General features: G+C 40.4%; 4 protein-coding genes across 4 annotated transcripts in view; 2 read left to right on the top strand and 2 right to left on the bottom strand.

Moving 5' to 3' along the window:
• The window catches only part of slc4a1a (solute carrier family 4 member 1a (Diego blood group)), a 9,886-nt gene extending 2,876 nt beyond the window's left edge, over positions 1 to 7,010 (bottom strand). Inside the window, exons 1-17 of the mRNA XM_020632610.3 lie at positions 6,863 to 7,010; positions 5,595 to 5,668; positions 5,221 to 5,276; positions 4,644 to 4,747; positions 4,508 to 4,554; positions 4,254 to 4,419; positions 4,025 to 4,160; positions 3,855 to 3,924; positions 3,724 to 3,766; positions 3,431 to 3,615; positions 2,625 to 2,832; positions 2,190 to 2,393; positions 1,942 to 2,090; positions 1,659 to 1,853; positions 1,295 to 1,540; positions 412 to 501; positions 1 to 165 (exon numbers count right to left, since the gene is read on the bottom strand). The exon at positions 1 to 165 is cut by the window's left edge and continues 2 nt beyond it. Coding sequence (XP_020488266.2) covers positions 1 to 165; positions 412 to 501; positions 1,295 to 1,540; positions 1,659 to 1,853; positions 1,942 to 2,090; positions 2,190 to 2,393; positions 2,625 to 2,832; positions 3,431 to 3,615; positions 3,724 to 3,766; positions 3,855 to 3,924; positions 4,025 to 4,160; positions 4,254 to 4,419; positions 4,508 to 4,554; positions 4,644 to 4,747; positions 5,221 to 5,276; positions 5,595 to 5,621 — 2,091 coding nt within the window. The 5' untranslated portion in view covers positions 5,622 to 5,668; positions 6,863 to 7,010. The remainder of the gene's footprint in view (positions 166 to 411; positions 502 to 1,294; positions 1,541 to 1,658; positions 1,854 to 1,941; positions 2,091 to 2,189; positions 2,394 to 2,624; positions 2,833 to 3,430; positions 3,616 to 3,723; positions 3,767 to 3,854; positions 3,925 to 4,024; positions 4,161 to 4,253; positions 4,420 to 4,507; positions 4,555 to 4,643; positions 4,748 to 5,220; positions 5,277 to 5,594; positions 5,669 to 6,862) is intronic.
• Positions 7,011 to 11,912: 4,902 nt separating this feature from the next.
• On the bottom strand, positions 11,913 to 13,923 carry LOC109983106 (migration and invasion enhancer 1-like). Its single transcript, XM_065964732.1, has 4 exons — positions 13,770 to 13,923; positions 13,248 to 13,349; positions 13,051 to 13,123; positions 11,913 to 12,766 (listed from the first exon to the last, which is right to left on the bottom strand). The coding sequence occupies exons 1-4, from the start codon at positions 13,796 to 13,798 to the stop codon at positions 12,683 to 12,685; spliced, it is 288 nt and encodes a 95-aa protein (XP_065820804.1). The 5' UTR covers positions 13,799 to 13,923; the 3' UTR covers positions 11,913 to 12,682.
• A 1,279-nt stretch (positions 13,924 to 15,202) lies between these two features.
• si:ch211-214j24.15 (uncharacterized) lies at positions 15,203 to 21,542 on the top strand. Its single transcript, XM_065964731.1, has 5 exons — positions 15,203 to 15,369; positions 16,302 to 16,988; positions 18,243 to 18,953; positions 19,123 to 19,782; positions 20,312 to 21,542. The coding sequence occupies exons 1-5, from the start codon at positions 15,345 to 15,347 to the stop codon at positions 21,055 to 21,057; spliced, it is 2,829 nt and encodes a 942-aa protein (XP_065820803.1). The 5' UTR covers positions 15,203 to 15,344; the 3' UTR covers positions 21,058 to 21,542.
• Positions 21,543 to 38,992: 17,450 nt separating this feature from the next.
• On the top strand, positions 38,993 to 67,733 carry ngfra (nerve growth factor receptor a (TNFR superfamily, member 16)). Its single transcript, XM_020632626.3, has 6 exons — positions 38,993 to 39,467; positions 42,186 to 42,351; positions 49,279 to 49,641; positions 57,477 to 57,720; positions 59,173 to 59,378; positions 63,534 to 67,733. The coding sequence occupies exons 1-6, from the start codon at positions 39,429 to 39,431 to the stop codon at positions 63,584 to 63,586; spliced, it is 1,071 nt and encodes a 356-aa protein (XP_020488282.1). The 5' UTR covers positions 38,993 to 39,428; the 3' UTR covers positions 63,587 to 67,733.
• The last annotated feature ends 3,794 nt before the right edge of the window (positions 67,734 to 71,527 follow it).

The following is a 71,527-nucleotide window of genomic DNA, read 5'->3' as shown; positions in this document are numbered from 1 at the left end:
GGTAATCTGGGACTCAAGGAAGATGAGAATGAAGACAAGCAGCGCCGGGACACAGCAGGCACCCATCATCCAATAAGGGAATACCTTCTTTTCTCCCAGGGGGTTAATCAACCAGCCTCTGGCTTTGGGGTTTGTCACCTCAACACCTTTTGGGACAACCAGTTTCTACAAGGGGACATGATAATATTTAATCTGTTGGTCATTTAATAATTACAGAAAGCTGAAAAAGTAGACATTTTCTTCTAAGTGAATAATTGGGAAACTGGCGAGCTACGTTTTAGTTTAATTAAAGGGGAAGGCAACCAAGAACATAAACTCAATATTCCTTTGTATGTGCAGGTTCAACATTTTTGAGTGAAAAGTAACCAGTGGATTTTTTACAGACTTAACAAGCCAGTATATTGCACTCACCTGAGTGTAAGCATCCTCAATGCAGATGTCCACAGCAATCATGAAGAAAATAGCAATGGGGACACCGAAATCTCCAATCAAACGCCGCAGCTAGTGAAGGAAAAACCAAGGTCAAAAACACAATTTCTTTTTTTTGTTTTCAGTACCTCAGTGTTGCACAACATAACAATTCCTGTGAAATACACAAAATAAATGAAGTGGACCTAGCCTCTGGGTCTTAAAAGTGAAGCCAATGCATTGAACCTGCCTTCTTTTTAATGGCCAGGAGGGGGAAACTTCACTGGTTTCAAGTCAATTTCTATAGAGGCAGACAAAAATATGGCCCTTTGTCTAACTTGATTTATTACCTCAAAAAACATTCTCCATTAAGAGTTTATGGTTTCAACCTCATTTTCTTTGATTAATAATTACTTTAACGTTGTATACTTTGGTTCCTTTATAGTAAAATACACAGTAAAGCAAGATAAGTCTTAAGGTGGTGCTCCTCTGCGATTAAAAAGCTGTAACAAAGAACAAAGAAAAAAAGCCTTGATTGTAGTTCAGTTGAAAGCCACTCTAAAACTTGGCTTTCGCTTTTTTCAGCAAGTATATTATTGTTTAAAGCCTGGGTTGTGGAGCCAGGATTAGCATCCCAACAAAAATCAGAGTAACAGGGAATATTGGATACACTTTGCTAGTCAAGCAAGCCATCTGTTACATTATAATTTAATGTTTGCTAACCTTTAGCTAATCCTAAACTCCCTGCTCTTGTGGTAAATTTTCTGAAATCCCAACGTGGCAACAGCTGAAATGTCTTACTTTAGGCTTCAAAACAGTGGACCACAGACTAGTGTCCAACTACTTATAACCAGTCAGTGCTCCAGATACTGTAAGACAAATTTACCGGGCCGGGGAAGTAATGACCAGTCTTGAAAGTGCGGAGGAAGAATGCAATGGAGAAGCAGCCAAACATCAAGCACATGGACAGCAGGGCAGTGTTGGGGTAGGCCCTTTCAATCTCCAACTCTTTAATGGTTACGTTGCCATCTGGATGATACTCAGTGTGCTGCTTGATGACGGGGTGAAAGGGGTTGTCCATTGTGTCGTTTAGATGGTCGTAGTTCAGGACCAGAGGGTGGGTTTTGAAGATCTGAGCAAGAAGAGAAGAGAAGGCAACTTTAAGAGATAACAAATATATATGAACAGTATGGGGCATTAGAGAAATTGTGTCTTTTGGTTAAATGAATGATGAGATTAGGTGAGGAAACCTTGATGAGCTTATTGAAGGTCTCATAGATGAAGATGAGCGAAATGAGGATGGAGAAGATTTCTTGAGTGAAGCGAGAGATGAATCTGACCAGGAAGCTGCCCTCCACAGCAACGATGATGAACACAATCACTATCAGCCACACCCCCACCCAGATACGACCCACAATGTACTCGAAGTCATTGGCCTTGCAGAACTACAGTATGATATGAATGAAGAAAAGTTAGTAAAGAAAAAATATTGCTTTCTAAAGAGGAGTCTTAACATCTGACAACTCAACGTACAGCGAAAAATGCTTCCTCAAACACCAGCAGCGGTCCAGAGAAGCCAATGACGAGGACTGGCTGGGCGGCGATTAGACAGAAGATAACACCCTGGATGCTGGTAGAGATCATTAGCTCTGACACGCCCATCATTTTTTCAGTCTTGTCAGCTAGGGACAGAAAAGAGAAGAGAATGATTAATCTAATCAATAAAGTCCTGCAATTAAATTCATGTACTTTTGTCTATCTGAAACTTTTTTCCTTTTTACCCAGAAGCCCTCCGAAAGTGATAGCAGGGGAAAGGGCTGCAAAGTAGATGAAGATGACTGCAGCGAGGACCTGTGGGTTCAGAGCATCTGTGTAGTCGCTGATGTAGTGGCGGTAACGGCGCTTTATATCCTTTATCATCCCACCAAAAGGATAGCCTGTACGGGCCAGAGGGTCCTCACGCGGCTCCTCTGGAGCCTTCTCAGCTGGACATTCACATAAATTAAACATAATATTGACATTAATATTGATGACAGTACATGTTGCATTATGGCTGCGTTTGAAAAGAAAACACGTTTACTTCAAGACTTCATTTTCTGTAGCCCTACATATTAAACAAACAACATATGACTTACAACCCTGTGTGTTATACTAAGCTAACCAGCTATTGGCTTTAGCTTCAAATTCAATGGAATACTTGTGTACAGTGTGCTGACCTTTGATTCTGTCGCCGAAGGCAAGACGAGTGTCTGAGGGACGGAGTCGGTCACGCAACATCTTTTGCTGGAAATCGATGATCGGTTCAAGCATTCCCTTATCCTGGATCTCAGTGGGGGGGATCACAATGCTGCAGTCCATGAAGTCAGCAATTGCATTGGTTAGATCTTTGTCAGTCTGTGCCAAGAAGGCCTCCAGACAGAACACCTGTAGATGAAGAAAAACAGACAAGTTATAGTAATCTGCCACGCGTTAACCAAATGAGTAGCCTACCATTAGAAAACAGGTGATGTTAGCATTTAAACAATTCTTTGCTAAAAGTTCTGTTTGCTAAGTTGAAAAATATTACATTCCTAGCCTAGATGGTAATGTTAGCTTTTTACTTTGATGGTAAATGGAAAATGTGTCCTTTAACAGTATTCAAAGTACAGACAGCTAGGAATCAGTTGAATGCCACCATGGACAAAGGCTAACATTAGCACTCCACTCCCTAACTGATATAACTTTGTTTTTGTGTTACACCATACAATAGGAAAGGCCATTTTCTATTATGTTAATGCTTGCTAACTGACAATAATGTTCATTAGATGTCGGTTATATGCTAATATTAGCTGTTGTGACTTTGCTGTTGAGCCATGAAATATGTGGTTTTTGATAACAATAGATTTTTAGTTGCTGGATTGGGGTGAAATTTTAATCTTTCAAATCAGCAACATTTTTTCAATTGACTTTAACATCCTTCAAAATGGCCACTATGTGAATCTTGTGGGCTCATTGCTAAAGCTGAATTTCTCTTCTCTCTTACCCAGTCGGCCATCAGAGCACCCATAGCGCGGCCACTTTCACTGTAGTCTATGTTGCTCTGGCTTGGACCCACCAACACAAAGACAAAGCGAACAGGGACCGGCGACTCCAGGGATGAGTCCATCACCACAGAGTCTCTGAGTCTCACAAAGGCCACCACTGGTTTCTGCAGGATGTCCAGGATACCTATTGAAAACACACACTCGATTATCTGCATCGAATAAGAACCCTTGAACAAACTGGCCCCATCAAAACATTGAACCAGATAAATGAAGATAAATGAAGTGAACATACCTGAGAGGACAATTGAGGCCTCCATGTTGTCAGAGCTGTCTCTCTGCAAACAAAATCACAGGTGCAACAGTACAGTTAATGCAAAGGGCATGAAATGATAAAAGTGAATGAAACAATGAATGAAACTATACCTTATTGGTTACAGAAAAGGTCTGCATTTCAATGTCTCCAGAGGCGGTAACAACAGGCCCCCCAGACTGACTGGAAGGACAGATTACATGTTAATAAGGTGCATGCTGTGAGCGTTTTAATACCTGACTGACTGAAAAAACAGAGATATTGTGGGTAGTGGTTGCAATACCTGCGTCTCATGAGGAGAGCTCTCAGCAGCCCGTCCCGATCACTTGAGCGGATCTCACCCTTGTTCAGAAGCTCATCGGCCACCTTCTCAGCCACAGCAGACAGGCTGCTGGCATTTACGTCAAAGATGACAGCACCTGAGAACATTTAAGTTTGCTTTGAACTGGTCATCGAAGTGTAAGTATTTTATTGGGAGTTGAAAACTAATTTTGGGTTTATTTTATGGTCACCTGAGCTCATGGCTTTGCGTAGCTGGATCAAACTCTTAAAGGTGAGATAGGAGACATGAGAAGGACCCCATGTTCCTGTGTCAGGGTTTAAATTCTCCTCATAGCCCACCCATCGACTGGTCTCCTGCCAGGTGCTGCCCTGAAGCTCATTCAGCTCCACATAGGCCTTTGGTAGTGAGCAATGATATCAGTTATTTAACATAGAATGATAATGATTGGTTGGTTGTTCATACGTTTTTAGAGTTTCCACTTACTTGGGCATCCCCTCTTGTTGTGGCATTTGTGTTCAGGTTCAAATAAGCTGAAATAAAGAGACAACATCCTTATTTTTGCACAGATACAAAGGTCAATTTAACAACAGCTGCGTAGCCTTTGGGGAAAAAAACCCACCCTCTGAATTGCTGGGGATGACGATGGCCTCCATTGGTGGCTCATTCTCCTCCTCATCCTCCCTGCTCTCAAGAACAAAAATGTCACTCTGGCCTGGTGGCAACCTATTTTGTGGATAAAAAAAAAAAACTATGGCTGAACTATGATTTGTAGTGGAATTGTATTATATTTACTCAATAAATGACAAATCTAGTAATTGTACAGAGCAATTTGCCTCAATCTAGGATGATCAAGTTATCCAGATATCAGACTTGTATTAGTGCTGTTCTTTTCTTGGCCACAAGAGGGCGACATTGTTCAATGTCAACCTACTTTTGTATTATTAACATTGAACGCATATGTGCCCTACATTTAGACTTGGATAATATGAAAAGCAGTGGTTTCAGTGTACCCTTGACTTTTAACCTAATAAGTTGTTATTGGCCATGCTTGTGTAGTACCATCCAACTGGTGTCTGACTTTAAAGCTCCAGTGAAGACATTATAGTTTGTGTTGTTTTTCAGTGGCTCGTTTCAGGCTAAATCTTGAGTATTATATCAGTCGAAAGAATCAGCCTAAAGAAGAGGGGAGGACTCACAGTCTCACTGGAGAAGGGAAGACTGAGTCATTTTCTTCATAGGACATTTCACTGCCCTAAACATGAGGAAGTTAAAAAGAAACAAGAGCAGAAAATGTAATGAAATTGTCACTACAAAGTGAAAAAAAATGTTGTGCTGAAACATAATCAAACTCTGCAGTCTTAATCACCAAGACCAATTATACTTTATTGTAGATCCCCTTTTACATCTAAACTGCAGAAGCTATTTATAAGAAACGCATTACTTTTTCAAATTGCAATTTCCTTCAATATAACAATATATGATAGGATCTTTGTAATGGTATATGTAAACTTCATGTTGAAAATGTTGATAAAAAATAAATGATAAAACTTGAAATGCAAAGAAGACCCACCTCATCAAAGCTGAAATTGTTTTCCATTGCTGTAGATATCTGTTCTTGAACTTTCAGCTACTTTTATGCATTCCCTAAGCCAGACAAAGATTGAACGAATTAAAAACTACAAGATCAAAACAAGAATTTTTAAAATCCTGAGACTAAAAAAAACAATAAAAGATTACATCCTGACATAGTTTTATTGTCTGCCGGTACAACTACAGCATCCAAAACACAAAAATCGAATCCTACAAATACACTACATATTACTTAGGAACTTAACAAAGATGCTTTTACTCCACAGTTAACTACATTTTCTCTCTTCGTTTTTTTTTTGAGCCACTACAGAAATTTACAAGGCCTGTTTGGAGGTGTTTTTGAGGCGGCATGGATGAAGATACCGCCATCTGCAGAGCCACAGCTCCAGATAGATAGTCATTAGCCGTTGAGACTTTGAGCTAAGTTATATTTGAAAAAGATGCCCATACATGAAGAGCCTTATCTTGTGGTTACACCCTTCTCTTCAGTAGCAGTGCAAAACACTTTAAATAAAGCTAACTTCACATATAGCAATACAAAACCGGAACATTTAAACAGGAATTTTAAAATTCACAAAGTTTTTATACTTATTATTCAAATTTGTGTAATACATTTCAATTTAGGGAAAAAAAAAAGCTCAACAACTCGGGCCACCTTTTTTTTGTTAAATTCTCAAATTTTTTGTTAAATTCTCAAAATACTCAAAATATCTCTTAGTCGCTTACATTAACTGAGTTGAAGTTTCAGTTGGGAAAGATAGACTTGTTGCAAAATCTTGATAAGGAATTATTCTTAGAAACTCATAAAAATACATATATGGGCAGTCAATTGAGACACTATTCCTAATAGTGAAGAACTCTGATAATTTAGCTTTAATTCAAAATAGACAGCTTAGATAATTTATAAAGTGTTACAAATGATCATTAACAGCTCTTACTAATACAGAATGATAATTGCACAAGACCTAAAACCAGCTTTAAAAAAAGCAAAGCAATCACCTTTGTATGTTCAGGTGGATATTCCTTCAAAATAATTATTCTTAGTAAAAGAATAAAAACCTTTTATCATAACAAAAAAAAAAAAAAATTGGAGAAAACTCCCGCCCTTATCTGACATACACCACAGAGAGAAAATAGTCACCTTAAGGATATTTTCAGATATCTATTCGGTTTGTTTTCTATCTTTTTACTCAAAGCAGTGCCACAAAGTAGTGTCTGACCCCTGTCCAGAGGAGGCCACACCCTTACCTGCATGCAGGTACTCCCACCTGGTCTCCAGCAGTGGAAACAGGACGCTCTCTGCTCTGTCAGCCTAGACGAGCCCGGTGATAAAGTGAGCCAGGACAAACCAAAAAGACGATTACAGAGAGAGCACAAGAAGTGTGGGAACACCCATATAAAACTACGTCAACCCTAAGAAGCCCTGTACCCCACAACCCCTTCTGGCTGCTAAGCAACCAAGCTCGAGGGTGAAGGAGATAAGGCCTCTGTGAGAGACAAGCAGCCCTATCCGACAGGGACACCTTGAGGCGGGGGTATCCCAACCTCGCCCTCCCTCCCAGCATGCACCAGGTCCGAGCCAGGACCAGGGCAGTAAAAAGGGCCTGCAGGCCTGATTCCATCCTAACTGAGGGGCACGCAGGGGGTAAAGAGGGTATGGAAGGGGGCAACTTAAATAAGCAAAGGGAGAGCATCTTAGTACGTCATCTTGTTTACGTGTTTGGGATTCCCCTCTGATGAGCGGGGATGTTCCTCTGCACATGATTATTTTGAAGAAAGATACACAGAACACAAGTTAAAACATCTTGGTTCATTTTAGCCCTAAAGCTCCCTTAGCATACAGTATGTGACATTTTGGCAACAGGGTCAGCCATCTTCTACCATTTACTGGAGGTCCAGGCTGGTGGTCCAACCCCATCTGATAAAAGACACTGACCCAGGAAGCAGCACTTTGTTGAACAGAAAAACATCAGAAATTGACATGTATTTTGATAAAATAAAAACAACCTAACCACATGATGACAGTATCTGCATAGGAGCTGTCAGAATGTGAAAGTAATTTATTGAACTGTCAGGCTGTCTCTCTGCTGGAACAATCTGTGTACAATTACCACTTGACACATTGTTAGAATCTACCTAGACACTCGGTAGTGTACTGTATATACCACATGCATAAAAAGCAACTTTTATTGTTGTTCTTGGTTATAAACACATCCAGACCACAACTGACAATAGGCCTATTTTTTGACAAATGAGTGCTTTGTAGTGAATTAACTGTCACCTTGACAATCGACTATCAACCAGAGACAGTAAATATCAATGGAAGAAGCCTGAGGGATGTCACCCAGCTGTTACTGCAGGTGGACTTTGGAATACCATCAATGGAGGTTGCCATGCTAAAAATGCTGTCTCAACCTTACTTTCAGTCAACCTAACAATCTAAGAGGTGTTGAGTTGAGTTTTAAGAGTCTTGACAAACCATTACAATGCGCCCGGCTATCAGTCAGGTCAGCTGTGTGCCTTATTGTGAAAAATGCTAATCCTTCATAGAATCAAAATGGACAAGTTATATTAAAAACTGGCTTTTTTGAATGGGAGTGTGTAAGTGTCTTCCGGTGCTTCTTTAGCCAGCCTCAAGCAGACACTCGACAAACTGCAGGATTTTGCACTTCCCCATTGGCTTCAACACAGCGGTTTCCACTTGCTATACACTCAGCTTCTATGACCCTCAGTCTGGGTAATAACAAAGAATGGTACCGAGGACTACCCAAAATATTTCTTAAAAAAAGAAAAGATTTAAGTTCATTCCTAAGTCGTTTGGCCCGCTTTAAGTGAATTCTGGTGCACTTTGTCAGATTGTCCTTTTGGTTTGGAGTGGTTTGAATGCTCAAATGAACTCTGGTGTGGGTCAAAGAACCAAACAAGAGCAAACAAGTTAGAAGCTCTGTAAGGCTATATATGAAGGCAGGAGTACCTCAGGGATCTATCCTTGGACCAATTCTAATTACAATGTATATAAATAGTATTGCAGAAAATGTTGAAAACTGTAAAATTCACCTGTATGCTGACGATGCAATATTATATGCCATTGTGCCCTCCAATACTCAAGCCCTTTCATTGCTACAGACCGATTTTAACAATTTCCAGCAAACTTTTGTTCATCTTAAATTGAAACTGAGCCCCCAAAAAACTAAATATATGATCTTCTCAAAACAGAATGTTGAACCCATTAATAGAGGATAGCTAAGTTGCCCTCTCTTGTTTCATACAGTGTTTTTAAAGACCTCGTGTCCAAACTATCTCAGGAAGGAAATTGTTTCACAATGTGAATTCATTTTAAATGGACATGGTTTACATGATGTGTGAATATGTGTTTCAGTGTCTAGATGCTATTATTGTTTACTGTTAATATGTTTATATTTGTGCTGTTTCTATTTTTGTATTGCTGCAGGGCACCCCTGGAAAAGAGACCTCGGTCTCAGTGGGTCCTCCCTGCTAAAATAAAGGATAAATAAAATAAAATAAAAATAGATATATGTGACCTCATATCAGTTATAAATCATACTATGTCACTTTATATCATCACTTGTCACTTTAAAGTGTAATTTACTGCACAGAATGTCTTAATTGTCATTTATAGATATATATTCCATATGTATGTATCTCTCTATTTATCCGTTTTTATTTATCTTATTGATTCTTACCTAATTGCTACTTTGTCTTTATGTTGTTGTAACGCCTGAATTTCCCCTCTGGTGATTAATAAAGGATGATATTATCTTATCAAACATCTTGTTTTTTTATAGATCATTTCTTGTTGTTTGCCTTCATTAGACAGGAGATGTAGGGGAAAGGGGATTACATGCACCAAATAGCATCAGGGTTGGATCATGAACCAGTGACCAGTACGACTATACTGCAGCCTCTGTATATGACGTGCCTGCTCTACCAACTCAGCGAAAGCAGACCTCCCCATCCCATCATCTGTGTCATCCTGGTTACATTTTTTTTAAGGAACTCTATGATGACAAAGCATCTCTCTGCCTCTCCTTCTATTCCACTTTTTCAGCCCGTCCAATTGTGACACTACCAATGAGTGCGCTTCTGCTTGAAGTTTCTGCCTGTTAAAGAAAGTGTTTCCTGCCATTGTTTCCAAGTGCATGCTCATTGGTTAAATTAAGTTGATCTTTATAAATAATATGACGAAAGAGCATGATATAGTCTATATTTAAAATGTCAAAAGACCGTCATTTGGGGCAACATGATGTGGGGATATAATCACTGTGTGGAAATCTGATCATGAATCATTTCAGTGGTTGGGGGCACATGTGTTTCCATACTGAAAATTTGAAATGTTGATACATTGATTGATAAAAAACAAGCTCATGGTCCCCACTCGGCCCTCAGTGGAAATATATAAATACTTTCCTACTCACAGTAAGAGACAGTGGGCCCCAGCTATAGTGACACAGTAGCACAAGCCTGTTATCACCAGTAGTGAAAGCTATCTGTTGTGTCCATGTGTCTTCACACAGAACATGCAGACACTCCCAGTCTGCACGGAGCCATTTTCATTCAGAGGTGTTCATAGTTTTTAATGTTAACCCAGAAGTCATAGATAGTTGTGGTGTTTAGAAATCTTTCCTAGTTAAAGATAAAGATAAATAAATCCATACAAAGTGTGAGGCACCCAAAATAATCTATTTGTACATGACATCAACTTTACCTGTAAATAATCAACATGCATTTGGATAAATTGTGACTCAGGCTTTTTAGGTTTAAGAAGTTAGGGGAAAATGAAAACGTTAAGGGCTTTCACCTAAACACACCTGTGTCATTAAAGCTGTTTAAAGGCTCTGCTCTTTTGTGTATCAGGGTGCACAGAGCTCTATCAGGGTTTGAACAAACACCTCTGATGTGGGTTATCATTGAGGACCAGAGCCAGCACCAAAGACCCACCTAGTCACAGAGTATGACACGGCCATACACAACCTAGCTCACATTAAACTGCAGAAAATACACAGTGGAGGCACTTATACACAGTGATACTGATGTGATATACAACCTTAACTTCTTTTTAACATCTTCAGTGGTTCTTTAACAAATTGTTCACCAATTGAGTAGCTGATATGTGACTTCATCTGATAATATATAATCAAGAGCCTTCCTACAGTCTTTGTTTTAAAGATTAATATGAACCCTTTTTTTTTGTAGGACAAGAAAATGAATGACCTTCGAAAACGACCAAACCTTTTCATTTTTTGAGGGTTAGAGAGATGAGAATGGTAGTGAAAGCAGCCCTTATGTTTATACCATGTAGTCACAGCTCTGATACGATTTCCAAGTTGCAAGGATACTTACCATAAAAATAAATAAAACATTCTCATCATTTACTGTATGAAATTTGTTTACACAGTTCAAACCAGAACAGATTATGAAACAAAGCCTCCAGGGTTGTGAGTAGTTTTTTTTGTTAAACCAAATCATATACCTTTCTTCTTTTGAATTCTCTCCACGCATTCAACTGTTAGTATGAGATTCTCTCTCCTTGAGCAGTGGGGGGGGGGGGTATGCTGGAGGCCAAACACTGAGTATGACAGTCTTTGTTGAATTTGGCGCCCCTTAGTGTGTTTGGTCTGTAGGGCATTTAAGCGCTGCATAACAGAGTTCTGAAAAATCAAGATTCCAATCTTTTGTGTGTAGTTTCCTAAAAGCTTTAAAACTCAAATACAGTCTGTCAGGCACTTTTTTTTTTATTGTCTCCCAAAGACATAAACTAAAGGTCATGTCAAATTGTTAACATAATAAATGTGACTATTAGACAACTGGACATTCAAGTTTACTTATATTCCAACTTCTAGATTCTGAAATGTCCTCTCTCTGTATGTCTGCTGGAGCAGAGAGGAACTCAAGTATGTAAATGGAACTGATGCTTATGCTGACTTAAACAACTGTTGCCATGCAGGCTAAACAACATACCAGGAGAACCCCCCCCCCCTACCCTGTTCAACCTGTGTTGTTAACATACCGGCAGTTGCTGGACAACATTAACAAGGGACCCAGCTCGATAACAAACAACACTGGATGTCTCCCATAGGTGCAGCTCTTTATAAAAACTGCATAGTCACTACCACACCCCATGAGGTAAGCCCAAGGTGTGCTGATGAAAAAAAAATCTAAAGCAGCACAGGGGAAGCTTACAGAAAAAGGGTGTTAACATCGTACATCTGTTAAGTCTGTATATGATCATGCAGATCTTCTGTAGAGTGTGTTGAAAATAAAAGTCAAAAGACAGTACTTAAACAAGCTGCACCTTTATTTGAAGTTTACAGTTTTGAGGAAAAAGTGCTGATTATTTGTGGAGAATGAGCCGATCTTACAAGCTGTGAGCTGACAGACCAGTGGGCGGTGGTCTTCAGATGCACTCATGATGATCGATTGCGAACCAGTTTGAATTACCCAAGAGATTCTAATAAGGAAAGCGGAAAGAAGAGGTCGCCGTAGAGAGTTTCCCTTCATGCTAAAAAAAAAAAAAAAAAAAAAAAAAAAAGTATGCTGCACTACTTTGCAGTGCCATTGAACATACAAATTGAACTGATAATCACATGAGAAATAAAGAAACAAAAATGCCAAAAAACAAAGTCAAGCAGTAATTCAAAAAATTCCAGGCAATAAGGTTGTAGGATAATTCAAGCAAGTGCCTTTAAAACCCTTCTTGCAACAGCTTCTCCCAGTCTCAGTCCCTACAAAGTAGGCACCTCCAGGCATGGATTCATCATACCCCAACCTTTAAGTTTACGGCTGGGGCAATCATTAACGGCCCTGAAGCACCACGATGAGAACAGAGAGGGGAGCCCGAGGGCAGAGAAGAGTTTGACGATCTGCATCACACAAAGCAGAAAGTTGTCATATTGCATCTTTTTTTTTTTTTTGTTGCTGTCGTACAAAGTGTGGTGTCTATCCCTGGCCGTTTCAAAGAATGGAGTTAGGCCAGAGGTGGTGCTGGCAGTGTACAGTCGCACAGGCTTGTGTGGATGCCGTCGATGGTAAAAGGCAGGACAGAGATGTTTACATGATAGTGCATGGCGCCTTGCTTTTGGTGATCTTTTGCACGGGTTTCCCAGCGCAGGCATCCTCCAACGCATTTCTTATCTGTAGCAGGTAAGAAAGACACAAACATGAAACCATTATGATCAGACGCTTTAGCACTCTTCATAAAGATGGGTTTTAATCAAAAAAATAGAAGTATAGAAACAGGAAGTAGAAGTATAAAGGAAAGCACACATTGAGAAACACATGTTTAAGAGGGATTTAAATGGGAGGGGAGCGCTGTCCAGTTTCATCTCAGCAACACTGTTCTTTCCAGAGACCTTATGTCGATATCATTTACATGTTATGGACAGTTTAAATGCGTTTAAAGCCAGAAGGGGACTCACATCATCCTCGTGAGGGAAGCCACCCAACTCCAACTTGGAGAAGATCAGCTGCCCGTTGACTTCAATCTCAAAGCTGCCTGCAAAGTGGAACAAATGTGAGAAGTTCACCTCCACGCTGACTCCATGAGCTTGATCAGAAACACAGTACACAGTGGTTCCCCGCTTCAAAGTAAAGGCTTGCTCAGTTGTTGCATTACTTGCCTGATCTTCCCACAAAGCCCGACACCACCGCCTCAGGAAACTCATCCTTGATACCCCTGGCGAGTTCCCTATAGCGGGGTTCGTATCCTCATGCTCCACTGCAGGGACACAAAGCAGGAGTTTATAAAAAATGATTATCAAGGTTACACTGATCTCCTAAGAGTTAGTACCAGTTATGAACTTAAAAAAGGTATGAATGTGTGGGTGTGGGTGAGATGTGCATGGATTGTGTGCGTGTGCATGGATTGTGTGCGTGTGCATGGATTGTGTGCGTGTGCATGTGTACATATATATTTTCGTGCAGCAGCTGGATTGCTCCTGCAGAGTTTCGTTGTGTAAAATGCAATGACAATAAATAGCCATCAGTTTGCTCACCACGCTGAGTAAGCCTAGCTGTAAGCTAAAGATGCTAACGTTAGCTATGTTGGTTTAAAGCAGGTTAAATACACAAAACTCAAAGTTAAGCTTGAAACATTACAATGATGAAGATGGTGCGTAAAATAAAAGTGTGTACTTACCAGTATTCAACTCGTATTGTGACCCCCATAGTCGTTTTCTGGTTTTGTTCCTCTGCAGGCAGATAAAGTCAGCTCTGTGTGCGAGTCAGTGTGTTCGCTGGTTTTATAAGACTGAGCAGCTGAGCGGGGCGGAGTCTGTGTGACAAAATCCATAGACTGTAAATATTACAAAACAAAGGCGGCGGCAGCTGGGGAAAAAAAAATCAGACCCGGAAACAATAAAAAAACAAACAAAACAAAAAATGTTTATTGACAATCTGTAGCGATGGGGTGTAACGTGTAATAAATAAAAAATAACAAATATACTTTCTTTTACCTAGGCTACCTGATTTTTGTTTTGTCAAGCAAGGTCTCAATAGTTTAAAAAAAAACCAAAAAAAAAACAAAAAAACTGTGGCCTATCTTGTGCTCTGATTTTCTAAGCCTAATTGTGATAAACTTGGAAGATTAAGTATACTTAAATGTCTTTCTTTTTCCCTTCTCCATGTTACGGACGGTTGTAAAACAAGGGAGGTGGAACCAAAAAGTGCAAAAACCAAAAATATTTAATTAAACAAAAAGGCCAAAGGCAACAAAACTTGATTTTTAAAAGTTCAACAAAAAACACAGGGATCAAAAACAAGGAGCCACAGCGGAGCATGAGCAAAACTGACATTCATACCACAAACGATGAACTGACACAGAAGGGAAGAAACACAGAGACTAAATAGACACAGAAGGGAAGAAACACAGGTGAGACTAACGACACAGGTGAAGACAATGAGAGCAATCAACACTGGAGGGAAACACACACAGAGGAAGGAATGGACACAACACTGAGGACAACTACAAAATAAAATACATGAAACACTGAAGACACACAGAACTCAAGAATGAAACGAAACACACTAGAACATAAAGAAACACTAGGATATGAAGTTACAAAAATAACACATGAAACACTAACCTAGAAAACACACAAGGGAAACAACACCATCAGACAAGAATGAGAACTAAAAACAAGAAAACCTAAACTGTGAAAATAAGAAACCAAATCATGACACTCCAAGCTGAACAAAGGGCTGCTTTGTCTTTTCTTTCTTTCTTTCTTTGACTTGTATTTATTGTCTCAACATTTCCTAAATATTTTTGATGTGTGCGATAGTTTTCCCCCTTTTGCTACTTACTTATTGTAAGAATAATTCTGTGTAGCATTATAATATAATCTTTTCTATAACAGATACTCTTGTATCCATAATCTGAGGAAAAATTGAGACCATTTGATTGATTTTGACATGATATTTTGGAATTATTTTGTGCACATTTTTCACAGGATAACAATTATAAACACTGCCCACAGTCTTCTGTTTCTTGAACTTTGGACCTGCTGCAGAGAGGTGTGGTTCTTACTCTTCACTTCATGCCAGTCTGGTTACTCATTACAGACAACCTTCAGACTCATAAAAACAAAAAAACACTAACTTCTGCTATCAATCTGTGTCCACATTTCTCACCAAGAAAGCAGAAACACGGACATTAACATTGACATGTGAATAAAAAATGTTAGTTTGTTTTTAATCTTCCAGCTTATACAGGATGGCAACCAGCAATGTGTCGACATGTAAGTTTTGCCACACCTTTCGTGTCGATTGTTTTTATTTGAAGATTTTGAAACAACTTCCTTCTTTGTAATGGTAATGTATCTACTGTATTGTGTTATATCTTAAATGAGTTTTACATATAAATATTGTATTTTCTTTCTATTTACATCCCATACTCTTACCCTTTTATTGTCTATTTTTATTACTTATTTGCAATGGAGATACTTGTTTTTATAGATCCTCTATTGATTTTATTTTAGTGTCACATAATCTGAGATACAAAGATTTAAGGTGGTATCATTTTCCCGTTTAGAATATATATGCACAAGAAAAAACGGAATCACGTGTGAACTTTTGTATACTTTGGTCTTGGTCTTGTGGTCTTGTATATTTTTAGTGCTGCAACTAAAATGATGTGGCCAATCATATTTAGAGTAGAACTATGTCACATAAGAAGTGCTCGTTTTGTCGACAGAGCAGAAAAATTAAACGGTTTTAACAAATAAATAATAATAAAAAAAAAAAATATATATATATATCCCTATATTTCATTTCAGAATGCGTGTTGCTTTTTAAAGAAAAGATATATGAATGTCTTAACACTTAAACAGATCTGAATGCAGACAGCTTGAAGTGATGACAGAATGTGGAATGATTAAAAACATGCTGAATTGTAGTTAAAAGCATTTACAATATATGGTAAGACAACAATATAGGAGGACAAAGTCTAAATAGCAGGTGATACAGAAGCAGTAAGCTATAAAGTCGTCCTGTAAGAAAGCCTCTGTGTTGAAATTGAGCAGCTTATCAGTGTATCATTGTATACACTTAATACTGTTCTAATGGTATGTGAATATTTTCTCCTCACATAATATTTTGTGAAACCATTTGAACCGGAACTTTGACTGTCCCCCCTCTTTCCCCTCTGTGCATATGTCTTTTTCTTTGCCAGGGGACGGCTGGAGCACATCACAGTTAAAGATCATCCTCCTTGGTGGGAGAAACTCTAGTAAAAGGTGTGTGGGGAACCTGATCCTGGGCCATGAGGAGTTTGTCACCAAAGAGAGGACCTCGTGCTCCCGCAGGCTTGGTGTGGTGGAGGGGAGGTGGCTCACTGTGGTGGACACCCCCGGCTGGTGGTGCGACTTCAGTGCTCGGGACACACCCGAGCTGGTGAAGAGGGAGATTATCAGCAGCGTGTCTCTGTGCTCACCAGGCCCACATGTATTTCTGATTGTCATCAAGGCGAGCTCAGCCTTCTCGGAGAGGCGTCGCAGGGCTGTGGAGGAGCACGTGGGCCTGCTGGGTGAGAGCGTGTGGAGTCACTGCATGGTGGTGTTTACCTGCGCTGACAGGTCTGAACACACAGAAGCGTCACAGCTCGTGCGGGCGGGGGGAGACGCCCTCTGCTGGCTCAGTGACAAGTGCAGGAGCAGGTGCCACAGTGTTGTCCTGAGTGATGATGCTGAAACCACCAAACTGCTGGAGAAGATACAGGAAGCTGTGACAGAAAATGGAAACAGGGCGTTTGAAATGCGGGAAAAAGTTTTCCTCGCGGCTGCAGAGGAGAAGAGGCGAGTGGAGGAGATGGCCGAGGAGAGGTTTATGAGAGTGAAGAAACAAAGAGCTCTCATGAGAGGTGAGTTCATCTTTGAAAAGTGTCGCTTATTTTGGCTGCGAGAACCATCAATCATGCTTTTTCAGTCTTTCAATAGACATTGTGTCAGTCAGGTATAGTTGATGACATTTGAAGTGCCTGTGGCTAATGCAAAGTACACTTACACTAAATATTTCATAGAAAAAGTAAGTGCTCTTGTTCAAAAAGGACATGACATGCGCATAAGCCCGTGTGCCAGGCTATGGAAGACAAAAACAATCATGCTTGAGATAAAAAAAAAGTTATTTTTGGGTCCCTTTTGCCTTTATAAGTTAAGACAGCTAAGAGAGACAGGATGCGTTGGGAGGAGAGAGTGGGGATGACATGCAGCAAAGGGCCAAGGTCAAATTTGAATCCACGACCACTTAGATGAGAACTATGACCTCAGTGCATGGACCGTGCGACATAACCGTTTGGCTATATAATATTTCAAAATTCTGTTATCTTGAGATTTTCACCAAATTATGAATGTAAATCAAGATAAAAAGAAAACAAAGATGCCGTCTCAATAACTGTGACAGCTGATCTTAGTGGAAAATATCATTAATGAGTTGCATACATAAAGCATTAGACCATACTTAATTCATTGTTCAGTTATCAATCCTTCCTAACAGTAATGACAGCGATCTTCAAGGATGAAATTAGACTTAATCAAATAAACACACCCTCTTTTAAGAGAATCCCAACTAGATTATCCTGTGACCTTGAGTATCAAATTGTTTCTTTGTGCATTCATACGCCATGGCTATAAATTTCAATTTTTGAAACAAGGCTTAAAAAAATCCTACCAAAAACAAAAATGCCAGAGCAAATTTTTTTCCAAGTCCAGCACTGGAAAATAGACGGTATAGAGGTTTTTGATTGTAGTTTTCGGTAATTAAAAACCAACAATACCCAATATACTGCACCTAGGACTACTTTGTGATACAACCTTAAAACTAGATGAAACATTAATGATGACTTAAACTATGTGATGCACGACAATGACTGTATTGATCTTCCAACATGCAGAGCAGAGTTATCTATTCCCTCCTGTCTCCAGTCTTTATGCTAAGCGTTATGTATGTTGTATGTATGTATGTTATGTAAGTATTGAACTGCTAATGTGTCTTGCTGTTCCTTGACCTGCAAATCGTCTACTGTACGCTGGAAAATGTGTTAAATAGAAGCCAAATAAACACTTAGGTTACTAAAACTTTCTCACCCTGCTCTCTCTTTCCACTCTTACTTGCCCAGAGAGGCTACAGCCCGTTACTGATATTCGGATTGTTCTAATTGGAGCAAAGGGTTCTGGGAAAACTTCCACAATTAACACCATCCTGAATAGAGAGAGTGCAATGTCACAGAGGAGAACGGCCCAGTGCGTGGCCAGAACAGGGGTGGTGTTTGGGAGACAGCTGACTGTGGTGGACACACCAGGCTGGTGGATGAACTACTTCAGCGATGAGACCCCCGTGTTCGACCAGAGGGAGATGGTGCTCAGTTTGTCCCTCTGCCCCCCGGGGCCTCACGTCTTCCTGCTGGTGATCCGCGTGGACAGGGCCTTCACCGAGACCTACAGAAGAGCAGCCGAGGAGCACCTCCAGCTGATCGACCGACGCATTTGGAGCCGTGTCATGGTGCTGTTTAGTTTCGGGGACTGGCTCGGTGACACGACTACCGAGCAGTGCATCGAGAGTGAGGGGAAGCCTCTGCAGTGGCTGGTGGAGAGATGCGGCGACAGGTATCACGTTCTGAATAATAAAACCAAAGGGGACGGGTATCAAATCAGAGAGCTGATTGGGAAGATTGAGGAGATGTTGGCAGGATGCGATGCCTCCCAGCACTGTGAAATAGAGAGGAGAGTGATGGAGCAGCTGGAGGGGAGGAGGAGGAGAGAGGAGGAGAGGGCCAAGGAGAGACTGAAGAGGAAGGAGAAACAAAGGCAGATGGGGAGGGCTAAGCTGGGTGAGTTTGATAGGTTTAAAAGTCAATTATCTTTTTCTACTCCTTAAATGAAAAAATATTTAATCCAACTTTCCAGATGCACTTTTCTGTCAGAATCTTTGGACATACGTCAACAAAGAGTAGATGTTTTCTTTTTTTCTAACATATTTATTCATCTTCTTTCCATCAGAGAAGCTCACCCCTCTTTTGGAGCTGAGATTAGTGCTCCTCGGAGGCAGGCAAACAGGAAAAAGCTCCTGTGGCAACACTATCCTGAGCAGAGAGTGCTTCCAAACAGAGAACCAAACCACTTCCTGCTCTGAACAACAAGCAAAAATCAGCAGGAAGATGGTGTCAGTGCTCGACACACCCGGCTGCTTCTCTGGGGCCGCCGACCTCCTGGTGCCGTCCTGTGCCGTCCTCCTGGTCGTCAACGTGAGCTCCTCGTTTCGAGAGTCCCACAGGGAGGCCTTGGAGAAACAGCTGGAGGGAGGAGGAGACCAGATGTGGAGCAGAGCATTGGTTCTGTTCAGCCATGGGGACTGGCTGGGCGACACATGCGTCGAGCAGCGCATCGAGAGCGAAGGAGAGCCGCTGCAGAGGCTGGTGGAGAAGTGTGGGAACAGATATCACGTTCTGGACAATAGATGTTGGAGGGATGGAGCGCAGGTTCAGGAACTCATTGAACTGATAGAGGAGATGCTCTCTGGTGAAAGGCTGGCTGCTCTTCACAGAGGCGACAATCACATGTGGAAAACTGTTTCTTCAGTTGGGCAACAGCAGCAGCCGAAGACCATGAACCTGTGTAAAAACGATTTTACAAACTGCAGACATCAGCTGACCAATGGATGTGAGTAAACCTCATGCAACAGTTTTCTTTCCTGCACATTTCAGTAGCCCTGAAAGGACAAAACAAACACCTTTTATTTTTTACATGTTTAATGACTACAGGTTCTTCTACATGCTTGGAAGTACAGACTAGGGAATTGGCCAATCCAATCTGCACTCTAGTGTCCTGATATGATAAAGCAATACAAGCTGATTATAGCAATTTATTATTATTTATAAGTGTTTGGCAGTGCTAGATGTATTAACAACTAAGATGTAATAGTTCCTGTGCGGATGTTATGAAGAAACTTTAAAGAAGCTGCACAATACAAAACAGCAATATGTTTTATACAAAAACAGCATAGAGTTAGCAACACACAAAATAAATCTAACAAAAAACACATCAGGTGTAATAAATCAAAGACTACATTATAGAACAGTATGGCAGCATATCCATCATTGTAAGATACGTAGATTATCAAATGATGGGTGGAGACCGTTGGTTGCAGTTTTTATGTTGCATAATAAATCTCTAATTATTTCCTTCGCAGTGACTCCAACAGCCTGTATGACTCAAACATCATCAAACAGCTCAGATAATGGTGGTCGCATATTGGCACTAGCTCACGGAAGATCAGGAGGAAGGGCAGGACTTAATACCCTGGATAGAGAAACTTTCAGGTCCTGTTTGGCCTTTGTACTCTCTGGTGAAAAGGGACTGAGGTGGACTTTAAATCTACCTGTTTGGTTCCCTTCGGGTGAGCTTCATTTGAGACTGAACATTGAAAAGCAAGTCCTTCTGTTTTCCTCAAGGCGACCGACAATGCTTCCTTTGTTACCTGAAATGCAGCACAAGGTGCCTGCAGAGGAAAATGTCTTGAGTGCGTATTCCCTCTTCCATCCTTCACTGAGGGAGCAGACTCTCAGGAGGCTCGCTGAGTCTGGCAGTCTGCAGGCGCTGATCGACCAGTGGGATCAGCGGAGCAGCCTGGAGGAGCTGGAGGCCTTCATCGACGACTACTTCGAGATGGTGTGGGAGAAAACCATGGGGTCGTTTCAGCCACCTGAGCCTGATCAGGATGCTGCCGCAGAGGAGACAGAAGGTGGGCAGGAGGACGTTCTCTCATCCATCGACAAGAAGCTCTCAAAGCTGGAGCTACTCGAGGAGATCAGGGTGGATATGGCCGAGCTGAGGAGGAGTCTGGAGCTCAGCTGGAAGGCCATACAGGACCTCAGGGGAAAAATCAAAGAAGATGATAATAAAAGTGTTGATACAGGGGAATCAAACATGGAGTGAACTGTTCTCTCATGAAGTCAAATTTAAAAGGTGTGCATTGGCATTTGTAAAAATCTTAACTCTCTGTTTCTTTTTTTAAGTCACACAGTATGTTTTGTCATATTTAGTTGTTTATGTTTCTGTTTTGTATACACTTGGTGCATAGACAATACTGCAAGAGTGCCAGTAAGTCACCCTTTCAAAAGTAAAATAAAGAAAACCTTTTAATGCAATCTCTCCACAAGGGGGAGCTCCTGTCTAGGAGTTAATTTGGCCAGTGAACTATCATGCTTCAGTGTGTGTGTTTTCTAGACGAAATAAAGTGTTATGTGGTGAGTGCAGTTGAAACATGTCACTCAGCTAAAAAGTCACATTTTCATATCTTTTCAAAAACACACATGTGTTGTATGTAGAAGTCAATGTGTTAGTCCATCTGGCAGGTAAAGTTAGAGCCTGTATTTTACTTTGTATTCTGGCTTTGCATTCCATTAAATTTGAAAGTTTTATTTCCATGTTTTTGCATCAAGTTTCAAAGATTGAATTCAAAGTGATCAATAGAACGCCATCATCGTGAGCTTTAGTAGAAACTTAAGCACAGGGGCAACTACAATTTCTAGAGATGGAGGATGACTGCTGGGATTCCTCCTGTTCAGAGCATTACGGGGGTTGAGGTCAGGATTGTTTGCAGACCAGGTCAAGTTGGAATCTGCAAGAAAAGAAACATTTGTCTGTGGGCCTCCCTGTATGGAGGTCATTGTCATGTCAGGTCAAAATCAAGGATAACAAATTCAGTTTGACTTTCTCTTAAACTTCTGACTCATAATAAATGATCTTTGAGATAAGAAATTAAGACATCTTTGGAGCATAAATGACAGATATCTGATGTAAGCAGTAGACAGAAACAAAGGGAAAATAACAATATAGTGAGAAATACAATGACCATATCGAAAATGATTGTACATCTATGTGTATAATATCAATATAGTACAAGAAATATGAATAAAAAGTAAGATGTTCATACTTTAAAGAGCATTAATGGTTTAAAGAATTATTTAAAGATGAAAATAAAAGGACTTTGGAAGCATCAACAGTTGTTATAATCTGATAACAGACACATTTTTACCTCAAAGATGCACACAAGGTCCATCCAAATACTCTTGGTTATGAAGTGTAACATCAAATTCATGGCTTTGAGAGGAAATATTTCTATTGTGGCAGAAAAGGGAATAAATATTTGGCAGAAGTGGAAGAAGTGAAACGCTGGTTTAATGGAAGCAACAAAAAGAGTTGTGGACAAATGGTGCTTTCTGCCTCTCATCTGAAGCTATAACTGACCATGGCAAGCAGAGATCAGGCTATTTGTTTCTCTCTAAAAGTCATTCACCTTACAAATCCAATGATCCCCTGCGACTTGGCAGCATATCACACGAACATTAAAGCCTCAAAAGGTTGAAATTAACCATGCTCATCAAGTCCACATGTGGGTTTCTTCCAGTTTACAGCTGTGACAGCGGTTAAAAAACAGGAGGTCTACGATATCCTTTGTTAGGAAAATTGAGAATCTGCACGGGTTCAATTTTAAAGCCTTTTTTCCCCGCAGAATCAAAAGACTTCAAGTGAGTCACACATAGCAGAACATACAACTGCACAATGTAGAGGCAAACAGGGATCTGGTATAGTGTAAACACAGCGACAGTCATCTGCCGTCAAGGCTGTCTTTTCAAATGCCCCTTATAAAAGTGATCGGTAACACCGGGAGGCACATGCCTATTTTATGACATAGGGGAAAGTAGTCTGATCTTCCAGATGTAGCTGTGTGTATACATATGAAAAAGAAAAATATCTGTAATCACTGAGTTTCTGTTTTCTGTTGTTTATCTGTTTTGGTCTGACATCACCATCATCATTATGTCCCCCCCGCCTTTTCCTGAAGCTGCTTTGGGGTTAACTTTGCACGTAGTTGATCCACATGGCAGCCAGAGATAACTGCACGAAACATTTGCACCGCAGCAATCACATTTCACTTCTGCTGATATGATATGGCAGCATTGCGATGCCTTGATTTGGTTTGACTCACTGCTGTTTGGGAGTTTGTAGTTGAAGTTTAGATGCTCCCTGTGTGCGAAGAGGTTTGGAAGCCTGTACCAGCTAAGTAGAGGAACATATGTGAAGAAGTTAAAATGAATAAAAAAAAAATAAGGCTCATGGTTAGTCATAATTATGACATAGAAAGTCCAAATGTTCATTCAAAACAATATATATACACACACTCACAGCATGAGAGGGTTCCCACTCTGACCGTAAAACACTCTCCAAATAATCTCGCAATGGAGGGAAGAAGTAGTTCCCATGCATGCATGACGTGGAATATTTCGGATTTCCAGTACGATATGTCATTGGAAATGCGTCAAACATGCTAATGAATATAACATTTCATCACTCAGTCACCCAAGCTGCTATTCACTGGAGGTAGGCAAAAAAAAACTGGTGTCCAACAACCTATCCCTGCTGTTTTACAAAAGCTTCGTGCCCATATGCCGTAGTAGAAGACTCGAGCTTTAAGTATTTCAAGTACTCTAGCCTTGTTACAATGTCCCATCCCGTGCTCACATTAGCCTGTCTGTGGTCCTTGCCCTTACTGGTGTACACGAGCAGTGAATGAACAATAACCTCTGCACCAGCTGTTGCACAAACAACAGATGGATGGACCTCCTGTGCCACTTAAAGCTATATCACATTGATCACACACTGCATGCATAACAACGTCAGAGACTCACAGGTTGATCAAAAATATGATACATGGATCCTAAAGGCACCTATTTTATTTTATTTTATATTTTCAAATACATTTAATCTACTGTATGTTTTCAAATTTCGAATTCGAAATTGTGTACTTGGTTGATGGCCATTTTTTTGTTTTCTTTGCCTTAATAAACACATCTTTAAACCAGGTGTAGACAGGGTCTTACTCACTAGGTGTCATCTACAAGCTGCATTTTAAGATAACAGTGTTTGGTTCAGCTGTACAAATTAATGTTTCTTTTTTCTTATCTCCCACAGTGTTGTTGAGAGATGACCCGTGAAGCCAAGCCGTGAAGTGTTATGATAACCACAATAAAAGATGAGAGAAATCAAAGCCATGAGGATGAAGGCGAAAGAGTAAGACATTTTGAAAATGGCATCACAGGAAGCTTGATAGCAAAAGGAGAGATTTGTCTGCAATCATAGACTGTTTATCTCTGCCAGTCTTCATTTTGTGCCTTTCCCTCTTTGCAAAACACCTTCCTCAATGTCATTTCTCCATATAGCCCTCCTCTCCCCGCTGTCTCATCATCCATCTTCCTCTGTTGTCAACATGTCATTCTTCCACTCTTTTCTCCCGATGCTCAATTTCTCTCCACCCATTCTGGCTTTCTATTCTCCCAACATCCCATTCTCTCTGCAGTTCTTCATCATCCCCTGAACTCCCCTGCTTCTTCCAAATCAAGTTGTGAGTGCTCACCCCCCCCTCCTCCTCATTAGTTCTGCTGCCTGGGAGGAAGCAAAGGAGAAATGGATCTCCTCTCTCTTTTTCTCCGCCGTGAAGGCTGTTCAGGAGACAATTCTGAGCCCACATCCATCTCTATTAGCGGGACAACGCAGTGACCAGCACGACCCCCCCCCCCCCTCCCCTCCCCCTGCTACCTTGTATCACGTTTCACTGCCCGCTCTTTTTCCAGGTGGAAAAAAAAATCCAGTCAGAGGGTCGGAACAAGGATGAAGAAAAGGGATGATTTAGACTTTGTGTAAAAAAGAATCATCCAACCTCCGTTTCCCTCCATGCTCTGGTACGATGGAGTCCCTAAGGGGTGATGTCTGGGACACGGTGCAGTGTCAACCAGTGCACCTCAGCAGGAGGCCTGAACTTTTCTACCTGTTCCAGCCCATAAAAACAGTCTGCAGAATGGAATGACTCACAGTGGCGCTGATATTTCCAAAAAGGTTTCAGGCTTAAAGTGGGAGTGCAGTACAGATACAAGCTGTCATCCCCAGCTCCGAGATCCGAGTTCAGAGGTAAATGGAACGCACCAAAAAGACTCCTTTGAAGCAACTTACATGTCTGTCTAGGTTGTGTCTGCTTGCCATTGAAATGAAAGTGTATTTAAACATTTCAATTTGAAAGCTGCTTACTTCTTTTCAAAGAATGGGTACAGTTGAATAAAAAGGTTGCTGTTGCAAGGTGTGCCAGTTGCTGCTTTTCGACACTTCTCGACCAAAAACATTATTTGTCAGTTCACAAGCTTTCAACTCTTAAATCTTTGCAGTTAAATCCTTTAGAGTAAATCAGACCTAAGTCAGTATATTCTTCAAACAAAGTGCTTATCAGATCAACTCTACACATTTCTGAAAGCACACTTGGAATGCGATATCCTATTCTTGTCTCAAACTTCCAAACTTGACATTCATTCCCAATAACATAGGGACTTTCCATGGTTTTAACTTTTTCTCAAACGGTCTTATTTCTGAAGATTTATTTTTGGGATTTTGCCTTTATCTAGACAGGGCAGTAGGACATAGGAGAGAGAGTGGGGAATGGGGAGTACCGCATTCTCTGTACATGGGGTGCAGCCTTATCGCTCGGCCATCGGCGCCCCTCTCAAGCTGTCTTTTATTATCGTTTACTTTTTTATGTTTCAAACCAGAGTCCAACGTCATGAGTGTCTTGAAGAAGACACCATCCAGTGCCATTGAGACAATCTTCTTGCATTGTGCTTCTCACTCCACCCTTTATTACACCATTGGTTTCATAATCCAAAAATGAGGCAGTCATAAGAGTTATAAAGTTTTTAATGTTTGTTAAAATGAGATGGTTTTGAAGCACACCGAACCCTTAACTCCAAACTCAAATGTCTCCTTACAGCTACCATATGTGAACAATTTTTGCTATTTGTTCAATACTGTTGATTTTAATAGCCAAACTATGTGTCGCTACACATTTACCATCAACTGTAGTTTGTCCCAGAGACTTCTGAACCAATCATTGCATTGAGAATACATGCATAGAAGGATGAACATAAATCTTCTTGAGTTAGTCTGCAGCAGAACCCACATCAAATCCTTGCTTGAGTTAAGTTCAAGTCTCAGGTCTTCAGGTTTGATTCAAAGGTATCATCAATCAAGATGGCACAGGACATTAGTGTGAGGGTTTTAGGCCTTGTTGAGACTCCATTATGACATAACAGGTAACCTGTGGGAACAATTCCACGGGAATAGTTCAGGAAAAGTCTGAATCAGTCCAGACGTCAAATGTGAAGGTGATGGAGGAGTGCGTGTCAGGAGCAAATGAGGTACACTTGGCTTTGCTGCCACCTGGACTGGACCACAACAGCTATGAACACACACACACACACGCATACACACCCAGGTCTCACCCTCTTCCATCTTCCCAAATCCCCGTCTGTCACTGAGCCCCGTCAGGATACGCTGGGTCAGGGAAAACCTCAAGGGCAAAGTTCAGGAAACAATTAAGGAAAATAACTGCACCCCGATGGACCGAATTCCAGCTCCATTTTGGATATGTGTCTGTTTCTCAGAAGGTCTCACTCGTTAAATCATTAACCCCCTGACTGGAGACCACAAAAGAGGAAAAAGCAACACAGTTGTATGTGGAAATTTTCTTTTACACCCCATCTGCTTCAAAAGTGGCTATTACAAGAGCTATATTAAGAGCTATTAGCTAATAGAGGGATGAGATGGAGTGAGAACCCTGTAAATCAATGGAGGCTTACAGGGTTTGTGGTTTGACCCTGAAGTCCATTTCACCTTCAGACATTTCCTTCCAAACCAGGGCCAACAAAAGAGCATGCTTTCACAGCTATTTATTGCTGCAATATGTCAGGAGCAACAGCAAAGGATGAATGGTATGGAAACATGACTGTAGCTCCAGAAGTTTTTTATTTAGAATTTATGAGTTGAAGGGGTAACATGATCATTTTATGTCAGATTTGTTTCGCATCATTTGGATGTAATAGATTGAACTGTTTAGATTGAATGAATTGTTTAGATTGAACAACATGTTTTCAATGTATTGAGTTCAATTTTATTCCAATCTTGATAAGGCCTAGAAGTTATTTCAAAGTATCTTCCTCCGATGTTTTCTCAAGTGCCAGCATGAGGTTGACATATTTTTGAACAATTTTTTGGTTAATGATTACAGTATTGACTGTGTGAAGGCTGTAGTAGGTAACTAAACAGAGTTTAAAAGCCGGAGTCTATTATTCAGAGAAAATAACTCAAAATGTCCTAGACTAAAGTTCTATAGAATTACAATCCTAGATTTAGAAGAAAAAACTCACAAACAAGTACAAAACCTCGTTAAAATTCCTTGTGGGACAGTCAGTCTCCCTAATCCTCTATAATTGCGTTGCCATTTCCCTTTGACTCCCTGCAATTCTCCACCTCTCCACCAGATGCCCTCGGACTTTTACTCTTTTCTCCATCCACTCCTGTACTCTTGTCTGCTCTAGTTTTTTTGTTGCTTTAATTCAACTATATTACTCTTTTTATGATTTTCTCAAAAAAATATTACTTGAAAATCACTCTTGAAGAGGATATAGATTTTATTTGTGTGTCACAAACATATAACCCTGCCTTTTCCATCCAGTTGCAATAATAAGCTGTCGATGTTGATGATGAATGCATGTGAATGATCAAATACCTACAATATCAACAAAATTAACATATACAATAGCCTTAGCAGAATTCTGTGTTTGGCAAGTATCCGAATGCTAAAAGGCTGAAACTACATTTTCTTGTATATTGTTATTGTTAACATGTTAGCGAGGGAATGTTTGCATTTAGCTCAAAGCTAACACAGCTGTTGCTAAGCTGCGCCCGTTGTCTCATTGTGCTGCTAGCACGGGATAAGACTTTAAAGTCTCCGTTAAAGTGTTGCTTGTTTTGAATCTTTCCTTTATTCTTTGTAAATACTCTGAGGATTAACTTGTTTATGCCATTTTGTATTCAAATGAAGCAATCATAGGCGTCAAAGTCGTGTATCGGTTGATCTGCATTTATAGAATACGTCTGAAAAGTTTGGCAACTAGAGCTCTGTGGGTTACCATGTGGATGTGTTTATCTACACAGCCACATTTGCAAACTAATAGAGCTTATTTCATACATGACAGGATCCTTAAATTTAGACTGAAATTGATACAATCTTTGACATTACATTTGGACGACTGAGTTCAATCATCTGCAGCCACATGATACTGCAGTTTCCCCAGTGAAAGAAAATATATGATTGAGCGGAGGAGCCTCAGCTCTAAAGCCAACAACGTAACAGAAGTAAAGAAGTTATTTGAATGCATGTCGTCTCAAGAGGGATATGTGGTGACACTTGCCAGAAAAACAACATAATGGACATAACAAGAAGAAGAAAGAAAACTAGGCGAATTAATACATATTTTATGTTTAGAGCTGAGAATTGCAGTAAATTGACGCATACATTTAAACTCCTTCACACACACACCCTACCTAGGTCTATTTGTGTCTGTGTTGGGGATTTCCAGTACATTAGCAGCCAGCCATGCACGCTGGACGAGTGAACATGACCTACCACAGAGGGTTATGGCCTATATGATTGATGCTAATGAGACGAACAGCACGCTGGACCGTAAAGACAACACGACTACACACCTAACATACATCTTGCACAGATAAACAAATGTACCTATTAGCTTTACATGGAGCGTGCAGTAATAAAATACAATCAAGATGAGGACATGGCGAACAAAAGCAAACGTGGATTCACATGTGCATGAAGTGATGATTGGTCTGAATTAATGCCTTTGTTTCTCTGTATTAATGTATGAATTTAATTCAATAGTATTGAGCTGTTTGTGGAAGTCCAGGGCTCAGGATGATAACGCTCTGGAAGGAAAGGATGCTTGGAGGAAGGTAAAGACACAGGATCAGGTTATCTGTGATTGCTATTGGATACCACCCAACCAGCTAATCATATTACTCCCCTTTCTTTGCCTGGCTGTCAATACTCATCTTCGGGTTGCACTTCGTCAACTCTTCACTACCATCTCTTTTCCTTTCTTTCCTTTGCCTTTAAACCCTTCTTCTAATTTGTTTTCGATTTCTCTCTTTTCTTCCTCATGCGTTTGCCTTCCTCCAGGTGCTTAAGAAGTCAAACGGCAGCAACTTTTATGATCCCAGGATGCTCATACAGACCAAAGGAAGCCCCCCAAAAACCAATGTCTTGCCTCATTTGCAAACACAAAACTCCTTTGATCCATGCACGACACAAAGTGTGTGCAAGTTTAGTGAAATGTAAATCCCTTGTCCTGCAGGGAGTCTATATGCAGATGCTCTTTTTCTTCTATCTGAGCAAACAGCGGCGATATAATTGTAATTCACTGATTTGAATATATTTGAATGGCTACTTGTGCATCTTATAACAATAGCTTTTCTGATTGATGCCAAGGGAACAGTGCGTTTGTCTCTCTCTCTCTCGAGGTGCCGGGGTGCACTCACAGAATGGGGATTAATGTCTCCATAGACATCAAGGTTTTAAATCACATGGTGCCATCAATATTCCATCACCGTCACCTCCAGTGAATCGGCTCATCCATTTGGCTGATTATAGTGGTTAACTGAAGCGTCACCATAAAAAGGAAGGAGAAAAGCATGCTAAGAAAGCAGATAAGCACTACTTTTCTCAATTACAGTGCATCATAAATGATCCTATTGAAGGCAATGCTTTGCTTCTCTAAGAGAGAGGAGTAGGTGAGCTCTAAAGATGCTCTCAAAACCACTTTAAACACATTTCTGAGAAACAAAATGATCAAGGCTATAGCTTATGCAATCAGACAAATAAAATATTACAATTAAAATTAAAGCATACCCCGTGGTCTAATGAAAAGACAATATTGATCAGATAAAGCAGAATGAGAATACAGCCACTCAGCAATGAAAGCATCATCTGGTCCCCTGAACAGTATTAAAAACAAGTGATTACCATTACAGTTCTCCAGATACTTGTAAATGCAATATCTTATGATACTAACAGAGCTTTATTTCGTGTGGATTTGGTTATTTTTTATGAAACAAGGGGGGAAAAATGTCATGCCTTTTGCCGGTGGAAAATTCCACACAATTCAGGCTCATTTTTGCTACTCTCAGTCTAGTTGCATTCTATGTTTTCCATACACCTGACAAAAGAACAATACATTTGCCTTTACTTGGCTGTTCTCTTATATAAAAAAATATTTCTTAACGTTTTCCCTTGTTAAGTTACGCTGTTCCTGGAGGTTATCTTACCCTCTTGCTCAGAGTCTTTTACATCATCTCTGAATAATCTCCCCAGGCTTTGAGTGTTCAATATCATTCTGCCGCTTACCCAGTAATGTGTGAATTTTGGTGCTCAGATTACAGCAAGGTAATATTTGAAAAATGCAACAGGAGCCTATCTTTGCAGAAAAAAATCAGATTCAGATTGAGATTCATTTTTCATTGTGCTCTAGAGGAGAAAAGGTTTTCACAGTCTGTAAAGATATAAAGATATTCAAACCCGCACATCAACAGATTCAAACATTTAAACAGCCCAAAAATCATTTACTGTCATTTCCCTGAGCTTTTTAGTTCACTTTATGGCAGTGGGCACAAATCTCCTCCTAAATCGTGCCTTTTTAAATATTTAATTGTCTGTATCTGTGGCCAGAGAAGAGGAGGCTGATGCTTGGTGGGTGGCAGGACTCCTGTCCTGGTTAAATGCTGTGATAGAGATGGAGATTCCTAAGAGGGCTGGCAGGTTTAGTGAGGTTAAGGGATTGACCTTTTTGAATTTTCTTTTGTCTTTTAGAGAACATGTTTTAGAGAAGATATTCTTATTTATTTCTAGTCTTGCTTCTGAGAGAGAACAAAAAATAAATCACAACCAAACATGAGATGAACAAATTTCCTGAGCCTAACTACAAGCTGTCTTTGCTCGTTGCTCTTGTGCATCTCTCAGTGTTTGGTTCCCAGGTATACACCAGGGTCATGTGTTCTGAGGGGGTCACCTGTTTTACAACCTGCAGCCCCCAATGTCGTGACAGCGGGGGATCTAAAGGGTGAGTCTGGAGATGAGCACGCTCTGACGGTCAGCCATGTGGAGACAGACTTTTTTACAGCTGTTCAGGAATATGTCGGTGCATCTGCTCAGAGATATAATGCCCCGCTTGGTGTTTATGTGTGTGTGTGTGTGTGTGTGTCAGGGAGCTATAACACTCTGATACTTCACTGCAGCTGTATTGCTTTTGTAGTTAGTTTTTCGTGTCTGCAGGAGATAGAGTTTTTTTCAACATTAGACACATTTCACAATTAAAAAGCATGACAGATACGTGATGGCACCCGACCAATAATCATGACTGACATGATGACGCTGGAAGGAAAAGGGGCTGGACTAGACGACACCCAGAAAGAAGACTGTAAACAACTACTGTTGCCAGAGCTCAACTTCCTGTCTCATAGTTCCATGTTGCAGCACCAACTTCATCTTTTTTTTTTTTTTTATCTGCTTTGCCATTTTGTTAACACTCATGTGCACATGCAGAGCGCTCTGTGCTCTTATTGGTCAAAAATAACTCAAGTGAAAAAACACATCGCAGAAGAAAATAATCTAAGCTGCTAGGCTTTCTGTCGGGAGTTTACGAGGCCTTGATTGTCGTTCACTATGACACACTACACGCGATAAAACGATCGACTTTCAGAGCTGATGGGTCCCCAAATCCTACATCTGATGGATCAGTCTATATTGGTGCTTATCACGCGTACGGCGTTATCCTGTGTAATTAAGACTGAACTCCACTGATCTGGTGTGCAGATGCGCTGCCGTTTTTAAAAAGTCTTTAATCTAATAATCTTAATCTGCTTTAGTCAAAAAGTTACTTCTCATAAAATTTTAAACACAAAGAGATATCTGATGCAACACATCAAAACCAGATTTTAATGAGCTTGCCCAGCCCCCATGCATTCATTTTAGAGTATCAAGCATGAAAGAAAGCCATGGTCTTAATAATGTCCACAGATATCAGGGGCCAGGAGGGATCTTATGTTCGTTACTTTGGAATGTATGACACAAGGCATCAATAATGAGAGTCTGTTGGCTCTGTGAGTACTTAGACATATCAGCAGTTTGAGCTCAATACTAAAGTTAATAAGCTGACATACCAAGGACAACTATGCTAAAAACAAAGTGACATGCTTTTCTATAAAAATGTTTTCTTCTTTACATGTGTTCTAATAAGTTAAAGACAGACCAAAGGGAATGTTGTAAATGAGTTTATTCTTGTTCCAAAGTATTGGTGGAATTCAGATTCAAGGGGATGATGGAGATCAAATAAATGTGAAGGGATCATTAAAGTCATTTGGAGGTGATACAGGGGAACATGAATGCCATTTTAATAGTAAAATGTCCTATAATTGCTATCTCATCACATGATCTCTACCCTCAACAAAACACAATGTGTCATTAGTGTCAGTTGTGTGTGTCCTTCAGGGAGTGTAAAAAAGATGTGGAAAAGTCATGAAGATAGTTTTGACCAACATTTCAACTTAACACTGCTTAACCCTGAGTGTCTGAGTTACAGCTTCTAGGTTGAACATATATATCATATATATATATATATATATATATATATATATATATATATATATATATATATATATATATATATTAAATCAGGCAATCTAGCTGACAACAGGTTCATTACTATGAAGTGAAATGAGCTACTCACAAATAGAACTTTCATAAACACAATCAATAAACACTCAAAGGTAAAAATCTGAAAATAATGGACTCCAAGCTTTGTAAAAATCAGCAGCAGCTTTCTTACAAAAAAAGAAAATAAAAGAAAACTTTCAAATTAGTTTACAACTGATTTTAAGAATTTAAGTATTACTTTTGAAGTCCTTCATAGATTGGACCCAGAATTAATTTCTGAATTGCTGTCCCCCTACAATCCAGAGATCAGGTACAAACTTTCTGAATGCTTCTCTGCACTTTCTGATGCTGGTTTTGATGGACACATATCTAGGATAATTTTTAATGCTCTTGTTCTGTTATCGTAAATAGTCCTAAATTTAGAGTCAATCAGGAGAACCCTGTCAATTTTTTAGCCCGTGGTTGTGTAGTTATTCCTAGTTTGTTCATCTGTACCTACAGAGGAGTCTATGTACTTTATGAAAAATATTATAAAGGTACTTCAACTTCAAATATCTGATGTCTGACACCAACTTGGCATCCCACATGAGCTGTTGGCTGCAGGTCAGCTCTCCTGCGCTTTCACTCTGGTATGCACATTGGAAGTATATGACAGCATAAAAAAAAAAAACAATGCTTTGAACATCCAAGAACAACAGATGTGAGGAAAATGCTGATGAAAAGTCTTGAATACTGCCCCTGCTTTGATTTTGTGCAGTGCAGTGTTTCCAATAAATTCCTCTGGAGCTCAGAGAGAGAGAGAGAAAAGATCAGGCTTTGTAAAGACGCAGAGTAAACATGAGTCACTGACGCGCATTACCCAGGGGGACTCTTTCTTTCACAAACACAGAGAGGCAGCCTCCTTATGAAAATAACATAAGGAGAAATCTGGGTTTGGCCTGTTCAAACTTAGAGGAAGTCTTTAATCACTCACCTACTGTAATCAACAAGGGAGCTAATTTATGCTTAATTCACTTAGCACTTTCCAGAGTAAAACAAGCTGGTGAAAAAAGGCTCCTTCATTAATTTTACAACATGCAACACAACTTGAAATTGTGTGAAAGTGCCAGCGGAAGTTTTTTTTTTTATAAACATATCAACAGGCAATGTTGTTTGAAGAAGAAGCCATCGCTTTTGGCAGCATATTCCAAACCACTGATCGCAGCTTGATCCACTGTAGGATCCAAAATAACCCTGGGATTCTGATGGACAGAATTCTCAAATGGCCTACTGTATCTGTTTTACATAAATATGAGTAATACAAGGGGATATTTTAGCTAGAAACACTATCTGACTAGTGTAATAATGCTGTAACAAGGCCATTTAAAATGAATATGAAGGGATCAGCCGCTTGAATATCAATTTTTATTCCTCCCTTTGAACCTCAGATTTTTGAGCTTAACGTTCTGGACGTGGGCAATCTTTCAGAGTTAAAGTTAACCAAGAGGAGCAAAATCCCCCGACCATGAATATGACAGCGTAAAGACGGCCTGCCAGGAGAAAAGTGCACGTTCCCCCCACGCAGCTCTGGCTCCGCTCCAGCTTTCAGCGTCTACTTTTTGCGGTTTATGTTTGCAAGCGATTTGTGCAGGGTGAGTGCAACTCCTCCTCTGTTTCCAACTGGATCTATAATTCTTGTTTTCAGATGTGTAACCAGGCACAGGTGATGTCCTATCCCCTACTTGGCAGACTGTTCAAAACATGTGGTGTCCACCCTCTCGACTCCACCAGAGTTCCCTCGCAACCTCACGCTGGGCCATGAGTGTACACAGTGGACGTCCGACCCTTATATCAGCCCCAATATGTCACCTAAGCAGCACAAAGATAAGAAATCACAGCCCTGTTGTAACTCCATACCTGGTTCACACTGTCGTTGAACTGCAGCAGGAGATTCCTCTTGTCTTGACTGAACTGATCTTCATCTCAACAGAACAGCATCTGTATTTTATGTGCATCAAAGAGAAGAAATACAGTCCCCCTGTTTTCTTTGGGTCCCAACCTGGATGATATTTATTTAATTCCTACCATCAAGATTTGACCACCAGCCAGAACGTAACTGATTATATGGATCAGTTATAATCTTTCATTCTCGAGTTGGACTAGACCAGATAAATCCAGTCCAAATTAATATCAGGATCATTACCTGCAACACATCATGGAGGATCTACTAAATAACAGTGCAATCTATGTACAGCTTATTGGCATATTTAGTTGTTTTGGCCATGTTCTTCACACACAGCAACCAAAATGAACAATGACAGTGATTGAACCCTTCATTTATGACATCAATTTGATGCTGTCTGCGCTTAAATTGGAGGAACAATATGTGTTGGTAAAAATGAGAGGTAATATATTTATATAGGGTTCAAATTCCTCTGTTGATCCAAGATGGATGTGAGGAACTTCAAAGACCCCTAAAGCTGAAAGTCATTACTTTAACCCCATTCTTTGTTTCATTTTGAATCCATTGGCAGCGGTACGCAGCCAAAACAACGTGTCTGTTGAATTACTCGTACTGCAGACTTATCTGCAGGCATTTCAACATCTAACAAAACACTGTCTTTGATTAACAAATGCTCAGGAGAGTACAACATGTGTAACTTGAACTATTACTGTAACAAGGAGACTGGATTTTAAAAAAGGACAGACTTTATGACGTCACACATCATCAAGTCTAAACTGGGGCACATTGTAATAAATTGTGGGAATTTTAGTGAGTAAAAGCATGCAACCATTGATATTTTTTTCGTACAATTGTGAAGATTTGAAGCCACAACAGAGAGTAAAATGTAAAACTGAATGTTGATTAAAGGATTTCACTATTTGGTCGAGTGAGGAAATGTTGGAGCCTGCAAAACATACGGACACAGAACTAAGAAAATCTTGAAGACGTCTTCCAGAGAAAACACTTTTAAGATGTACCAATGTACCCAACAAAATCAACACAATCAAAAATGTCTCTCTTATTTTTTTTTTTTACTGCCACTTCCATTCCACATAGTCATGAATTAAAGCCGTACGAGGGATTTTTATGTGCTTTCCTCGGGTTGCTCCCCGTCATAACTTTCACTGAGCAGTAGGTTGTCTTTGTCAAGACTGTATTTTATTAGTGACCTTGAAGGCTGACATGACATTTCCCTTTTGCTGACCAATCATATGGCCAGAAATATGATACATACAGAGAAAAATACATGTATCATCGCAAAGGCCCTGTCAGCACATATCCATATATCCATAACACTATCTAATCGAGCTCACATTCAGAGGACATTTTTCTATTTCTGGCTGCTGGCGGATACATTTCAGTCTTGAGTTGTACAACATCTTTGTTACATTGTCGATGCAGTCAAACAATATCAACATTACTGGAGAGTGTTTGTTAAACAGTGATATGAACATTAGCATTTATTTTAGCCTAACTCATCCATTATTGACCTCCAAGACACACACAGCGTGATACACTTCCTTAAACACGCTCAGGTGATTAAGAGCACTGAGTACTGAATTCAAAGGAGCTGACATGTGAACACTATGAAAAGTATTGATGGAGAAAAGTGCTGTCAGAGTCATCAGAAAGAGGGTTATTCAGAGGCGCTGCAGGGGTGATCTCAAAGGAGGATGTAGGAAGTGGGAGAATTGATGTGTCCCAAGATCAATACTGGAGAGCATTCGGATCTCAACAGTGAAACTAAATCACCTCGTCGGTGCTGCTGCTTCTTCTTCAGGGGCATCCGTCTCTGTCCAGTGAGCTGCTGGTAAAGGTGGTGGTCCTGGTGAAGGCAGCAGAGGGGTCAGGAGGATGGACACGGATAAAAGCTGACCGTCTTTTTTTTGGGTGACTGCAGCTGCTTCACAGTCACATCTTTTGGATCAATAGCCATCATCACTGGTTCTGCTTAAGTACCTCAATGAGCATGAAACACAATTACAATGCTGAGACGTGCATTAGTGGTTTTGGAGTGGTTGAAGCAAATTTTGTGTCATCTTGACAAAATAGAAATATCTGTTACGCAAAAAGGCAGCGCTTAATGGATTCCTGTGTTTAAAACCTCGACAAGTTCAAAAGTAGCTTCATTTACCTTATTCATACAGCGGCCATATCCTGGAAAACAGATTTGATCGTCTTCTGATAAATGAATAGGTAAATGAAATATCAAATGATAGCGAAAATGAGAAGAGACATCAGGCCATAATTCAAAATAAAACTTTTTGATACTATTAAACTATTTGATAAACTTTGGCTTCCATTTGACAAAAGCCAATGATACCATCTCCTGACCGCACATTTAGGAAGTCAAATATTACGTAAGCTTCGAATTTATGCCGTTGCTTTTTCATTGTGTTACACTGACATGTGGTGATATAAGCGTTTAGTAGTAATTGGCTAAATGCTAACATGACCTGTTGCCTGACGGTTACAAATGTTTTTTTTTTTTTAAACTTGAAATTTGGACACGATTTCTGTTTTTCAGATTTCAGATCTGTTTTCAGATGAACAATCAAGAAGCAGTGAAATAATATTCATCCATCAGATAGCTTGCCCTAAATTTATACAACTTATAAACTGGAACACAGCAGTATGACAACCACCCTTAGAATGACATTTAATGAAAATGGTTCTGCTTTGTGAAGATAAATTGATCTTCTTCCCCTTGCAGAAACAAAACCGTAAATATATAGCTGAGGCTATTCAGTGACAAAACATGCTTTTTTAAGACCAAAATAACCTAAATTCCATCTTTAACTAAGATAAGAATACATTTCAGATTTAGTAAAGCTCCTCTAATGAGGACTACAGGACTGTATGCACCTTTAAAAAGGGGCATATCATTTGGTATCATAAAAAACATTATCGAATATCAAAATAAAGTGGAGAAAAAACAGGAAAACTTTTATATTTCTTTATTTAAAGCACCACACACACACACATGCTTTTACAAGTATGTATAGAGGACCATAAAAATTATTCGTTTTACTGGAGGCCACTGAAAAAAACCACACTCAATTGTGTAGTGAAATGATAAACTCACATGTGAAACCAGACATGAGTGAAAAATGAAGCCTTCCCTCAGTGAAGTGACTGCTCTTCGGGGTGAAACAACCCCATCCTTCATAGTTAAGCTCAAGATCATCACACAAAATGTGATTATGAACTGCTGCTGCTGCTGCTGACCTGAGCTCAGCTGAGGTGCCCTCTTGTGGTACATGATGATACTACAGGATGATACCTGATCAGTCATTGAAGGGGATGTGTTTGCAATTCGATACGGCTTAATCATTTCTTAAAATGCAGAGGCATTTGTTTCCACGACATAGAGTCGCAAGGTCCAAATATTGAATTAGTTTCAGTGCAAAACATTCATCAGTAATTATGTAAAACAGAAAAGTAAACAAGGAAACACCTGTCACACTCAAAGTCACTGAGGTTTCGTTTCCTGTTTGGTGTGGCGGCCCAATTCTTAGGACAAGTTTTGAGGCTGTGCTTTGTGCTTTGTGTTATCTTGCATTTTATACAAAGGTGTTTCTAATAATAACTTGCTTCCTGCCTCATTTACATAATGTGGAAAAGAAAAGACTATCAGAAACACATGTGAAGAAAATGCAAAGCAGCTTGACAACACCATAAACTTGATTAAGCGCAGTGTTTGGCACGGTGTCAACAGCAATAACAAATAAGATTAAAAGGAAGACATGCACATTGTGGCAACAAGTGGGAAATAGAGTTCACTGAATTGAAACAACTGAAAAATATGTGGACGCTGACATGTCATTTTAAAACGTGGATGCATTAATCTGCTGGAGTAACTTCACTCAGTGAACTTCAGGAGTGTGATAAGGCATTTCAAGGGGAAGGGTGTTCCCCAAACAATTGCCACAAAAATGTAATGCACACACTGATGCTGCAGTGACATTTCCCACAAGTGGGACACACTTGATAAACAGCTGCACAAATTAGAGTGTCTGCATACTTTTGGCCACATTGTTATAATATAGATTTGAAGAGAGTGTAATGCTGCTCCATGTGTCAGACATTACTGTTTGCAATGAGCGTAAATTATTTTAATGTCACCCTTTTGGATTGCATCAGACCTCACGTGAGATTAAAGCAATGTGTGTGTGTGTGTGTGTGTGTGTGTGTGTGTGTGTGTGTGTGTGTGTGTGTGTGTGTGTGTGTGTGTGTGTTAGGAGAGAGAGAGGAGCAGGTTGTATAGTCTTACTGCAGGAGTATCAGGGCTAATAAACAGGAGGGTGGACGTGCCCCCCTCTCTCTCCTCTCCTCTCCTCTCGCCTCCTCCGCAGTGCACTTGCAGCTGAGCAGCACTCCGGACAGGACGGTCTCCTCCCCCCTCCTCTTCTGCCTCCTCTTCTTATTCCTCTTTTTTTTCTTTTTTTTTTTGCTATCTATGTGTGGTGCTGCTGAGGGGTGCACCTTCAGTCGCATCTCACTCCGGTGTGCGGGTCCTGTACGAACGGACGCGTGACGGTGAGGACTCATTGATAAAAATCCAAACGCCACTGGGATTAAAATGAGCACTCCTGCTGCGCGGCTCTCCTCCACCTCCACCTCCTCCTCCTCCTCCTGCTGCTCTGCCTCCTCCACATAGCTGCTGCTTTCTCTGCACAAGATCTGATTTTATGAGACTCCAGTAGGCGACGCAGGATGACTACTACATTATCGCTGGTGGTTTTGTGCGCTCTGGTGAGTAATCTGTACAGTAACTCATGCGCGTATGCCGTGATATACACAGCTTTATCACTCTGTTGAAACTGCAGTTTTGAAATATGCCATGCACTTTGTGATATTATTTTCCTTAAAAATGTGTCTGCTGTACCTTGTTTTATGTAGGATACTGATAAGTTAGAAATCCAGCTGGAACTTTTGTAGGAAGTTTTTCCTGACTTAAATTCCCTAACATTCATTTTTAACCCTTTAGTGATGTATGTGATATTTCCACGATATCATAAACGTCGTCAAAATGCGCAGTAGGCTATAAGTGCCGTAGTGTTTCCCACTAAAAATTGTAATATTAAAGGACTAATATGCCATTTATGTTTGCATCTGTGGCTTAACCTCAACTACAGACTTGCAATAGATGCAATAGATATTTCACGTTTTTTTTAAATCCACCTTAAGCTTTACCTATGTGTGCATACTGTACAAACACACCTCCCTTGTGGGTTTCAACCAGAAAGAACAAGTAACACAGCCCTGCTCCTTGCATCTGGAAAATTGAGATCTATTGGGCTGCATCCAGTAATCCAGAAAAGGTCTGCTAGCAGAAAACTTGGCCAAACACTTTAATGACTTCAAGCTATGCATTTTAATTTGTTGAGTCCAAAAGATGAGCGATAAAGACGCCGCAGCTTATTAAAAGTAAATTGATTCATTCAATTCTTATCAAAAATGAGCCTGGCTTTATTTTGACAATGAGGATCATCTGAAAGTGTGAAAAAAAAGATGATAACAGAGGACAGAGTACGATAAGGCACAGAGCTGAGTGCAAATCCTCTTGGTACTCTGGTATGTCCACAGCAGCTGGTCTAATGGGGCTGTGCAGCACTCAGTCATCATGTGAACAGCCTCGGAGAGAGGGGACACTCTGTTATGACAGCTGTTTTTGAAGGGTGGCAGTGGTCAGGTGCTCTTTGGTGGAATTACATTTAGAAATAAACTCACAAATTGGCCATGAAATTGGGAAGAGGGTGAACCAAGCATATCACAGCTGGGTCACTGTATGTTTTTTTTGTGAGTGTATATGCATGTTGAACCCTTTTTCCTGCTGAATTTGCCATTCATCTGTTTGCGCTGAGTGAAATTCCAGGGAGATGTCACAGGAAAGGGAGTAGACGCAGTAGTCAGGGACATGAATCCTTCCCTCGCAGATACAAGAGGGAACCCCTTTGAGGTTTTGGGCTGCTTCAGAAGTTCATTTTTGCAGATGAAAAGGAGACTTTAGCTCTGATGAAATGCTTGAATAAAACTTGAGGTTTTTGTCAGCAATCATGACAAGACTAAGCCTTGAGCGTAACATGTGAAGCAGGAGAAATAGGGGCAATATTGAAAATGAGGAGCGAGAACAAGAGGCAGAGAGAGAGAGGGAGAGCTGCTGGCTGCACTCTACATCTGTTTCTGAATGAAAGCAGCGACAGCACAGAGAGGGAAGGAGGGGTGGAGAGGAGCAAGGGAGGGATGAATGAGAACGATAGAAAAGATTGAACTGATGTTTCAGCAAATGTAAGTGGAAATGAGCTTTTGTCGGTTACATAATAAGAGCCACAGGACATAGTGTGTTCCAGTATGATGATTTTCTTTGTTCTATGCAGTTTGCGGGTTTGAATTCTTTTTTCTTTTTTCTTTCTACACTGCTGTAAAACACAAGTGGTCTCAGTTCTGTTGCATGATTTTTATATCAGAATGAGCCGAGAAAATGCAAACAGGAAAGAGGGAGAGGAAGAAGGTTATTAGTGGAGATAAGAGAATTTGATTTTTTTGATTTTTAATGTCAGGATGAAAGAGAAACAAACAGCAATTGCAATTGTATTTACAGTCTGCAGGTATTTTGGGGTGATAAAACGTGTATTGAAATGCTAATTAGGATGGAGCTGTGGAAGAGTCTTTTTATCTAAAAGATGAAAACATTACTTTATGACTTCAGCTGAGTTGGGAAAAAAGTGTTTTTGTAGTTGAAAAAATTGCCATGTCCCATCTGGGTCCCCGTAGTACTGTAAAAAAAAACAAAAAAAAACAGCAAGTCCCCATGAAGTAACTATTCAAGTTTACAAGTTTGACCAAATGTGTTTGTTTAAGGTTGGAGTGTCCCCCCCCCAAGGAACAAATGCGACTGAGTTACTGTGATGGTTTTTTTTTTTTTTTTTACAAGGTTCATCATTTTTACCTGCCCTTGCAGTGGTTTCTAGGGAGATGTCGATTTTCTTTTAGCATTTTGAGTTACAGTCCTCAAAAACCTAGAAAAACAAGCATGTGTGTGTGTGTGTGTGTGTATGTGTAAACCAATGATTAGAAGCAAAGGTTCACAGCCACCCCCACTTTAAGACAGTAATTAGGACAGGCATGTGTATAATGTCGTGAGCACATGATTTTATGGTAACTGCCTCGGCTGGAGCGTGTCATAAGTTTACTATTAGAGCTGATGTGCCTTCGGGGCAGCTAATAGGGCAGTTTAGACAGTTTAGATAAAGGTGGAGACAACATGATTTATGATGAATGCTGATGGCGGTTGGATTGAAGGAACAGGTTCTGCACCTGGAAGTCATTTTCCATCAATTTGTTTTGCCGTGCAGGTTTAAGTCTTTGTGGCCCTGTGCCTTGTGTGTGTTTGTGTGAAAGTTTGCTCTGCCTGTGAGTGTTTGCATGTGCGCCTCTAAAGTACTGTGCCTCTGTCCCCCGCTGTGCCAGGTGGCGTTAGTGTTGGCATCTAAGACGGAACGGGCTGTGCTTCTGCAGCCCTGTGACAGTGGCCAGTACACGGCCGGTGGGGAATGCTGCGAGCAGTGTCCACCTGGAGAGGGAGTGGTGAAGAAATGCGGCGCTACGCAGACGGTCTGCGCCCAGTGTTTGGACAGTGAGTACACATTTGTCATGGTTTGCATCTAACACACTGAACTGATCACATCAAGTTTATATATTCTACAGAAAAAAAAACACAGGGCTTTCAACTAAATAGTTTATGATCCTTCAGTGAACCATTATGCTGCTCTGCTGTAAATGGGATCGACTGTGATAAACACTCAACAATTAAATTAAAATAAAATGACATTTATTTCTGTTAGCACGTTAATGGAACTTGCTATTATGTGTTAACATCAAGCTCAATTAACTAAGATGTACATCCCAGTCCACCTGTGAGAAATGATGCCCTCCCTTGGAGATTAATGCATCAGTTGTCTTACATTTATTCAGGTAAAGTATTTTTTTAAATAACTGCTTGTATCTGAGCTCTAATATTAATAGTGGTATTTTGTTATAATTTGGGTGTTATTTAATTCACATTGTTATAATACAACAATGGCTTTTGGGAGGAAGCCCAAAGTAGTGGTTTCAAAAACACAATAAGTCTTCTTTGGTACCAACATTTGCCACTTCCATGCTTTGAGCTTTTTTGAGGCATTTTATTTTGAAGGTTTTGCGGCCCTCCTCGTTGGTGGTGTTCAACGTTTGTGAAAACGCGTCAGCGACATGTCTTTCCACAAACGTTGTCCACAAACCTCCCTGCAAGCAATTTTTTTGACTTTGGTAAAAATGTGGTTCAAATGAAATCTGCCCCACAATCTGTCTGACAATCTGTTTTCTATTTAATTGATTTGGGTGAAGTAAGCTGAAACAGATTCAAAAAGGAACTTTTAACTCTAAATTGCTGAATCCTGACTTTGCAGGAACTCTGTTTCCTAAAATGTGTTGAATTTAACTGGATTACATTCAATGTGGAGACGATCAAATACAGTATGTGCAATGATGCACAGATGCAAAACTACTAGTCACCAGCAGAATTACACACACTATACACACACACACACACACACACACTTGTATACTCATGTAACTTTCGGTATTTGGATCTTCTCTTTTTACACATCCACTCCATTTTGTTTGCTTACTAGTGGTCACTTGGCTCTGAATTCTGAACACAAAAAGAATACTGACACCAAAATACAATCTTATTATCCAATTTGTATGAAGTGTCTACTTTGCCTTTATAAAGTGCCTGGAGAAATAAAGCAGGAATTCATATGTTTGATGCTTGTAAGTGGGTCCAAATGTGTTCGCTTACAGCTCTGCTCAGGCTGCGAACCATTAGCACTCACTCTATAGACCCGAGCTGGGAGAGGTGCCAACACTGCAACATCCCGAAAAAAGAAAAGGGAGGAGAAGAAGAAGAAGAAGAAGAAGAGCAAATGTTCCAAACAATAGTGCTCTGCTTAATCCCATGGTATTTTTGGTGACCTGTTCCTGCAGCTCTCCTTGCCCTTTAAGATCTTGGTGTTATGTCAGATTTCTAAGTAAACGTCAAAGTGTGGGTCACAATCATGGCTGCATAGGTCAGGAGGGACAAGACAACTGGATCACAATCTGCAGTGGTACCTTTCCTTGACCTTTAAGTTCACAGGTCCAGTTTGAAATTTTGACTGACACCTAGCAGAACGTTTATTCATAGACAAACATCACATATCAACAAAGACAACAACCCTCTCTTGCGTCAAGTAAAGGCAACAATAATCAACTTAACCGTATTTTGTGGTAACGTATTAAACAGCCTGGAAAAGGCTGGCAGGAATTCTGTTTGCACAAAGACAACTGATACTGTGATTGTCACTGAACGTCTTTGCGAAACAGATGTTAATCTTTGTGTTGTGTCACGTTGTTAAGAATCTAAAGACTGGATGATTTCACCCCTTTGAAGTTTTTTTTACTCTTTGCCTCTGGGAACTTTAGAGCTGCAGCAACGGGGCACAAGGGGCAGGGAGCCAATTCGCTACATCTAGAGTGAGACTGTGCCACAGGGTACGAAACAAAAAAAATAAAAAACTGCGAGGCCAATTTCACATAGAGCAACTCTGTTGAACAAAGTTCATGTTGGAACGGAAACTTAAGGGTGTGAAATTGATCAAAGCAGGTCCAGGTGTAAAAGTAAGCGAGAAATCAAAGAGGACTTCTGATAGTTTTGCCTTGGAGTTGTTAAAAATCCAATCACACCAACAGCTGCAGAGTGAGTAGAGCAATTAATACTCATCCTTGAACATTACTTATGATTGTGTGCTGCAGGAAATTGGTTGATATTAAGGCGCCAGGAGAAACTCGTTACAGCTTCACAATCGTCTAGACTTTATATTTGGCTTGAAGTCATAAGCACTTTGTTTTGTCGTATTTGTGCTGTAAACAGTGGCAGGTGATGTGCAGAAGGTAACCCTGCGGCTCCATTTCTCTGTAATGTTTCTCATGACTGCACTTCTGATGAGTATTTTCTTCATTCACCCTCCGATCCCCGCACCCATCCACACCGGCAAATCCATCCAACTCTTGTCGTGTCTCCTCTTTTCTTCTTCTCCTGTACTCGCTCCTGTCAGCCAGATTCCCCTGAACCCCTTTTCTCCCTCCTCCCCCCTCCCTATTCCTATGACTCATCGTCTGTATTAGCGGATAAAATGGTATTAGAGAGCCAGGCACCAAAGGGCACTATCTGCTCATTCATCACGCATTCTGTTACATCAGTGCATCTTTACTCATTTGATCCAGCTAATTAAACCATATTGAAAAGCCTATTGTGCGTCTAACAGTGAACAATTATCCTGCTCGGCTGTACAGGAACGGTATTCACCACTGATAAACACTCAACAATTAAGCTCAAATACCCGGGAGGTTGCATTGAATTTACCAACGTGAATGTATTTTCAATGGTTTCAATATTGTCTTTGTTTCAGCAGATAAAATCTTAATGTACCTGGGGACCTGAGGAGCAAATACACACACAAAAAAAAAAGGTCTTAGTTGGATATATGTGGAAGTGAGCGGCCGAAACTCTGACCTTACCTGAAAAACTAAGACATATAAATACATTTTCTAAAGTGCAGAAATCAATAATTAAATAGTGGGATTCAACACATCCATTTCCTGTTTCATGGTGAATATGGTTGAATCTTTATTTAAGACCCCCCTTAGTCACCACTTCCGGTGAGTGTAACCCCCCCATCACCACAATCCTTGCTTGGGACGAGTGCCAGCATCAGCAGTGCTGAAATATTTATCAGTCTCCTCCTCTTTTCCCTGCTGTCATGGGAGACAAGACAACCAGACCTGCCTCACTTAGGGAACCATCCAGAAAAAAAGCTCTCCCCCCCAAAAAAATGATTGAAGATCAAAGAGTAAAAGCCGGACAATGCAGCGTTTAAGAGGAGTACCATTAGACTGGATTGCGAGTCACTGGGGATTTAAAAGAGGATGGAAAGTAGAATCACAGCCTCGTTTGACGAGGACTGAAACAGTGTCAAGAATCGCTTCCAACGTTGGATCATGAGGGATGTAGAAAGGAGAAATGGAGATTTTACCCTGGCAGGTCTTCAGTGGCAATGGCAGACAACCAGAAGTTCAGCACAAGGATACAAGAACAGCTTTGCTCCTTTGGTCTCCTAATAATAGCTTTGGTTATATCCTAACACACCTGTTTCAAATCAGCCAGGAAGTTAAGTGGACCAATGAGGCAGGGCGATAATTGCACACAAAAATGTTGCATGTTTAAAAAGGCAAATAAAACCGTGATCAGCTTTCCAAATGTTGATTCTTTATACACCGTCAGCATAGTGCAATGACAACAATGGTGTTCCAGCTGAAACCTAGAACGTGGCACTACATGGGAGTGGGAGTGATGGCCATCCCTTCCTAAAAGCTTACACCTGAAGTGCTGATTGTGGAGATCATGGGGTAGTTTCAAGGCCGTCCACAGCTACATTATTGATGACACTAATGGTGGCGAAACACATCAGTGTTTTAAAGGGGGGTCTTAAGGGGCTGAGGTGGCACATTTTAAGTGCATCATCTTTCCTTTGCACAAACATGTCTTCTTTGACCAATGGCCTTTTTTTTTTTTTTTTTTTACTGCTGATCATGGAAAGTGATTGCTAGGATGCACTGGTCATCACCCAATTGGGGACAATTAGAGAAAGAGTCATCATTTATTAAAGAAGACACTCTCCACCTGATTCTTGATGACCTTTTACTTTCTTTTTTTAGCCCCAAGTTGAAAGCGCTGACACATAAATCACACACACACAAACCTCTAACACACACACACACACTCCTCTCCCGTTCCTGTTGAGTGCTCAGTGCATATGGTCACATTTAGACATGTTTACACACAAGGACTGCAAAGGGGCTCATGCATGGGAGTTGAAATTAGCGAGGAAGCCAGTGTGCCGCGAGATAATTGAAATGAACGAGCACAGATTTACCGGTTGAGCCTGACTGCAAAAAAAAAACAAAAACAAGAGCTTTCTGCTCACAAATTCAAATAACCATTTAAGTCTAAGGTCTGTTATTTGTCAGTTCAGTCAGTGTCATCATCCTCTTTCGCTTCTGCCTCCAGACAGTAATAAGAGCAAGGGTTGTTGACAGATTGAGAAAAGAATAACATTGAGTCTGACTGTGTGTGTGCATATCCAAGAAGGAAACTGAACTCACTTACATCCCTGACTACCCCTGACCTTTCCCCTGTCAGTTGTACCTCAGCACTTGCTCAACACTTTGATCTCTCATTCATGTTTTCTACAGCAGACCACCCTCAAAGTTTGTGTTTCCGATCCAGTCAGAGGACTAATCCAAGCAAAGCATATGCCATCTTCTTACTTCCTCTCTACCGCTGTATCATTCCCTCCTTCTGCTCCCTTCAGGCTGCCTGTATAATGTGACATCCTTCATCCACGGCATTAGCTGCGCCTGCCGTTTACAAGGTGTTTAGGGCTTCAGTCTGTGCCAGTGTTTGTCAAAGCCGTTTACGTTGCAAAGCAAGTGCTGGGGACATTGCTGTGGGGCTTTTCACACTCACAATATGGTGTATCTCAACACATTATCCACCAAGCAGCTCTCTTAAAAAACACTCACTATCAGACATATGCCAATGCAGATAAGAGTTGCGCAAAGAGTTCCACACATCCACACAGTCATGCGACTTTTTACAACTCCACCCAGTCCCAATGATTTATCACAGAGGAGGTTTAACCAGTATTGACTTGCTGCATGCTTCACTTTGTGAAAGAAGCATTTGCTGGTGTTATTTAACAGTGCTGTTTCATCGCACAGTCATGTCTCATAATCCCGTTTCTTTCATGCTGGCCGCCTAACTTCCTGCTACACTTTGTAAAACTGCTCTTGTTTGCTCTTGTTGAAAGCAGCAAGGAGTAAAACAAATTGAGTTGTTTATGTCTGAACTGCAGCTCTTTCTAGTTGACGGTTCTCATGGTAGGCATGCTACAAGAAAAGCAAAATGGGATTTGATGAAATGTGAATCTGCCTCTGTGGTGAACCCATAACTGTACAGTTCTATTTCTTTCTTGTCGGCCTCTTCCTCCAAACACATTCTAAGACACACAATCACACACACACACGCGCCACCCCCTTATATTATGCATAATTCAGCAAGCATCCAGTTATCTGAAAATAATTCTCTATAAACATGCAATATTAATAGATTACTCTGGGCTCCTTGGACCTTAGTTGAATCCTCCTGATGCAAACATTCCTGGAGAGCAAATTTGATGTGTCTGAAGTAGGCAATTGAAAAGCACAAGGTGATTACTCAGCTAGCTTAAGAGTTAGCCAGTTAAGCTAACTCATAAATTAGCTGGCTGGCTAACAAACAATCTATAATCAAATTAGTTATATTTTTTTAAATAGCCTGAAAGCTAATACATCTTTACACTGAATAGATAAGGACAGGTTTTTCCTATGGAAAATGAAAGAGCTAGGTGTTAACTTAGCTCAAGCAGCAACCTTGGGAGTTAAAAAATGAAGCCAGTGATGAAGTAAAAAAAAAAAAAAATGCAGTTTATGCTTGTTTTAACAGAAGAAATTAACAGATTTACAGACTGGTTCAAAAAATGGTTTTCATCTCTATTGCTCATTTTTTAAATTAGTGAAAAATGTAAGATGGGATGAGCTTCTTTTTTTATAACTTATCGGCTTGGATCATATCAAGGCCAAGAGTTATGCATTCATTTGCATGAATTTGGGCATGACTGATTTGATTGACAGGCAGGCACCTTGTAGCTGTTCGCCAGGACCCTTTAGGTCTGCCTCAGCTCCACCTCTGTTCTTGCCACTTGAGTGAATGACCCATAGGTAGAGTCAGTATTTCAAATAGCAACCAACATTGCTGGGCTTCATAACTCCTCTTGAGACACCAATGTGTTAAGTCACTGAGACTTTGTCCATGTTTAATAAAGTCAATGGTGTAGCTCTGTCTGTCTTTAAGAAAAAAAAAATACCCTGTATAAATCCATCCTTGCACATCAAGTATGATATTGAAATATTTATCAACTATGAATTAGGAGTCACTGTAAAGCCTTTAAGTACACTCAAGTAATTGCCTGATCACTTTTAAACACCATTTTTTTATGATCTCTGTACCCGTGTTACCATGCTGATGCACCTGCACTTCCTCCTTGTATGACTGGGATTAAAGCAGTTTACTCCATGCAGCACAGACACATTGAGATCGATATCATAATGAGCGCAGCAGGCTTTTGACTCGCTCCAACACAACACAAGAGCACCTTTCTTTTCCCGGAGCACAAATCACTAAGAGCCCAATGGATCAATGTGTCCTCCCTTCTAATGAATGTGCAGTAAACATGATTAATGTCATTAGACGCACTGTTTATCCCTCTGTTTATCTCCTCGTATTTCCTGCTCTCTCCATCGTCTAACCTCCTTTGCTCTTTGCCCCTTCTCTCATTTCCTCCTTCTCACTTTTGTGTCTCTTCTTCTGTCCCCACATCTGCAGGCGAAACTTTCTCAGAGAACTACAGTCACACAGAACAGTGCTCGCCCTGCACGCAGTGCACCGGCCTGATGCGGATGGAGACGCCTTGCACCGACTCCAACGATGCCATCTGCATCTGCAACTACAACTACTTCTTCAGCTCGATATCGGGCCAATGCGAGTCATGCACGGTGTGCCCTGCAGGCCAGGGTGTGTTTGCGCACTGCGAACACAACCACGATACAGTGTGTGAGGAATGTGTGGACGATACCTACTCTGACCGGGAAAGCTACCTCGATCCCTGCCTGCCCTGCACCATCTGTGACGAGGAAACGGAGAAACAGCTGGCTGAATGCACACCAACCAGTGATTCTGTCTGTCACAGTAAGTCTGCTACACGTTTAGGTCGCTTTCATACCTTTAGAACAGGAAAGCATTTGCCAAAGAGATACAATTTTGGGGACCAAAATGATGCATCATCAGTTTGACCATGACTCACAGGAAAAATGTAAACTTGATCTAAAGAGATTGTCAGTTGACCATAAAAAAAACTATCACTTTCATTTCTAAAGAATAATGCCAACCAAGTTATCTTGCTTTTTTCCATTTTATTCGACGAAAGATGAAACTCAAAATAATTGGTACTCAAACTATTGGCTGGATAAAAAAAAGTGATTTTGATATGTCGCATCAGCTTGTATTTGGAATCTGAGATAGTAAAGCAAGTAATGCAACTCCTTAATGCAAATGACAGGATTACTTATTTTCAATGATGGCCACAACAAGCTCATAAAGAACAGATGGTTATTGTCATAATCGTTTGAGCATGCAAATGAGCCTTATCTGTCAAATATAATGCATTACAACAGGAAACAGGAATACAAACCACAGCTCCTTGTACTTTATCATGATGGGATATTGTCTTTTGTAATGTGGTAACTACATGTAACTTAATTGTGAGATTACAATATAGCTTCTAAACTAGTTTTCTTTTTGACTTTCTGATGGAGAAGGTCACACATTGAGCTTTCATAACTATATGTTTAGTTTATTTCTGGTTCCATAGTGCTTCCTGGATGCTGGGAATTTCAAAGCTCCGCCGCAGCCGTCGTTTAGATCACAGTTGGAGGTCAGGCTTTTAAATGGCAGGAAGTTAAAAGCTTTAGCGGCAAAAAGGTCAAAGACGATGCTGCGGTGTCAACACTTAGAAAAGGAATAACCTGCTCCCCCACAACGAGAAGGCATCATACAACAGGAGGAGCAGAGTGAAGCTCCTTGTATTCAACAGTAGAAGTCAGCGTGCAACCAAGGAAGCTGTAAATTCTCTCAGCCAGATGAGGCATGAAATCCACATCATCAGGGGGCAACACGGCTCAAATCTAGGAGGAGAAATGTCTTTGGTTAGGATTGGGGTTTTTCTTAATCAAATTTTCCTTGTCCTCTTTGGAAAGGGCACTTGTTAAAGATGAAATTTGTCATCTATAGTCCTTCCATGTTGATTTTTTAATGCAAATTTTGAACAAAGAGGCTTTTATGTAATGGGGTTGATTAAATGCATCTACAAAAGCGTTTAATAGCAGGAGCACTTTCTAATGCAGGGCCTTCTATTGATCTCCTGAGTGCATACCACTTTATAATGAACACGGCTGGTGGCTTTTGATATGAATGTTAGGTTTGGACTTGAGCTATCTTTTTTCTTACTGGCAAGTATTTGGATTTGCCTAGTTAATGAACCATTAGAATCTGTCAACACCCTGTTATAGTACAGTGGCTGTGGTAGCGCCACATGGAGGGTATAAATGCCTCTTTTAATAGACTGTAAGAGCACAGAGCGTAGGAGAAATTAACTGGGGAGAGACAAGAGTGGGAAAGGTAGATGAGGTTGAGGAAGTGCTAATAATATAGAAGATGACTTTCAACATGTTCTTCCATAAGCACCATCAAAGGTGCAACATTTAGATTGTCACCAATAAAATCACCATAGTAATTTTAACACCGACAAGACCTTTGAAATATTGGCCCCTGCTTTTCTCTCCATGCCAGAAGCTTGGCTCCAATGATGAAAATGTATTTTTTGCCCACACTGAAAATGGCTTCAAGAATACATATGAACCTCGGTATGAATGTTCATAACTGTAGTGAGCCCAACTTGTGTGCCAGTTAGCCAGCGTTAGCATGTTAACTCTATCAACGCAGATGAATAACATGGTAACCTGCTTCAGATCAGCATGTTATGTTGTCACTACAAGCATATTCATTTTTTTCTCCAATAGAGTTCTGTCTAGTCTCTAAATGCAGATTTTACCAAATATTTTTACCCAAACCATGATAATTATTTGAAGCTAACCTAGAAGTGTTAAGCTTAGCTAAAAATTCATGTAAGTCAAAGTCAGTTGCATTGCATGGAAAAGATATTGATTTTGCCTAATAAATAAATAATTCAAACTTACACTGAACATTTTCTAAAATACTGCTGACAAATGTCCCAAAGGCAAACTCTGAGGCAATGATTGCTTACCAATCACAATTCCACGTAAAAAAAAATGAGACCATGAACAAATGTTTGCACAGGTCAATGTACAAATGGCCCATGCTCCGCTTAATGATATTTGTTTGTACCATATACAGATAAAAAACATCAAGAAAATAGAAAAACAATCATCACTGATCAATCATTCAGTTTAATTTTGCATTAAGTCTGAAGTTGGAAGCTCTTTAGAATCTTGTGATACTGGTAGCATATTAGCACACCAGGCACCAGTTTGCGAAATTTTACAGATGAGAGTTTCCCTGATTTTTGCAAACTCTGCCTCTTGGTTTCATCAAACTCAAAAGTCCACATAGACATAACCAAGACTGCGGTCCTTGGCAGTGATAAAGCAAAGTCCATTCAGAAGCACCAATGAGGTTCATGACCAGACTGGCAGCCATGAAAAATAAAATTGCTCCCTATGCCCCCTTAAACACCCAGAATATCCACAGTTTTCCAGACTTATCTGATGTACAGTAGGCCACAATACCCTCTTTTGCTGCCCATTTAACGCCCACCCATGCAGCTGGTCTCACCTTTGACCCTCCTTGTCCTGACCAATACGGTTGTAGCAGCAGCGATGACTATGACTACATATGGCACGATAAGTGCGCACTGGGGAAATCCATTTGAATGGGTAGCCCTGTCGTCTAGCACCATTGGGCCTGTGGGTAATGGTCACATGTGGTGGTGATGATGGTTCCAGGCCCTCCATGGTGGTCTTTGCTGGCTTTGCATACAGATACGTGTTTAGCAGCAAATAGGAAGCTGTCTCGCTGGAATTCTCATCCTGTTTGTGCATCTTTTATGTGAGGAAAATCATTTTTTAATCCTATCCCCCTGTCCTTTCTTCCCCTCTGCACATGATGAGAAAATATACGATTAAGTTATTTTCAAATCCCAAAATCCCCACCTCATAGCCAGCTGTCACCAAGTGTCAATTACATGAAACAATGACAGAGACGGAAAGAAAGTGAGGGAGAGAAAAAATCATGAAAACAGAAAAAGAGAGAGAGAGAGAGAGAGAGAGAGCTGCAGCATATGTGCTGTGCTGGTATTCTATGCCGATGGGTCGATATGAGTCCTGGGATTTCTTCTGCTCATGCTCAGGTTTCGCTGAGTGACCTCTATGAGCACCCACACTCAACTGCAGGACACACACACAGACACTCTGAAAAGCCAAGTCTTCTAGAGCCAGCACACAAACACCCTTTATGGGCATCCAAAATCAATACAGCTGATAGCACATGCACGCTCTCTCACCCTGCCAAGTGTGCTTTAGCTTCAATGTTTTTCATCAAAGTCCGGACACCACACATGTGAAATGCTTTGATGTGAAATTGAAAACACCTCCTGCATCTTTAATTGAAGGTCTCGGTCTGCTCGGACTCGCGAGAGCTTTACAAAAAGGTGCTGTTCAGGCTCAGGTTGAGATGATTTGCATTTAACGTGAAGTGTTGAGCGTCTGTTTGAGTGTTTGTCCTCGGGAACAAGAGAGGGGAAGATTAAAAAAGCAGATACAGGCCGACTCCCTTCTCCTCATTGCGCCGCTCATCAACCTCTCTCCCCCTTCCCCTTCCTTCCTCTCATCATTTGCTCCCTCTATATCTTCCCACAGTGGCCCTGGAGTGGCTGGGCGACAGAGTGGTGGAAGGTGGCCAGTGTGCATTCAGCGCCTTCACCGCTGCAGTATAATTACTCCCGCTAATCAGAGCACTTTACAGCAGCTTCTCTGTTCATCTGTACCCCTCCTCACTCTCTCCTAACACTCTGCCTCTCTGTCCGTCCCCCCTCCCCTACTTCTTCCCGCTCTTCCTATTAACCCTCCCGAACTGAAGACAGAGCGCTCACTTGAATAATTTGTACGTGTGTGTTTGATGGATGTGTGCGCGTCAGGCGATAAACACAGAGGAAGATTGAGATAGAGGCTGAGCGGGGACAGAGGGAGAGTGTTTGGCAGCTGATAAAGAGGTCATTGTACATGCACTGCGCCTGATAGTTGCTCATCTCCACCCTTAAATGGCAGCCGCCAAGACATCAACCTCTGCACAAGACCCTGGGGTTAACTTCACCATAAAGACCTCAATGGCTCATAAAAATTAAGTCTCCACCCCCTCCTTTCAGTCCACACACGGCTAATAAACACATCTCCCCTGCATACACAGCCCCACGCTTGTAAAATCCCGGGCTAGTTTTATTTTGTTTCACGAGTGTTTTAAAACCACTGAATGAAAAATGAAATTGTTAAAGCTCCACTGTTGCCTCTAAGCTCTCATTCTGTTTGCAACTGAGGTATGCAGCCTCTGGAGCCCAAAGGTTTATCCTTTGGTCTGCAGCCAGTCGTGTTTTCTGCATCAGCACAGAGAAATGGAGGAAAAGAGGGGGAGTGAAAGTAAAGATATATAAAAGTAAAGTATACTCAAGCTTTAGCTGCTCTCTGTGTGGATATAAAGTGACTTGATGTGAAGCTTTCTCTTGCACAGCTGTCATCTTGGATCAGAATTAAAGTAACAATGTAAGTCAAGACCTAAGGTGAATGTATATATCTGCACAAAAGAAAGAGACTTTAGTAATGCACAAAAGGCTGTGAAAGATTCAAGGCTGACTATCTGCACACTTTCAGTTCCACACCTCTGATGCACAATTTATTATATTTGCTAGCTCGAGTTGCATCGCTAACACTATTAGCCAACACTGCTTTTGCTGGATGATGTATGGCTGAGCTAAGGAAACCTGACTACATCCCAGGAAAGGTCAAGAAATGCATGTAATACAGACACCCGTGTTCCACTCCTCTGACCGCTCCCTTCCTTTTAGACAGATCTGAATCAATAGCACCGCCTGAAATAGACCTCTGCATTATTTCGGTGTTTCTAAGTATGGCTCGCACATGTGCTGTGTTTTTCTATCCATGAAAGATATTCTCTATCATTTCAGTAAACCAATCGCCCCTAAACCCCCAGGGGTTAGGATTGCCCCGTCATCGGCTTACAGACATGCAGACCAAGTGGACTCCAATCGGCCAACAGAACTTTTATCTAATATGTCCACATAAGTTACCCATCAAGGTCCCATTGGACTATCATAGCGTGTCTAAATTATGCAACAAATCAATTCTGGGAAACGTGACTATCTGCCATGTCAGTGAAAAGGGAATACATGTGTAGAAAGCCTTGACTGTGATGGTCCACTGGGTTTGTGTTTTCTTCTTCTGGACATACATCACAGTCCTACCAATCAGTTTTGTACCCCAAAATCCTTCATTTAAAGAAAAACGCTCTGTTTTTGGTTGGACAAATGACAATGGGACCGTCTGTTTAGTATTAAAGTTCATAGTCAATAAAGGCATTGTTAAGTAATGGCAGAAATATTGACATAATCCAAAAACAAAAATTGGACAACAGCCAATTAAAGCAAAGATGATTACAATTTTGTGGTTGGAAACAGGTTTTTTAATTTGCAGATTTGGAAATATATGTATTTTTGTTTTATGCTGGCCCCAAAATAAATTGTTGCTGAGGGGAAAATAACCAATACATTAAAGTACAGTGTCAACTGTTTTTTTTAAAACCTTTTTCCACATTAGAGTACTTGCACTAAAAGACATTTGACAGGCAGTGCAGTCTGTGAATTATCCAGAGTAACCAGGATATTATTTCTGGAAAGACACACTGTTCTTGAATTATTAAAATCTAATTTCTCAATGCCGCGAGTAGCACAAATGAAATTGTATTCACCTCGAGTGACGTAAGAGATGAATTTGACAAACCCTGTAGTAATGATGTCATTGAAGTCAGGGGAGAAAACATGAAGTAGGGAACAATCGGCTATAGTTTAATATATTTAGTGCATGGCTTGTTCAGTGAGTATAGCCTATTGAAGGCGTAGTGAATAAGTAAATATGCTGTGTCAGCAATAAAAAGTGAAATCCATAGTAGCAAACAGTTAGTAATCTGATTTCTGATTGCTGCATTCACCATATTGTGATTGTCCATCGTACTCATTAATTTAGTTAATACCCCTAAAAAACAGAGGACTTTGAAAGTAGGACAACCCTTGAAGTATTTGGGATGGAATGTCCATTTCTTTGGCCTTGAAGGAAGCCCAAGGGTCTTCACAGGGTTAATCCTGTGAGCGCAAGTATGGCGCTAATGAGGAGCAGCCTGAGGTCCTGAAGGGAATAAAAGGCTCAAGTCTGAACCAGAGCTTGTACTCTCCACCCCTACCAGGCTGTGAGTTTAGAAGAGTTTTACTTTTGGCTGGAAAGGCCTGCTGTACTGTCCCCTTAGGGGAGAAATAATCTACAGACAACTCTCTGAGCTTTTCTATCATCTGACAGAATCACAGCAATGTTTCTTATGGGGCTTTTCCAAACAGATGCTTAGTATGTAGGACTCCTGGAAAGATTTGATGGATAAACTGGGTTTCAGGACAAGTCATGTCCATCAGAGTGGGCATGGCGCTGCTGCTTCTGACTCATTAAAAGAGCCTTCAAACAAAACGGAAATAAGACAATTTATGAAAATGAGTCTTATTTCCAGGCATTGCTATGAGAGAAACCAGGCCCTTCCAGTAGCACAGAGCCTTCCTGCCTCTCTGGCCTCAGCAAAGGCTATACTCAAAAGTGATGACCTCCCTAAAGCCCTGGACTTTGTTCTACATGGATCCATATGGCCTTAATGTCATGCAATGTGCAGAGATCAGATAGATGTGGACCTTGTGAGAAGAGACCTGGCGTGCAGGGCTCAGGGCTGGTGCGGGGGGCTGGTGGGTCGACAGCTATTTTCCCCCCTTGTTGAGGAACATTCTTTTTCATTCTGTACACAGCAACTCAGGCAGAAACCATCTGCCAATCAGAAACAGCTGCTGCATGTGTGCAGTGTATCTGACATCTGGTTGGGGACTTGGTGACTACACTTTCAGCCAAACAAGCTCTCAGAGATTAGATATCATGTCTTCCTTTTCAGTCATGCTAGCGGCTCTTTAGATGTCACATTTGATCTGTCGCTCTACTCTGGACCGAAATATCTCAACAACCTCCACCAATATCTGTTGGTGGATTAAAGTTTGGTAGATATGTTCCTCAGTAAGAACTGTACTGATCGCCTGACATTCATGTTTGTTTATGGTGTCATTTTAAACTGAATGTCCCAAAATCTTTTGATGAATTGTGCTACATTTAAATTATTTTTGAGATCCTTAAACACAATTCCTCTTTTTTTATGTCTTAATATCTATCTGTTAAATACTTTGGTTTGACCTAAATAATTGATAAAAACTCAATTTCAGCATGCTTACACATCAAACTAAAAAAAAAAAAAGAATATACTAGGCAGCAGCCAGTTGGGGAAAAGTAGACATGTATTTACGAGCACAATTTTGGAAGTACCTGTTTTTTGTGTGGATGGTGATTTCTTGGTTAGGCTCAGTAAGAACATGTGATTGTCTTGGAGAAATTTATAAAGATTTTTTTGGGTTAGAAAGTAAAATGTATGAGGTTACTTGTAGTGGAGAACGTCTAAAAACATAGAACAGCAGATTGTTACCTTTGTCATGTTAGAATATTAGCGCATCACTGGAAAGAAGTACAGCCTCACAGAGCTGCTGGCATTGTTGTCTACTTTCTTTCTTACTCATATTGGTGTGTTTCTTTTCTCACAAATGCTCTCTTCATTTCCTTCCTATACAGATCCTCTACTTCCCACATATTTCGCTCCGACAGACATGGACCCATCTCCACCCTCATTTACCAATTACTTCCTCCCTGGCTCTGACAGTCCGATTCCAGGAGCAGAGACAACCACCTCCAGCGCTGGCTCTCCTCGCTTCCTCGGCCACGGGCTCAACGAAAACCTCATCCCCATCTACTGCTCCATCGTGGCTGCTGTGGTGGTGGGCCTGGTGGGCCTAGTGGCCTACATTGTTTTTAAGAGGTCAGTTTGTAGAAAACAACAAGAAGAAAAGCTGCTTTGTGGTTAAAGACATTAGCACAATTGGGTTTTGCACCTCTATCACAATACAATCTAGGGCAAAGAGCGTGAACAGTGATGGTGATGGAGATGGTGGTGTTGGATAGATGTTTCCCGAGGCAAAAAATAATGGTTGTAAGGTGGTTGGTGGTATATTCAGGCCTTTCAAAGAGGATTTGACCCAGATCTAGAAAATGTACTCATCCGAATGGACCACAATTTGTGTTTTTTAAAGAAAAAAACCATAATGCATTACAGAGCTCACACAAACACAAAGATATACAACCAGACAAGAAAGCACTCCAGACAGATACAAGGCTGGGCTAAAAGACATGAAGCAAGTAAACAACCTCATTAGTTGCAGAGCTGATTGTTTAAAAAGTGCCAAGTAGGGCAAATTCAAGTGCAAGATGAGTCAGCAGAGTCACGCACACATCTGGCTGCTCTTGATTTACTTATTACCAGGCACATACAGACTGTAAAATATATTTATTAATTAGTGGTACTTAGGGTTGTATACTCTGCTTTACCATTCAATAACTCTAGAATATTTTATTAATTTATTCATGAGTCTTTTATCTTCTTAAGAGCAGCAACATTTTACGAGCATACTTTATTACATTTCTCTATCTTAGGCAGCACAGTCAGTTTAAAATGATGATTTAATTTTTTTTTTACTTCTAGTAAATTCTTAAACAACAGGTCCCAGATGGAACATAATTGAAAACATAAAAACACAAGTGAAAACATTAAAGCAAATTATGAAATAAGGGTTTTTGATGAAAACATAAACAAAACATGAGTTTCAGATTTTTGAGCTGGTGAGTGTTGATTTTGCTGTTTAAATGACACACTCATTTGCAAATGATATGTAGCTTTGGGCTAAATGTTACATCAGTCAGATAGCTAATTAAGTAAGTACAGTATAAAACACTGAATTAAACAATAATTGAAAGGGCATGGAATATCTTTATGGCTTACAGTACGTTTTGGTTAAAAGAGATTGATTTCACATGCTAAGATGCAACTCTAACTTGTACTTGAATTAAAGCTAATTTAGGTAGCTGTAACTTTATCTATCATAACTCCACAAGTTACAACATACTGTAATGTCTCCAGCTAAGTGAAAAAACTTGTAAAAGTTGCTCAAATCCTATTGGCAAACTACACAGTCTTACACTAAACTCCCAGCCAAAAGCTAAGCATCCCAAGTTATAAAAAAAAGTTGGACCCACATATTTGTTCATATTTTCAAACAACGTGTTTTCCTTTTGGATGTAAGGGTGACGCTACATGTGACGCTATTGCCGCTAATGATGGCTGGCGAAAGCCGAGCGTAGGCTTTCCACATCCAATGAATTCATTTATTGGATTGTTTCTACCTCTAACATGCCACATCACCTTCCATCTTTACAGGTGGAACAGCTGCAAGCAGAACAAGCAGGCAGCTAATAACCGCGCGGCTACGAACAACCAGATGGTGACGCCGGAGGGAGAGAAGCTGCACAGCGACAGCGGCATCTCAGTCGACAGTCAGAGTCTGCAGGAGCATCAACAGCAGCAGCAGGCCCAGGCCGAAGTCCAGGCTCAACCTGCACGCTCTCACACACAGGAACAGATAGGTAAGCCTTAAACTCACTCCCAACTTTATTGAAGTTTTCTGTTGGGTTTTCCTGCGTATGTTTGTCACGTTGTTTAGCTATCCACGGAAAACCTAATGCAATAAAATACTGATCTTCCAAGTCCACTAATTGGGCACCTAGTCGTTGTTACTAACTTACTAATATTTTTCTCAGAAACTCTTACAAGATTGAAGGCACTCGTCCAAGCACAAGCACATTCCTCCTTCACACCGTTGTATTGCAGCTGCCACAGAAAATCATTATTGATCACTTCAAGACCCAATGCCCAGACTTTGAGAACAATATGTGATGGTTTCCCAACTTTGTGCAAGCCGTTCCCTCCACAGCAAACCCACATTTCTGTGGATTGAGATCAAAAACTATTTATCACCTCGGAGTAAGACGAGTATGCCAAATGCAGAATCTGTAGGTGAGGATGAAACTCACATATGATTTGTTGTACTCCAGGAATGTCGAGATTAGTACTGTGAGGCCCTACAGTGACATGAACGTGAGACAGGTACTGAACACTAAACAGATTTTGCTTGAATTCTCACAGTGTGTTTGTCTGTATGCCTCCTTATCACTAGTTTTGACGCTCAAATATTCAGTGCTGACAGTCAGTCATTTGACACACTTTCTATCTAAGCTTACGTTACATATATAAACTGCATGTATAAGGGAGATATGTAACTGCATATGTTTGATCCTTATCTTTACTTGTCTTACTAGTCTTCTTTACCTATGTTTGTCCCGCTGACTCGTGAAGTATTTCTGGTATATGACTGTAAGGCTGACTTTGCCTAACAGTATCTTAGTCTGGCAAGCCAGACAAAATTGAAAAGGTTTTGCAGGATTAACTCAGAAGATCAGGTCTGGCTTGATGGGATAAAACCAATATTATGCGCTTGTGCACGACTGATCTATTATAAAGCAATTTACATCAGGCTTAATTCACTTCTTTTAATGCAGTGCATTAAGAGAGAGAACCCCTGTTTAGTTTTTTTTCCCTTTAAGTAAACGACATGAGCAACCTCTTTTATTCAGGCATATATTTTTATTACAATATATTTTTTCAAATAGTCAACAAATCCCATGAGTAGACCAAATCAAAAATCTTTACTTGCTTCGTTGGATTTATTTTCTCATGTGATACAGAGTTTACGAGAAAAAAAATGATATATCAGCAGCATGGCCCTTCAAACTGCAGCAACTTCAACATGAACATGAAGAAGTTTTAACCATCATTTTTTGAGACGTATCCTCCTTTATGTCATCTCCTGTGCCCTTGATATTAAAAAAAAAAGACCTGCTGGTCAAATCCATCCGTATCATATATCACTTCCTTTCAATCTTTTTGCAACACTGAGCACAGACAATGATGCTCTATCCATGGTGGGGAATCTGCAGAGAATGGCTACAAAAAAAGAGGATAACCTTTAAACAGCTTGGAGAATAAAAGCAAGTGCTGCAGGAATGAAATGTGACCCCTGTAAAGCAGTGCACCTTCCTTTAATACTCAAATAGCACTTACATTAAAGAGATGAAACCTTGATTCTCACTCGATCTATACTCATAAAGCTGAGAGGCTTTTTACTTGAAGAAGAAGTCTCAAGTTCAGTCGTGATCTTGTTATTCATTCAGACATTCATGCCTCTCTCCAAGACTTTGTGTCTGAGTATCCCATATATTTTCCTAGTTTCATTGTGAATTATAGCAAATCCTAAAAATGGTTTTACAAGGATAACAATGTGCTTAAAAGCCAAACAGCTGATAAATCCCCCCTTGAACAATACCCACCACTGCGTCTTTTCTGGGATACCCATTACATTCTAATGAGGCTTGGGAAAAGCTTACTTTGTATTTGTGTTTTTTTAGACCATTCTTCTCAACAAATGCAGTCCCCGCTGCCTGTCGAAGAAAAGAAGGAATTTCTTTTTGAGGAACAGCTTTGGATCAGTTCAAAGAGAGGATGACTGCCCCAGTAACCCTGATGTCTTTTTAACTGATTGGCTCATTAGAAGGTGTTATGAGACAGCATCCAGGCCTGGTCTCGCTGCATTTCAAAATCTGATCCAGCGTCAGTATTTAGGATGTGCTAATTGGCATTAGCACTGTGTGCGGGTGTGGAAGCCATTAAAAAGGCAGCGAATGCTCTTGACTTCAAACTTGGAGTGTTAAAATACGCGAGAGGGTGAGAATATGCGCCATAAATCCTCTGTAATCGCAGGGGGTTTCCTGTTTCCAACGAACCATATTTTACTGGCGACTGAAATAATGGGAACACCTCCAGTGAAAACAAGTCAAATAAGCCTTTAAAAAGAGAAACAGAGCAGTGAAAATGTCTCGTGTTTTGACTGACAACACTCAGAGAGGGTATTCCCTGCATGAGTCACTGCTGCAGGGTAGGAGTTTCGACATAAAGGGCGCTCGACCTCATTTCTGTCTGCTCATCTCCATTAAAAAGCACGCTCTATCTGTGAAGCTCCGCTCTGCCCCCCCCCCTCCCCTAAAACCCTCTTTTGCCAATTGCTCCCCCCTCTGAATCGTGCATATTGAATGAGTTTAAAATTTTAACAAAACTCTAAACCCCTCTCTCACCAGCACCCATCCCTGCATCCCTGCCCTGTGTTTGACCTCACAGTCAACACAATCTGGAGTCAAGGCGAAAAAATCTACTGAAAAAAAGATCAGCAGCTGAAGGGCCTGAGGGATCTACAGGAGCTCAATAGTATTTCCCAGTGTGTAACATTATCCAGCAGCAAGTTACAGTAATAACATAGCCCAGTCACATAATGAATCACAAATGAAGTTTCAGTAATGTTGGATAGATGACTTATAATTTGATGTCTTCCTCGCATATAAGCAGGACTGTATAAGATGCCACAACACAATTGTTATAACACAACGACATTAGCCCTTGGGATTTCACTTCATTCGTTTAATGGTGATACAACTTTTTTTTTTTTTTGGATGGATAGACTCTCCAACTGTAGACATATAATTTTAGTTTCAAACCACAATCAGCCTTTTAGAAAGATTTATCATGGCTTAGGGTCCAATCAGGATTGCCTGAAGGTGAATTAAAAAGAGAGAAGAAGAAAGAGGAAGCTGTAAGAAAGCTCTGCAAAGATTGGGAGTTCACATTACAGAGAATTGAACTGGTTCAGTGAGCGACAGCTTGTAGTGATTTTTCAGATGAGGTTGGACTCTATAAAACACTCGATAGCCATGTGGCCATTATTATTCATGCTTCCTTAAGAATGGGGTACAATGCAAGCGAATGGAAACAGCTGCACTGGAGGTGGAAACAAAGGTGCAAATCATTGTGCATATGACTGCACATTTGTACGATGCAGATGGCTTTGCACTGGCCAGCATCAGTGTCTCTCTGCTCTTTTTCACTGGTGATGCCTGCAGAGTGTCAGATTAAACAGGAGGGAAGGGAGAAGAGCACTAGGGACTATGGCCTTCACTGGATAGACTCAATGAGGAAAGAAATACTAAGCCGAGTGTCAGGGAATAGCAAACTAAGAGTATTTTAGAGCAGAAAAAAAATGTGGGAGTTAAAGTGTTTTTTTGGAACAGGAAACTAATGGAAACAGAGGAAGGGTATGACGTGAGCCGACAAAAGAATCCTCCTTTCTAAAGCTTTAAAATAACTCTCTTGTACTACACTCTTCTGGCACAAGATGCATGTATAAAGGCAAGAATACACCCACTAGGCAAGGGGGTCCTCTCAGAAACGCCTTTGCATTCCCCCAGCGTTTCCATGGATTCTCTCAATTGACAACAGGTTAAGAGGTTTGTGGGAAAAGAGAGTTTCTCTCCCATCCTCATCCGGCTAATGACTCCAGTTTAACAGGTTTGGATGAGTGAGTGACACCACAGGGCCCCCTGCAGGGAAAAGCATGATCATTCCTGTTTTTACTATACTTAAAGTATATTGGTATTTGCTGGAAAAGGAAGCTTGGTTGAAACATATAGTAAATTAATCATTTTAATTTTGGTCTTCTTCAGTGAGAAAAAGTGAGAATATGCAAAAGGTTCAAGTTAAAAAAAAAAATCACCCTTTACTGATTTAAATATCACAGAAAATCACCTGTCTTCTTCCAGACAACCTGACATATTTCTTTTTCCTCATTCTCTCTGCAGTGGTGAGGGTCGATGGTGGCCCCCAGCCTGACACGCCACCCCCTGAAGTCTGAGGAGAAAGAAGAGGAGACATCAGAGCTGAACACAGGGAGAGGAGAGTTGGGACTTGACAGTGGACCAAAAAAACAAAAGCAGGGGGGGGGAGGGGCACATGGGAATGTAAAACTGATCTCCAGTTCACATCTGAAGTGGCCACAGAGAAAATCTTTTGACTTTGAAAGCCTCCCAGCACCTTTGGACCACAGTCTGACTCTTCATCCCTGCATACAGAGTCCAAATCTACCCATCAGTGTGCCTGGACACAAACTGTACGGCAATATCAATCTGTACCAATGTCACTGCACATACATAATCATACAAAATGCCAGTGCATCTCGTATTAAATGACAGTATCTAATATTCCCACCAACTGCCAATTTAGCATCCCCAAACCCTGCCTAATCCTGCCATTTCCCCTCTACTTCCATGATCACTAGCCATGAAACGAATGTGCCTGAAATGGAAATAGGCAGACAGGTTCTTTATGATCTCCCCTTTCTTTCCTATGTGCATCAAAAATAATTTTCTCTCTTCCTCTGTGGTGTCCCACTCTCAGTTAATCCCTCATCTCCATCCAAAAGGATCCTATCCATTAGATCCCCCCCCCCCCATTGTCTGCGATACAAAAAGTAGCGGGGGAGGCGTGAGTCAACCCCAACTTCTCCTGTAGTTTCTTGTTCTTTTTCATTATTTAACGGACACATTTCATGGCATGTTGTCTCGAAGAGTGTTTGCGTCAATGTTTGAGATTGGCAGCTCAGGCTGATGCAAGTGACTCATATCTGGGAAGAAAGGTCAATTGCTGCGTAGCCCTCTTGGTAATCAACTATTTTTTCTCTTTTTCCTGCACTTTCTCTTTCCCTTGGCTGAAATAGACCTCTTCACAGTGGCTCCAGGGATTGTATTTCAGTAATTTCATGCTTATAATGTAACACGGCTCCGGTTGGTGGTGCATTATTTTCATTTTGTGGCTTCAGTTACATGGCTGATTCAGCAGGGTGCTTCCCTCGGCTCTCTATGGAGCCTGGATGGGCAACATGAGAGAAACATCTCCTGGGCTGTGGAGCTCTGCTGAGTCACTGTGATGGGTTGAGATGCAAGCTGTGACGTCATTGGTGACCCAGTATAGAGCTGCTACATAAACAGACGCTTTAATGAATTTGGTGGGGAAAAATATGCCCAAAGTCCCATCTGTCATGCCTTACACTTGCTGAGTAGGAAAATTGGGACACCCCTCAGAGGCAAACTCTTCACTATCCTCCTCTCACCGACAGCACCGCCCTCTACATACTCACTCTTACACTTACACACAGCTCTGATCGAGCCTGATAAACAGTCCTGAGGCGCTAATGTACCAGCCGCGCTGAATCCATCAACACAAGGCCCATTAGCGAGACATCCCGACAGGCAGGTAGTAATTACCTCAGGGTTTCAGCTTCTTTACCCTTTGCTCTTCTCAGCTCAGACACAGCTCATCGGGGGTAATGCTGTGGTCAACAGAGGGCTGACATGGCCCTATTTGAAGATGCAACATGACATTACAGATCCCTTCTCCAAGCCTCAGGCCGGTGACATTTAATATACCGCCATGGTGGTATAAAAGCACTTAGAAGTATAGCTGGGTGACACTTTTTTTTTTATCACAAAGAATGTCTTTTATGTTCACCCCCTACTACTTGCAGTAACTATAAAAGCATAGATATCTTGTTATAGAAGCATATTGGAGTTACGCTTGACTGCACCGCTTTAGCATCCATTCCTACAGGGGCACGTGCTTTCTCAGGGTCCCAATTTTTGTGATTTGACAAAAAAATTAGAGTATTTCTGTAAACATCCTGTAAAGTTTAAATAGACTAGGCAGGTAGACAGGTACATACATGAAGCAGCTGTAGAGTAAAAAAACTGTTAAAAGGTGCAGTTTAATGTGTGTATTTGATTGTATTGATTAAGGCACTGATGAATCAGAATGGGTTTGAAATTTTAAGGGAATTTATTTTCTTTCCAGCACTTACATGAGAAAATCAAGCAGCAAATTCCAGGCTGAGAAAAAAACAAATGAGGCAGGTTATAAAAACTGCAGTTCCTCTAGTGGTCACTTGAGGCTCGATCCAAAAGGGACTGAACCTCGTTGGGCCCCATGTTAAAATGCCCAACGTAAAAGCAGAATAAAAAATTTTAACAGCCTGGTTAAAAAAAATAATAAAAAAAGTCAGAAAACAACATTGGTTTTGGCAGCTTATGAATTCAGGCGCAGAACGCACAGTTTGATAAGTACGTTTTGTAGCTCCAATACAGCCACTTTAGGTTTAGACAATCAACTTGGTGGTGGCCAAAATGCTGACCTTGAAGCTTCAAAAATCCAGCTGACAGAACAATGGATGACATCTATGAAGAAGATTGGTACCAACTTATGTTTGTGAATAAAGCTCTTGCCAGCAGCTTTTGAGCCTATAGCTAAACATAAGGACTGGGAAACCAAAGAATTAGCAAGCCTTGATCTGTCTTAAGATAACATCAGTCTACCAGTAAAATGAAAGCTGCCTTGTCAACAATGAGACATTTCTTTGCCAGTTTTATTAATTAAAAGAAAAAAAAGAAATCAAACAAAATATGTTGAGTTTTTACAGATTGGACTATTTAACCCCAGGACAAGTGGTTTTCATTTTTCTGTGTAATTCTTGCAAAGAAAGCACACTCCTGTTTGACTCCTGAAAAGTAAATACAAGACTTATTAAGTTTAAAAGAGAAATATGTATTGTGTTTACTGGTCAGCAGAGCTGGAGTTCAGAATGAGTCATTACATACTGTGTGATTCTGCATCGATGGGCGGCATTGTCACCAACATCTCAAGACAATTCAACTTCCCGGTCTCTCTCTGTGATTCATCCTTTTTGGCTGCAGCACTATGAAAGGAAACGAATAAAACACTGCTGTATTCTGCTTACAGCTCCTAAGTTGATGTGGGCATGTGGTATGGACATGTGACTACACACACATTCACAGACACACACACATTGAAAGTGAATGATTCACTCCTCTATTGAGAGAGCCGGTATGAATCATTCTGATCCTGGCTGTGGCTCTTGCATTAAAGCAAACGCTGCTACAGTATGAGTGACCAGATTGTTGATTTAGAGTGGTAGAACCCCCCCTCCCCTCGAGGTCCAATTAGCCCTCCGGTACCATACTCATCCATCCTCATCTGACTTCATTTCTTTCTACAGCAGCTTGTGGAGTGAAACACACAATGTAAGAATGTACAACCGGAAACTACACAGAAATATGCAAGACACATTCAAGGTTAAGATTTGAATTTGGCCTCATTTATTGTTGTAAATTGTTTTCGTCTTTACATTTGCTTGTTGGTCTATATTTTGAATAGTATTACACTTTTAGATTCAGTATTTTTTCTAACTGATATATTGTTTTGTAGCACTTATTAGATGTACAACTAATGCACTCAAAGAGTGTACCACAGTTCAAGTGCCTGTGTACAGTGTCAGGTGTTTGAAAATTGAACTATATTTCTTTTGCAAATGTTCCACTTATTTTATGATTTTATGTGCATTTCTTTTATTTTTTTAAGAGCTAATGAAGGTTTTTGGTAAACAGAAAAAAACGTTATACATTCTTTGTGGAGACTCAAGCAAACTGTAAAAACTTGGCACCATTATTAAGACTTACATGTACGAATAGGTTGCCAATGAATACATACTGTATGCGTACACGCTATTAATACCGGCAACCGATAGGGCCATGTAGCATAACAAATAACATACATGTCTGCTACTCTGAAACTCACATATTAGGTAATAGAAATCAGCGGTGTGCTGAGTTTTTGCATGTACAGTAGGTCTCATCGCGTGCCTCCATTTTAGAGGCGACAGGACATGTAATGTGCTGTAATATGAATTCTTTGGGGAGGTTCGCTGTGATTCTCTGTCTTATTATTACAAACTTGATACAGAAAGATCAGGACTTTCTCCCCAAAAAAGCTGAATGTCACCTGTACTTACCTACTAATTTTAAATGCATTGTGTTAATGTGAATTTCTTAGAGTTGATACAAGATACAAAAATACATTATAAATGTACAAAAAAAATTAAAATGTGTGCAAATGAAATGAGCATCTATAATACAATAAACGAGATGACATTGCAATATGTGTCCCACTCTGTTTTTTTACACTAAACAAAGTCAAGATGTGTTAATGTCTGCACAAAATACGAGGCTTTATTCTCTCTGATACTATCTATTCAGGAAATTTGAAACTTCAAAGAGTGGCCTCTTAGCTAAGCATAGCATAAAACACAAGTGAAAAAAGTTAGCTTTGTCTTCCCAAACTACAAAAGTTCACAGCCCATATGTCCTTGAGAAGATAAAAGGATCAATACTCTGAGCAAGAAATATGAAGCTACTTAGCATATCTTAGCATAGCATAGCATAACCTTAGCATAGACTAAGACTAGAATAAAAAAACATGGTTGACATGAGGGAAATACTCTCATGTGTCTGCAAGAAATACATTCTTCAAGCTATAGTCAGTGGCCACTTAGCCTACGTAGCATAGCATAGCACAGCACAGCACAGCATCTTTTCAAAATCCCTACAGATCACTTTTTTACTGATCACATTTTTGGCAGGTAAAACGAAAAAGAGTAGAAAAGAGTAAAAACACATTTTCCATTCCATGTGGTGTTATGCACCAGAATATCCCTGGGCAAAGTGCAGTGTCTTCCTGGAGTCAATTCTCATTATCTGGCTAATAATCCCTGCACATCCTCCAAGTGTTACCACTTATTTTTTGCATGGATAAGCAAAAAAGATGACTTTGATGGTGATCTATAGTTACCCTTCGAAAGAACCCCTTTAAGCTTTGTCTTCCTGTGTCCAGTCATTCAACTAGCTAAGCTAACCGACCATGGATGTGGACATTACAGTTACAATCAATCTTCTCATTTAACACTTGCTGGAAAGCCAATATGGAACTATATTTCCTAATGGAAACTCAATCATTTAATTAACTTTTGTGATTAGAATTGTGACAACCAGAAGTGAGTTTGTGAGCCTGTTAGCTAGCACTCAACGGGAAAAGCATTTATATTTATATGATTCCAAAAGTTGGTTGTATAAAGATCTCTGAATCCTCTGAGGAATAGTCCACAAAAGTTGTTCGTAGGTTTTTTTCCCTTCAAACACCCAAAAGCATTTGTGAAAATGACCTCAAGCAAATGAAAATAAAATGGTAAAACCATAAAGTATGAAGTGGCAGACAGGCAGCCAAACCACAGTCAAAAGCAGGACCATATGTTTGTCCCATGGACCCAGAGTGTCGTTCCCTGCAGTCTTACCATCACTTTCAAGGGTTTTGTTCCTGCTCTGAGTCAGAGATAAATCCTCAGCTATAAATCCTACACGGACACAGGGTTAGGAAGTCACCAAATACAGTACAAATGTCTGCAGTCCTGGGGAGAAAACATATAACAGCGGTACTTCAGTTTGAACAGACCAGCCTTCTTGACACTTTGGTTCTGAAAAGCAAAACCAAAATAAGCAATAAGACATGGTTCTGTACAGCTTTTCCCTCTCCATGGGATGACAGATCACAGACTACAGAATTTGAATTTGATCAGCAGGGATCACTGATACAGAGACACTAATCAAACTGCATGTTTCCCTCTATCATGATTTATCAAGACTGCAAGTCAGCTGAAATGGAAAAAGAAGAAGTCTTTTACAGATAAAGGAAAACAGACATGCCCATTCTAGAAGTAGCAAAAGACATAGTCAAAGATGCTTCGGGTGATGAATCACAAATGCGACTACGTCACTGACTCAACTCATAAAACAACTTCCTACAGCTGTACATAGTCTGGGCTAATGTTTGCAATTTAAATCAATCGTTGCTATATTAAGCGTATGGCAAGCCGTTCAGGAAATTAAGATATTGAATGAAACTTTGAATATATGGAATGAAGTCTGAATATATGGAATGAAACTTTGAATATATTCAATATATTCAGACTTTGTTCAATATCTTCAAAGTTTCATTCAATATATACATTTCCTAAAAGGCTTGCCATAAAGCCTAATACATTTTTAAAGTTATATGAACAAACAGATATTTTGCCAAGAGGGTTTACAGCACTGACAAATTACAACCTGTCATCTTTACAGGAAGGAAGGAAGCCATCTTTAAAGAAACTATTCACTTAAATGCTTATCTATTATGTTTAAAAAAATCCCTGGTTTCGAAAGGTTTTTGGTATTTCATTTTTCAGAAACTGATTATTTAAATAATGTCCAGCTCATTGAAAACCCAGATTTATTTCAAAGTCTGTCTGAGTTTGACCTTTACACATCCGTTCCTAAATTTAAAGCTCCTGCGAGGAACATTATGTTTGCACTGATTTTAGGGCCCCCTGTGGGCAAAGTGGTACCTCTAAATTTGTCCCATACATGTGTTGAGTATTTTCAACAAATATCATACAGCTTTCGTTTAACAGTAAAAAAGTATCACTCATTGAGAATCTTGGCTGTTTCTGCAGTGAGCTACCATCGCCTCGTCCTACACCTACCTTTCAGTTAATAATATTTAACATATAGAAATGATTAGTCTTCTTGATGGTCATGTTTGCTTGAGTAGGTCATATAACGGTTTCAGTATTTATTTCACTCTGTTTCATAACCAGTTAAAACTCCTCAAAGGAACTTTAATGTCCAATTGTTTCGAAAGACTCTTGCCAAGTACAACTTTGATCAAGTCTTTTCTGTGTGTAAAGCAAACCAAAGTTTCACAACAGTGGTGGCAGTCGCACAAATACTTTTGGAATGGTATTATGTAACAAAGAAAGCCACAAATTTCCACAAATTTATCACAAATGTTTGGACAAAAATGAAAGCAAAGCCAAATATACCTCCTCTGGTATTGCTTTGCTATTGGGGCATTGCTTTGGTCATATACAAGCTTTTCTGTAGACACTTTTATACGTGTTGGCACATTTTTGTTCATTTTAACTTCTTGCTTTCATTGCGCCATTCTTTGAAGCATACTACACACTTTTCATTTGCCATCTTTGCTACTCAAAAGACAGTTAATGCTTTCCATGCTTATTCCAGTTCACATATTACAACTGCAGGTTTTCAAATTCTTCTTCTATCTATAACGCACTTAGAGATCAGATGGGATGTTATTCTATCTTGTCTGGAGTGACAATGTCAGGAGGAAGAATATGGTCGTATCCCCTAAGACAGGAAGCAGCAAGATTTATGGGAAATGTGGTTCTAGTTGTCTCAAACATAAAACATTATTTGTCCCCCATCTAAATCACACATCTCCGGTACAACCAGCACAGGTTTGAGCGAAATCAAAATGAATGCTAAGACACTGACTAACATCTGTACTGACACATCTTGGACTGCAGCTGCCTCATCTGCACACAATGTGGGCTGACGTCCTGCAGGAGGATATTTTTGGAAAATGGCATCTTTCCACAGAATGGAGGAAGAAGTGGGTCTCTGAAGGTCTTTCAATGCATTCCAAATGTTTGAACTTCTTATTGCGATGCTAAAACAAGCAGACAAATAAATATACAAGACACTCCAGAATAAAACATGGCATGTACCAACAGCTGCAGAAACAACCAGAATCTTGAGGGTATTTCTGACAAGATCTTTATCCTATATTATGTTTAACCGCTGTATTCATACAGGTCTCTGCAGGGTGAGAAATAACAGCTCCAGATCATGTGTGGAAAGAATCCGGCGTAGCAGTGGTTAATACAAAAGCAAATCAAACCAATCCAACCCAGGCCTCTCCCATCTGCAGACAATACATCCCACGTGGATAGAAGGGGACCACCCTGTCCCAAATCTCTTCATTTAATGTCTAGAACTGTGAAGAAAGAGTCAAAAGAGATAAAAACACGAACAGAAAGACTCAGAAGAAATCCTTT

The sequence above is a fragment of the Labrus bergylta genome, chromosome 16, assembly GCF_963930695.1.
Source record: "Labrus bergylta chromosome 16, fLabBer1.1, whole genome shotgun sequence".
In the NCBI taxonomy this organism is placed as follows: domain Eukaryota; kingdom Metazoa; phylum Chordata; class Actinopteri; order Labriformes; family Labridae; genus Labrus; species Labrus bergylta.
The sequence above is the reverse complement of the archived record's forward strand: the minus strand, read 5'-3'. Positions and strand labels throughout refer to the sequence as shown.

What these genes read in the sequence shown, in the direction of transcription:
- si:ch211-214j24.15 (XM_065964731.1), top strand. Translation starts at nt 15,345, where the DNA reads ATGGCAACCAGCAATGTGTCGACAT. An exon ending in AACCAGCAATGTGTCGACAT is followed by an intron (nt 15,370 to 16,301) that starts GTAAGTTTTGCC and finishes TTTCTTTGCCAG; the next exon opens with GGGACGGCTGGAGCACATCA. An exon ending in ACATCAGCTGACCAATGGAT is followed by an intron (nt 19,783 to 20,311) that starts GTGAGTAAACCT and finishes TTTCCTTCGCAG; the next exon opens with TGACTCCAACAGCCTGTATG.
- ngfra (XM_020632626.3), top strand. Translation starts at nt 39,429, where the DNA reads ATGACTACTACATTATCGCTGGTGGTTTTGTGCGCTCTG. An exon ending in TGGTGGTTTTGTGCGCTCTG is followed by an intron (nt 39,468 to 42,185) that starts GTGAGTAATCTG and finishes CCGCTGTGCCAG; the next exon opens with GTGGCGTTAGTGTTGGCATC. An exon ending in CAGTGATTCTGTCTGTCACA is followed by an intron (nt 49,642 to 57,476) that starts GTAAGTCTGCTA and finishes CTTCCTATACAG; the next exon opens with ATCCTCTACTTCCCACATAT.